Here is a 58,531-nt window from a genome sequence, read left to right on the forward strand (position 1 = left end):
CATCTTTATATCCAATCTTTTTAAAGTCAACTATGGTCATCCCATACCGGTCCTTCGTTACGCCTCCTCCAGCCACCCATTCGCAACGAAATAAAGGGACAACTATGGGTCCATATTCAAGTTCCCATATCTCCTCTATGACACCATAGTAGTTGTTCTTTTCTCCATTACTGTTTACTATACACATACGGACACCACTGTTTTGGTTGGTGCTTTTTTTGTCTTGAGCTCTCGTATAAAATGTATACCCATTGATTTCGTACCCTTGATATTGCTGGACAGTGATTGATGGTCCCCTAGCCAGCCATTGAAGTTCTTGATCAAGTGTGTTGTTGCCCAATAATTTTCGTCTAAACCAGCCGTCAAAAGTTTTTATATGTTGGCGTGTAATCCAAGAAAGATTCTTTTGTGGATTTTTAGACTGTATAATATTCATGTGCTCATCAATATATGGAGCCACCTTGGATGAATTCTGAAGAACCGTGAAGTTTGCTTGGCTGAATTCACTACAAGGGATGTGCACATTACATTTCTTTCCTAGTGTGCCTTTTCCCTTTAATCGCCCCTCATGGTGTGACACGGGGAGCCCAATCGAATTGAGATCAGGAAGATAGTCAACGCAAAACTCAATGACCTCCTCGGTTCCATAGCCCTTAGCAATGTATCCTTCTGGGCGAGAACGTTTACGCACGTACTTCTTCAATACTGCCATGAATCTCTCGAAAGGGAACATATTGTGTAGAAAAACAGGACCCAGAATAGTTATTTCTGTCACAATATGAACTAGAAGGTGTGTCATAATATTGAAGAAGGAAGGTGGGAAGACCATCTCAAAGCTGACAAGACATTCGACAATGTCTTTCTGCAGCTTTATTAGATTATTTGGATTAATTGCTTTCTGTGAAATTTCATTCATGAATGCACAAAGCTTTACAACTGCCAATCTCACATTTTCCGGTAGAACACCCCTCAGTATAACCGGAAGTAATTGTGTCATCAGAACGTGGCAGTCATGGGACTTCAAGTTTTGAATTTTCTTCTCTTTCACATTTATTATGCCCTGTATATTTGAGGAGTACCCAGACGGGACCTTGATACTGTTTAAGCAATCGAACATGATTTCCTTCTCCTCTTTACTCAGATTATAGCTGGCAGGTTTTAAATAGTGGCGTCCTTTGTCTCTCTTCTCGGGTTGCAAGCCTTGTCGCCCGGCTAGCATCCACATATCGCGCCTTGCTTCCAATGTGTCTTTTGACTTACCATACACTCCCAGAAAGCCTAGTAGGTTGACGCAAAGATTCTTCGATAGATGCATCACATCAATTGCGTTGCGAACCTGCAAGACTTGCCAATAAGGTAGGTTCCACAATATAGATTTCTTCTTCCACATTGGAACATGTCCCTGGTCATCCTTCGGAACAGGTTGGCTACCGGGACCCTTTCCAAATACTACCTTCACATCCTTGATCATCGAGAACACACGCTTTCCATTACGGAACAGAGGCTTACGACGAGTTTCGGACTCTCCTTTGAAATGCTTCCCTTCGGTTCTTAGGGGGTGATCGGTAGGAAGGAATCGGCGATGGCCCATGTATACGCACTTCTTACAGTGTTTCAAATAAATGCTATCGGTTTCATCATAACAGTGGGTGCAGGCCATGTATCCCATGTTCGACTGTCCCGAAAGTTTTGCAAGTGCAGGCCAATCATTGATGCATACAAAAAGCAAAGCTCGGAGGTTGAAAGACTCCTGTTTATACTCATCCCACACATGTACACCTTCTTCTTTCCAGAGCAGTAAGAGATCATCCATCAAGGGTTGCAGGAACACATCAATATCGTTGCCAGGTTCTTTTGGCCCTTCTATAAGCACCGGCATCATGATGAACTTACGTTTCAGGCATAACCAAGGAGGAAGGTTGAACATACATAGGGTCACGGGCCATGTACTATGAGCGCTGCCAAACTCACCGTACGGATTCATTCCATCCGCATTTAGAGCAAATCTTATATTCCTTGGGTCGTTGTCAAATTGAGGATACTCTCGGTTAAGGTTTCTCCACTGGGACCCATCTGCTGGGTGTCTGATCATGTGATCCTCCTTACGGTCTTCTTTGTGCCACCGTATCAACTTAGCGTTGTCCTTGTTTTTGAAAAAGCGCTTCAGACGTGGTATTATAGGGAAGTACCACACCAACTTTGCGGGAACTCTCTTCTTTACCGACTCCCCATCAACATCACCTGGATCATCTCGTCTGATCTTATACCGCAATGCGCTGCAAACAGGACAAGCTTCCAAGTTCTCGTATTCGCCGCGATACAGGATGCAGTCGTTAAGACATGCGTGAATCTTCTGCACGTACAATCCAAGAGGGCAAACCATCTTTTTAGCTTCGTATGTTGTTGACGGCAGTTCATTACCCTCAGGAAGCATGTTCTTTACAATCTTTAGTAGCTCACCAAATCCCTTATCGGTGACACCATTAGTTGCCTTCCATTTCAGCATCTCTAGCGTGGTACCCAACTTCTTCTGCTCCGGTTTGCAATTAGGGAACAACGGCCTTTTGTGATCCTCCAACATCTTCTCAAACTTTAATGCCTCCTTCACAGTGTCACTGTCTTTCCGTGCATCAAGCAACGCCTGACCTAGCTCATCAGGTAGCTCCTCTTGTTCAACATTTGCTTCACCCTCGTCCATTGGTTCATCTTGAAAGCTACCTGTTTCATGAACCCATGCCCAATCTGGAAGATTGTTATCACCATCATCATCTTCTTCATTATCTTCCATCATAACTCCAACTTCGCCGTGCTTAGTCCAAAGGCTATAGTTACTCATAAAACCATTTAAGGCCAGGTGATTCCATAGAGTTTCTCTTTTCCGGAATTCCTTTTTATTTTCGCAAACACTGCATGGACAACACATTAAACCCTTTGGCGACCTATTTGCCACTGCTGCCTTGAGAAAAGAATCTAAACCCTGAATCCACGCCGAGGTGCTCCGGCTTCCGTGCATCCATTGCCGGTCCATCTGTACAAATTAAAAAAAAATCATGCTCATTATCCCTAAAAACAGGTTACTATGAAGTAATTCAAAAAAAATGTAAATGTGTCATAGGCTACCTATCTAGTAAATTTAAACTAAATAGCAAAATAAATTGGCACAATAACATATACACATGTCACCATGAAATAATTCAAAAAAATCATTCTAAATGTGTGATGTTCAAACTATATAATAATCATTCTCTGAAAAGCAACTAATCAATTCTACCTTGCTCAAATTAATGAACAAATTAGTGAATCATGCTCATTGTCCCTCATCCTTAAAATCCCTAAAATTTTGCATAGTAACATATACACATGTCACCCCTCTAAACTTTATGCCCCAGAAAACGAACACACCCTAAATCGTGGCGAGTACTGCGAGTTCTAATTTGCGGTTGTTCTGGGTCATTTTATGTGATTTTACAAGTGCCCTGTTGCTTTATTGATGACTTGTGTTTTTGCGAGTTTGTTGGTGGTTTTTGTTCGTGGTGGCGGTTGTTCCGGGTCATTTCTGTTATTTTACAACTGCCCTGTTGCTTTCTCGTGACGACTTGCGTTTTTGGATGTCATTTTCGAAACCTCTAAATATGGTTTTGGGAAGGATTTTGATGATTCTTAAAAAATTTATAATACAATCATGTGCCCACTTCACACCCTCCCATTCTTATGTATTAAGTACATAAATCTCCTTGCATTATGACAATAATATCCATATATATCGTTTTGAGAAAGTTTTATTTGCAGCCATTTGGATTTATTCAGTGTAGTGACATCTAAGGTTAATGTGCAATTTTTCATAATATATGCCATACCATTGCTTTGATTTGAGTTCGAATTGATTGGGACTTGGGAGCAATATCAACCCAATGAGATATGGCATCATTCCTTTTGTTGGATAGGAAGAAATACATCTAGTACATGTATATTGAGTGGAAATACACGAAATCTTTATCAACTTGCATTCAATAGTAGCCGTACAGTTCGAAAAGTTCTACAGTGAATTGCCTCTGTAGTTTTACTCAAGATTTATTTGCAAAGCTTCGAACTATACATACATCGGAATATTTATAATTTGCAGAAATTTTTCTAGAGATTATTATATGGCTTGTGCACTTATTGTGTGCGGGTTGTCCAATAGATGTACTCGCCGTGATATCCTTAAAATTCCTAAAATTTTGCACATTAACATATACACATGTCCCGTGAAATAATTCAAAAAAATTATTCTAAATATGTGATGGTCAAACTATCTAGAAAACCTTCTCTAAAAAGTAACAAATGGATTCTATTTTGCTCAAATTAATGAACAAATCGGAAAATTATGCTCATTTTTCCTCAACCTTAAAATCACTATTTTCTTTATCTAGAAAGCATGAAACAAAGAATAAACACCGTGAAAGAAGAGTGGAAGAAGCTACTAACCTTTGGTGCACTTGAATGGATGAAATTCTCACAAATTTGGGGAAAAATGGGCAGCACCTCCCCTGTAACACGCCATTAGAGTGAAGGAGGGCTCGGGAAGAAGAGTGGCAAATGAAATGGAGGGAGGGCTGGGATGTGGTGGCCGGTATATATGGGGCAAGTTAGTGCCGGCTGGTGGCTTTAGCCGGCACTAACTGTCTAAGTTTAGTGCCGGCTAGAGCAGACAGCCGGCACTAATTTGTAATTGACCAAGTTAGTGCCGGCTAGATATACCGACCGGCACTAACGTGCGTTTTGACCGTTGTGGCAGCCGTCTGACAGTTGGGGGGATGGCGCGTTAGTGCCGGCTGGTATTTCTAGCCGGCACTAACGTGCCCGCCTGACACTGTTGAGGCACGTTAGTGCCGGCTCGTTTTTGACCGGCACTAACGTGCTGGTACCGATAGACCGTTTTCTAGTAGTGTGCCTATTTATATAGTGGTCACATGGATTATTGTCATCGTTATAGGAGTACTTTCCTTCATATTGCAACATATAAATTGGACCTAGTGCCATCTGTGCCCTCAATTATACTAACAGCTTTGGCAATTGGCGCCTTTTCAATCCACCAGCCAGAATGCGAGCATAGAGGAGAGATGTAGCAGCCTGAGATACTGCCATGCATGATTCGCCAATGATAGACTTCTCCTCTCAAACAATTATTTAGTACTGGCCTATCAGTCCGTGTTCCCGCACAGACTAATTAGAATTAATATAAAAATAAAGCTTATATCTAATAATTATAATTATTTATCTCACGTCCTCTTTCATCTATTAAATATTCTGACACATACTCTAAAATATATATCTATCATTATCTAGTTGTAATAGATTTAATTTTGCATCACACCTCCATATGTGCTTGATATATATTTAATTGAACCATTTGTTTGTGAATTGGTATTCTTATCTCTTCCATCGTACATGAATACACGGTGGCACATATCATGGGTAGTATAAAACATATCATGGGTAGTATTTTTATATAAACAATAACATAAATAAAATATTAATAATGATAGAAATAGTAATTTAGAATTTTATATTTATGCACTTTAATATTTTATTATAATTATATAATTTAGATTTAAATTTAGGGGTTAATTTAACTTTTAATAATGATATAATTGGATAATTTATATGCAAATTTAGAGAGTTATTTGCATTATTTTTATAATGGCAGAGGATGGATTATTTACACGAAGATTAGGGGGTTACTTTAGGTTTTTTTTATAATGGTAGAGGTGGGTAATTTAGATACATGTTTAGAGGTTTATTTTAGTCTATTTTTATAATAGCAGAGGTGGGTACTTTATTAGAAAAGATCTATTATGATTAGATTGTCGGATTGATGGCCGGATATTTCTGATTTTTGTGAGAATTTCTAAGATTTCTCTATTTTTTAGCATATGTTTGGTTTGGAGATGGGTTGGATCCATCTTGATTTTAGGGTTGAATCAGATCCGGTTCTTGTTTGTTTGGTTGCTGGAATAGGTTGGATCCAGTTTTTTGTTTGGTTGCAAAGAAATAGGTGTGGGTTGAGGTGGTCGTTTCTAATTGTGCTAGTAGCTTTGCTGCGGGACCCACATGCCAGTCTCCTCACCTTTTTCTTCCTCTTCCCTCATCTTCTTTCTCTTTCCTCTCCGTCCGTATAACACTCAACAGCCCGACACCCTCCTTGCCCGAGCTCGCCGCTTGGCTACCACTCTCGCTCGCCGCGCTCAGCGCTCGCGCGGTCGCTGCCCTGCGCAAGCATGCCAGAGCTCGCCAGTGTCGGCCCCGCCGGCCCAGCGCTCGTGCCGCCTGCTCTTGCTCCCGCTCCCGCTGACTCGATACGGAGCGCAACGGCATCCAAAGTGGGTCGGGGTGGTCCGCTCGATTTGGGCAGACCATCTCGATGCGCATCTAAGGGGAATATTCCCCTTAGGTACGAATCCAACCCACTCCATTCTCAAGCCAAACACCTTTTCGAAGGGGTTCGATCCAACCTAACCCACTTGGACCCTTAAACCAAACGTATGCTTAGAGTGTCCATCTAGAATTTTAGATAGTTTCACATGGAGACTCATGCTCGGACGAACGTATACACATCATAATGCTCGAGCACCAGCAACGAACCCTTTCGTTCGTCGTCAATGGATCCATAACATGAGGGCCGGTCCTTCGATTCCCGTGTTCCAGCCAAAGCAGAGCTATCCTGCGTGCATGTTCCTCGTGTATGTTGGCACGTACCTTTCACTCCGGATACAGTCGTGGCGTTTGTTTACTCCCTATTATTGTTGACACCAGTTTCCTTCCTTCGACGATCATGCCCCCACGTACTTTACAGGTGCTACGTTTCGCGAATGCTAACGTCTTCCGAAAGAAATTGAAGAGTTCACACCAGCCAAGGGGAGAATTGAAGACGGAAATCAATATAGAGATGCATGCCGAGTGTGCCTTTCAAGGCAAACGTGCCGAGCAACATATATAGCATGTATAATGCCGTGAACGTAATAAAAGGCCAGCAGGCTGACGATGCCATCGCAGGCAGAGATCGAGCAGGCCACGTCAGCTCTCAGGTCAGCGTCCTACGTGGAGCAACGAGGCAGGCTTTGGACTTGAGCCGGACGGAGAAAACGAAGATGGGACCATGTGTGTATTCGGGCAGCAAGTAAGGCTGCCACACACGGGACGGGGCACATGCAGCAGCTAGCAGGAGCTGGGCGATCGATCGCCGGGCAAGCAAGGCATCCGCCCATGCACCCAGGTCGCTGGCTGGTGCCGTCGCTTGAAAGCAGGATCACAGCCGGGCGGCGAGGCACGCGAGGACGGAGGGGTGGACGAACCGCGGTCGGTGATTCGATCGATCCGCCGTCATGCTGCTCCTGCTCGCCATGCGACGCAACCTCCGCCGGCTTCTTCCAAACAAAGGAAAACCGCGGCAGCCTTTCACCGCCGCAAGGAAGGAAGGACGCCTGCCTGCGTACGAAAGGGAGCAGCAGCTCGTCTGAATCCGATCCGATCCCCTGCCACGACACCCACCACGTGCGGATTTTATCCGAAGCAACAGTCACCTCGCCACCGGCCGCGCGACACGTAGCGCGAGCTGGTGATGCCGGCGACCGACGGCGAGAGAGCGAGAGGACCCCCCGTGCGCCCAGCCAAGCCACTGCCAGCGCCAGTGCCGTCACCGACACTCGCGGCGCGGTCAGGTGTACCAAACGGCGCCACCGTCGCGGTTAGGGCCGTAAAAAATTAAAGGCACTTTTTATCTGGATGGCTAAATTTTACTCGTATCATATACCAGATGTTTAAACATCCATTAAAAATATTAAATATAAATTAATTATAAAATCAATTCCACTAACGAAGGCTAATTCACGAGATAAATTTATCAAGCCTAATTAATCTATCATGTTAAATATAAATTAATTATAAAATCAATTCCACGAATGAAGGCTAATTCACGAGATAAATTTATCAAGCCTAATTAATCTATCATTAGCGTATGTACTGTACCATAATATTATCAAATAATAGATTAATTAGGTTAATAGATTCGTGTTGTGAATTAATCTCCATCCGTGCAATTAATTTTATAATTTAATATATATTTAGTACTTCTAATTAGTGTCAAATATCCGTGAAGGGGACTCAAATTTAGTCGGTGATCAGACACGCTCTAACACGTTTTCGCAGAGACAGCGACCTCCGAACGGAATTGCTGCGCTTATTAGAGGCTCCTGCGAATTGGTAGTAGTATTCAGTATTCACCAACGGTCAGGTCGGTAGTATTTTGAGGTGTGTTCTGCATCAAGTTATACCGGACAGCGACTGGGATCCCGACTGCACACCTGATGGGGCGAAGCAAGGTGGGATGGGGCGCGTATGGGCCGGCAGGGATACATATAGCAAAAAGAAAAGTAAAAACAAACAGACATGGCTAAAGGAGTAGTATCTAGTATTTTAACAGGTGGACAGGCCTGCAGGAAAAATCTTCTCCTTGGGTAGAAAAGGACGTCATCCGGGTTCTCAAAAAAAAAAGAAGAAAGAAAAGGACGTCCGGGAAGGGCTTCTAGAGCTGCAGTTTAGCAGTCCTGTCAGCGTACTCCTGCTGCTAATTGAGCGCGAAAGCAGTTTGCGTGGCGCGTAAAGAAAAGAAGGTCACAGCGGCCCTGATTGTTTTGGATGCCTACACCTGCATGCCTCGGATGGTTAGTGGGTGCCAGGTGCTTTTCCGTGTTTGTTCCAGACTCACTGGTCACTGCTCGCAAGCATACGTGCAATCTTGTTTAGGGATGGAACCGGATTGGATATGTATCAGAACGGATTCAGATATCTCGAATTTTTATTTTTTTATTTTCTTTCAGTTTCGATCCCTAGGATGGAAGCGGATCGAATATGTATAAAAACAGATTCAGATTCTTTCTATTTCCATCCCTATTCGTATTTCTATGTTCCAAGCTCACCCCAGGCCAGCTGTCCATTCAACCGGCTCAAGCTATCTACTCCTTTCTTTTCAAAATGTAAGTCCTTTCAAAATTTTTAAATTTATAGTATTTGCTATGTATCTAGATATAATATATGTCTATATGCATAGCAAAATCTATAAACCTAGTAAAGTCAAAATTATCACATTTTGAAACGGAAGGAGTAACAGTGTATTTTGCGCGTGTCCTCAACTTACCCAAACAGCCTCTTGCATCTACCTGTAATAGCAGTAATCTTAACACAACGCTCAGAGTCGTGGCAGGAATGAATTTTCTTGCAATAAATCAGCACGTCAGCAGCTGGAGCCTTGAGGACGCAGCTTATTATTACCTTTTAATTAGTTGAAATTTCAATTCCATCACTGCTAGCTTAATGCTCACCACCTATAATGCACCACCCACGCCCAAAAGCCAAGCCAGTAGTGCGCCGTAACCTATATACATGTTGGGGGGAAAAACGCATGCAGGTGTCATGGGCTAACGCAATCGGAGACGCCGCTTTAATAAAATTAATAAAAAGCCAATGGTGTGCGGGTTGATCAGATACGCAACCATTCAAGAACCACAAAAAACAAAAAAACTGGGCGGCTAATTTTTGCCCAAAAGTTGGGATACCAAAAAGCTCCAGAATTTCGCGGAAACGAGGGAGTCCTACTATGAAGGAAGGAAGGAAGAAAGAAGCAGATGAGGTTTCCGTTTAAATAGATCTCGAATTTGGATTTTGCAACGGTAAAGAGGGGGAGGCAGGAAGGGGCCTGGCAGGCACCGGGCCAAAAGCGGCCGCCGGAGCCGACGACCCGGACCCGGGCAGGGGAGGGCAGCCGCCGACCCCGCTGCCCGCGGCGAGGCTTCTCCTTTTAACCCGTGCTGCCACCGCTCGTCGAGGAAGCCGCGCGGGACCAGTCAGTCAGCGGTGTCGGCCGGGCTCCTGACGGCGCAACGGGCGAAAACGGCAGCCCGCGTACGCGTTCAAAGCCCCCGCTCTCCTCTCCTCTCTGTCCAGGGCACGGATATATAGCTGGATCATGAGGATCGTGCCGGCTTTATCCGGTCCGGATAAGCAAGCATTCATCCTGACACTGATGATTCTTGCAGGACAGGAGAAGTAAATTTCGAGCAGAGGCAGGCCTTGCACATGAGCTCTCGAATGGACAATGTTACGCTGGGCTGGCGATCCTCTTGCACTGTTCGATTTCGCGTGCTCAACCAGAAAATGCTCTACGCGCTACACATAAAACAATAGTTGTTCAAGTATTTTTATAAAATAATCTCTGTTAGCTGTAGACACTCACCCGTGAGCGTTCGAGACCGGGATATTTTTTTATGTAAAAAAGGTATTTTTCGCAAAAGGAAAAAATATCAGCACAGTAGTAAGTACGACGTGTTATCCGGAATCCAGAATTTAAGCTGCTGCCGCAGCAGACAGATACGGATTCGGCCGAGATCACCAGGCGAGTGCGAGTAATGAATGAGCGCTGGCAAAAAAAGGATTGACCTGCCGGAAATAGGCGGATAAGATAAAGCGCACATTTCCCCGCCATTACTGGCCGTATGTAGCATTCGTTCCATGACGCGCATTAAATGGGGTCGGGTCAGAGTCAGACCCGCTGCGGGGAAGGCCCGGCGATGCGGATCGGACGGCGGCCAACCCCGGCGACCCACCGCACGCACGCGACCGACGACGGGCGGCCAACCGGGGGGCAATCCCGTCAGAACCCGCCGGACGCCTAGATTCATGGCAACAAAAAAGAAACGGGAACGAGCAGGGGAGAGCCCACCACCCGTCCTCCCTCCTCCACCTCCCCCCTTCTCTCTCTCTCCACCAGCTCCCCTCTCTCTCTCTCATTCCCCCTCCCCGGAGCGCTCGCGCGGACCCACGAGGAGGAGGAGGAAGAGGAGAAGAGGGAGAGGGAGGGAGCCCTAGCCCTGCCCTGCGCGCCGGCGTCGCCAGGGTTAGGGTCTCCCCCGCGTTCCTTGCGCCACCCTTCGCCGGCTCCCCGCTCTGGCCGATCCCGCCCGCCCGACCGCCCAGCGGCGCGCGTGCCGACCCGGACTCCGCGGCGCGGCGCGGCGCCGGCCAATGCCGCGTGCCTGACCCTCGGTCTGGGGATTCCTTCCGTTCGGAGCTGGCCTGCCGGTACGGCCTGTCACAGGAGCTTTGCGGCGAGATCCGGCGGCCGGCGAGATGCAGCACGATCAGCGCAAGAAGGTGGGTCCCGGATCGAGAGATCCCGCTCCGTTTCCAGCGTTTTGCAGCTGAGTAACGCGTCACGGTTGAGCTGGTTTACTCGGGGATTCGGCTGCCTGCTTTGGGTCTCCGTCCGCCGAAAAAATTCGTCATTTTTCCTTCTGTTTGGTCCAGGATTTTGTTGTTTCTCAAGGTCTGATATTTTTCTAAAAGATTTGAAGACCTTCAGCGCTGTTCTCCCTCATTTCGGTGCCGTGTCAACTCGAAAGTTTGAATTACCGTTGCTGCTTATTTTCTAGAAAGGTCAATTTTTTTTTGGCATGGTTCTGTTGACCGCTAGCCGTGCAACCGATCTTTTTACTCGTGCATACTTCGAATGTCCTCTACGAGCCTTTTTGCTTCTAGACACGGAATGCGTTTTCTGCATCCGCACGACCGCACCGCACCTCGTCGAGTTCTGACTTCTGAAATCTTTTGTCCATTTTGGGAAAAAGAGGTGTAATTTTGTGCATTCTTGCTGCAACAGCTCGTAATTCACATGCAAAAGTTGACTGCATCCTTTGGCATCGAGACGCAACCCGGCAAATACACCGGGGCCGTTGCTTTTTTCCCCCTGTCGGTGGGCAAAGCTGTTACTTTTTTTTCCTTGTGGGGTTTGCCCGATCTGTGCACGAACATTTGACTTTACAAGATTGGCGTGCGAGGATTTCAGTTTTTGTCAACGGGTGCTTAAAGATCTTGCCTGTAAAGGCAGTCTTGGTATGCAAAACAGTTGAATTTTGCTTCCATACAGTGATGCTAGTTCTAGCTTCCTAATGATTGCTCCTCTGGATTTCGGCAATTAAAAGCATCTGGATACCTGCAATGATGTCTACAAACAACCAACTATGTCATTTCCAGTTTTCGGGCTAAGCCGCATTTGTGGTTTGGCATTGATTATTTGCATATGATTAAGGGAGCTGATGGTCCATTGATCATTAAATCATCTTTGCTGTGGGGAGCTAAAATGGTTGATTGTACATACTTTAGTAATTCAAAATTTGAACTTTGCAGAGTTCTGCGGAGGCTGAATTTTTCACAGAATATGGGGACGCAAGTCGATACAAAATTCAGGAAGTCATTGGTAAGGGAAGCTACGGGGTAGTATGCTCCGCAATAGATGTCCACACAGGAGAGAAAGTAGCGATCAAGAAGATACATGACATCTTTGAGCACATATCTGATGCTGCTCGGATTCTTCGTGAGATCAAACTTCTGAGACTCCTAAGACATCCGGATATTGTTGAGATCAAACATATTATGTTGCCTCCATCAAGAAGGGACTTCAAAGATATTTATGTTGTTTTCGAACTTATGGAGTCTGATCTTCACCAAGTTATCAAGGCTAATGATGACTTGACAAAGGAACATTATCAGTTCTTTCTCTACCAATTGCTCCGTGCTCTGAAATACATTCACACAGGTAGGGAGATTGTTGTACTCAGATCTACACTAATTTGCGTGCTTTGCAGCAAAATAGCATTGAGTTATTGCCTTTTATTAGATATTTTTTGCTTAGCGTTGTTCCGGTTATGGTTGGTGTAAACTGTATTAGACAGTTGATAGTTCAATTATCCAGTCATCTCCCACATAATATTTTACAGGATAACTAATAGTTTTAAGTTTATAGCTAAAAACTTGGTTTCAAATAGTGCTATGCTTGATTCAACTAGCTTGCAACTTCAAATGCAGCCTTAAATATTCAAATTGTACCTTCTTTTTATCAATTTTTCATGTGTTGGAAGGAACAAGAGGTCAGGTTTACTAAAAACATAAATATTTTATTTCTTCATTGTTTTTATATATTTTTATTGAATAATTAGGATTTTGGAACCTCACTAGCTCACAAAGTTACGAAGATCTTATCTTCATAATGTAGTTAGTAGGGAAAGTTTTCTACAGTCAGTAACTGAATGAAATGCTTAGGAACAAATTTTAGCGTTATCAACTAATGTCACGTGGATCGTTATTGCCATACTTTCTGGTTTTGTCTTAGTAGATCGATAGTAGGCTAGAGATACTTTAGATTCCATAGAAATCTATTTTAGGTTCTAGATGCTACATCTATTGGGGTATTCATAGGCGCAAATTTTTCCTTTAGGTCTAGATATGAATAATAGTTATAAAAATGGATTGATATGGCGCTCTGTGGTGTCTTATCTCATCTTCAATATAGACATCAGATTGTAATTGTTTTACATACCGGCTCATTGAAGGTATTCCATTGTGCTGTAAGCATCTCAAGAATATGGGTTATCCTGAAAGGAACCGGTAATCTGGGTAGATGCTACTTTTTCTGCCAACAGTCTTTGCTGATAGTATGCTAATGTTGCTGCAGCTAATGTTTATCATCGGGACTTGAAGCCAAAGAATATATTAGCAAATTCTAACTGCAAACTGAAAATTTGTGATTTTGGACTAGCACGAGTTGCATTTAATGATACCCCAGCAACGATCTTCTGGACGGTATGTCCTTTTGAATATTTTCCTCTCTCAGATTTGATTATCTTTTTGTTTCTGTGCACTGAATGGAGCTGGAGCTGGTCCCAATGATGCTTCTCTGTTCATTTGCCTGCAGGATTATGTTGCAACGAGATGGTACAGAGCTCCAGAGCTCTGTGGATCCTTCTACTCAAAGGTAATCTTTGTGGTACATGGCAATGTTGAATTTTGATTGTAGATTAAGCTGAAATAATAAAGGTCAATTTTGATTATGGTTCATTGACTTGATGAGAATTGCTGTCATACAGATTGTGATAAAACAGTAATTGATCTATGCATTGAGATGTACATCATCATTTTTTTTTCCAATTCTGTTGATGTTGATGCAAACAAGTTATTCACATTGCAGTATACGCCAGCCATTGACATTTGGAGCATTGGTTGCATCTTTGCTGAGGTGCTAACAGGAAAGCCTTTGTTTCCTGGTAAAAATGTTGTCCACCAGTTAGATCTTATGACTGATCTTCTAGGCACGCCATCCATGGATACAATTTCTCGGGTATGGTGATATTAAATTAGCGAACCTTATGTAGCTTCTCTCTTGAGCATCATTAAAAGGTATTGGTCTGACATAACTAGCTCCTTTTATTTCTAGGTCCGGAATGAGAAAGCAAGGAGGTATCTAAGCAGCATGAGAAAGAAAGATCCAATCCCATTCTCGCAGAAGTTTCCCAATGCAGATCCTTTAGCATTGGATCTTTTGCAAAGGCTTTTAGCATTTGATCCAAAAGATCGTCCAACTGCAGAACAGGTAATTATGTTGTTCTAGATGTACAGTTCTCGTCATTCTCTCTTCATCACTAAGTCCGGTGTCTTCACCTTGTTGTGCGTCAACTGTTACGTTTCTTTGGAATTATAACCTTTTTACAGGCACTGGCTCATCCATACTTTAAAGGGCTAGCCAAGGTTGAGCGAGAACCATCCTGTCAACCAATCACAAAGATGGAGTTTGAGTTTGAGCGTAGAAGAGTGACGAAAGAAGACATAAGGGAGCTGATATTCCGTGAGATATTGGAATATCACCAACAATTGCTCAAAGACTACATCAACGGCACAGAGAGGACAACCTTTCTGTATCCGAGGTTGTACCACTTGTTCAGTTGAACATATACATGGTCCTTTTGCATTCATGTATTTTTGTAATGATTGTAACAATTCCTACCACAGTACCACCTGTGTAACTTATTCATCTGTCCATGTTTATGCAGTGCTGTTGACCAATTTAGGAAGCAATTTGCTCATCTTGAAGAAAATAGCGGAAATGGCCCCGTGATTCCAATGGAAAGAAAACATACGTCTCTTCCTAGGTAACCTTTGAATTTTATACTCTGTACTCTTTATTACTTGCATACTTACATGGTACTAGTGGAAAATGAGAAAACACTTTGAATACTCATGATGGGATCTTTCGGGTGCTCCATTTTGGGCTATACTAACTGGTGAAATGACTGTTTTTGGAATTTTATATGAAGAAAGACCACACATTGAAACACCTACTAGCAGTGGCAGCAAAAGTGAACCAGTCACTATTGACATGAACCGGAACAGATTGGGTTCAGTTACTGAAGGTAGAATGACAAAATGGATATGGTTGCTGCTATGCTGTGGTACTAAATGTTGAGCACAGTACTGAGTGAGTAACAACTAGGTTGAGTTGTTGAACAGCCGATTTCTCCAAACTCAAGGCGAATTTACTAATGTTTAATACTGATAGTCAGTACGCAGCCTAGATTGAAATGTCAGTAACCAAAATACAAAAGCTACCGATCAACAACTGACCTTGAACTTTGTGTACTGACATCAGAATGGTGTAAAGTGCTATGATTCTTGCACTGAAGTTGGGGTTGACTAGTGTGCATTTAGAATAACCATGCGTGAATCTCGCATTTGTAGTTCTTTTCTTCTTGCCTTCCCGGTTCGCTTTCTTATTTTTCTTTTTGAATGGTTCATAATTTTTTGTTCTCTTTCTTATTTTTTTGGAATGATTCACCCTTTTTTGTTCACTTTCTTATTTTTCTCTTTTGAATGGTTCACCATTTTTCTTTTACAGGTCTACTATTGTTCACTCTGCTCCAGTTCCTGTCAAGGAACAACCTCGTATCGGCCCATCTAGGGAAAAGCATTCATCTGATGAGTCTTACAAAAATCCTCGGGAGACAGAAAAATATTCCGGCAATGTTCCGAGAACCTCACAGGCTCCACAAAGAGTGCCAACAGGTAACTTTTTGTTAATGTGTCGTATAAACAGTTGTCTGGTATCGGTCTAACCTTGTAATGCCCCCTTATGTTTGTAGCAAGACCAGGAAGGGTTGTTGGTCCAGTAATGCCTTACGAGAATGGTAGCACCAAGGATCCATATGACGCACGAAGGTTGTCAATGAACTCAGGATACCCTCCGCAACAACAAATTCCACAAACATACGGTTATTATCAGACACCTGGCAAGCTGGCTTGCTCTGAGCCGTCGCAGGCTGAAAGGTACACGCTGCATCAGCAGGCCTACAGCACAACTGTGCCTGATGTTGCTCTGGACATGAGAGCACCCCCTTTTCACCATCTATCGGCAGGGCCGAAAAGTGACTCTTCTGATAGGCTAACAGCAGATACGAACCTGTACTCTAGATCGCTCAATGGTATCGCTGCTACTGCTGCTGGAGTGGCAGCAAGTGCTCACAGAAAGGTTGGCGTTGTTCCGTTCAGCATGTCAAGGATGTATTAGTGGCTAAATCACGGTGAATCCTACATACCTTGATGGAACTCTGCTGGCCTATGGTGGCACGACACTGAGAATGAAGCGGCAAGCAAACCTTGGCTGGGTGCCATGAGGTTTAGAGTGCAGAGCGATCCAAAGGTTGACTGATCTGTCTTGTCAGGAAACACCATCGGCGGCATTGAAGCGTATCAAAATTTCTGCTTAGGCCATCAACTTGTATCTGCCTGGCTTGAGTAGTGTAGCCTTTGGTTGCACACAGAAGAAGTGAAGGGGGTTAGTGCAGCGGCCAATTTCTTTTCTAGAGCGAGGAGAAAGAAGGGAAAGAAAGGAACACTAACGTTTTTATATGTTGTATAGAGATGTTTCTCATATATCAATGTGCTACATCAGAATGACTTCAGAAAGATACGAGATATAGCGAAAATTTGCTTGGTTTAGTAGCTAATTTGCTATTCATCACCAGGTGTCCTTAACTATCAAGGTTTGCAGATTGATCTTAAACCAACTGCAAGAATATGTTACCTTTACTCAACAACTATATTAGGTATAGTGTCCTAATTATCGGTAGGTAAAAGTAGAGCATTCGTTTGTTTCAGTTGAGCTGTCCATGAAAGCTAGCGTCATCTGCAAAAGCCCAGTTCAGTCTAAGTATTACTTTCAAGCGACATAAGGTAATGGACTTTCACAGCGGTTGCTTCAGCAACGGCATCAGATGCCATCGTGTTTGTTTCCCTCCTATTTCGAAGAATTGACATCTACTCTTCTTTCATTTCGTAAAAGTTCAAAATTTCAGAATGCTATTTTGGGTTTTGTTGCATTGTCCGAGGTTCAAGTTTGACTGTCATTTCTTTCCCACGAATGTTGATAGACATAGGGTGTGTTCGTTTTCTGGGGTCTAAAGTTTAGAGGGGTCACGTCAAAGAGAATCTTGTCATTTAGAAGTATTAAATAAAGTCTAATTACAAAACTAATTGCAGAATCCTAGTGCTAATTCGCGAGACGAATCTAATGAGGTATATTAGTTCATGATTAGCGGATGATTACTGTAGCATAACTGTGGCAAATTATGGATTAATTAGGCTCATTAAATTTGTCTCGCGAATTAGCACCCAGCTGTGCAAAAAGTTTTATAAACAAATTTTATTTAATACTTCTAAATAGCAAGATTCTTTTTGATGTGATGGGTCTAAAATTTAGAGGCTAGGAAACGAACAGGCGCATAGTTATAGTAAAAAAAGCTATGATAGATACTAGTACCTGTTTTCGTGGCCAATCTACATGCTTTGACTTTGTTATTTCGAAGTCAAAATTTTGAAACAGGGGAGGAAGTTTCGTGTCCTCTGGTCAAGATTAGCACAATAGGCGGACAAAAAATTAGCAAATAAAGCAACTGTCCCTTTAACAAAGCTTGCAAGGCTTTTTCCAATCTTTTTCACCCTTAATTTTAAAACAAATGTGAGAACGTTGTAACTCCTCATCTAGACAAATACTACCAGTACAGCAACAGAATATATACGCTGTTATTTTTTTATTAGTATGTATGGTATTATTGGCGACACCTTAGCAGAACCCAACAAAATGAAGCTGCATCACAAGCTGACAACGATGTAACATTAACAGTAGCATAGCACCAACCACCATTCAACTACCGAGCCAGAGTCGGACTGGCTCTACGGCAGATTGTTCAGGACGTTGACGACTGCGCGCCAGCTCCGGCGAACGGCCCCGTCTGCAGCACCCAGCCCTCGATCATCGCCTGCGCGGCCGGCCGGTTGTCGCCGGCCGCCATGTGCCCCGCGCCGACGATGACCACGTTCGCGAGGGCGCCCGACCTCTGCACGTACCCGGCGAGCCGGCCGCTCCCGAGCCGCCACACGGCGCGGTCCGCGTCCAGGAACGCGGGCAGCCCCGGCCACGCCAGCTCCCGCACCCACGCCTCCACGGACGCCGGCGCGCTGTGCAGGTCGAACACGCCCTGGAACAGCAGCACCCGCGCGGTGCCGTTCCGCGCCAGGACGGCCTCGACGTCGCGCTTCACGCTCCTCATGATGTCCTCGCCCAGCGCCTCGGACACGGCCTTGCTGCACCGCACCCACGCCACGTCGCGCCGGGCGCCGAGCGCCGCCTTGGCCCCGTCGGTGTTCAGGAAGTTGAGGAGCGGGCGCGTCGGGTACGGCCGCTCGCGCGCGTAGTTGAAGGGCGTCGCCACGCCGGTGACCCTCCGGAGGAACCTTATGATTCCGTTCCTCTCCTTCCTGGCGCCCGTCCAATTGCCGGCCTTCACGAGGCTCACCGCCCGGTTCTGCATCGCCTCGACGGCGGCCTTCTGCATGGCGTTAATCAGCCCGGCGAAGTAGGCCTGGTCGGCGTGCACGGTCACCTGCGCGATGGGGTGGGTCATGCCGTTGCCGATGACGATGCCCTGCAGGTTCACCCGCTGGCCCACGGGGAGCTTGTCGTTCGCATCGAGGATGTGCTTAGCGGCCGCGGGAAGGTACTTGCCGGCATAGCTCTCGCCGGTGAGGAACAGCGGGCGCGCGCGGAAGCTCCCGTCGAGCGCCATGAACGACTGGAGGGCGGCGAGGAGGTGCTCGGCGATGGTGGGCTCGTCCCTGGGGATGTCCGCCTCGGACGCGGGCGCGCTGAAGCCAGAGCCGAGCGGGTTGTCGATGAAGATGACGCCGAAGCGGCGGTTCCAGCGGTTCCGGTTGCGCGAGAGCCCCGTGGAGTTGAGGAGGTAGGGGCCGAGCTCGGCGAAGTTGCCGATGAGCGAGGAGCATCCGGGCCCACCCTGCAGCCATACGAGCAGCGGCGCGGCGGTCGGTGGTGTGGTGACCGGGTCGGTGGCCTCGTAGAAGGCGAAGTAGAGGGAGTTGGTGGAGGTGACGTTGAGGTAGCCCGACCTCGTTGGGCGCGCTCTCGCCGGGAACCTCTGAGCCGTCGCCGGGCTAGTGCTCGTGGTCACCATCAGGACGAGGACGAGGAGGAGAGCGGCGGCGGCGACGCGAGAAAGGAGCCACGCCATGTTTGTGGCTGTGGCTCTGCGACAGCGTGGTGAACGTTGACCGGAACGGGCGGGTAAGAGGACTACTGGGCTACTGGCTGCTGCCGTGAAGGTCCGGCGCAGTATTTATGGCTCAAATTCGCTATGAATCGCTATACTTTAGTCAATTAAGAGTAGACTGAACTATAAAAAAAATTAAGAGTAGACTGTTGAACATTAGTAACAATTTGCATTTTGTTTGTGGCTGCGACATCTTGGATGATGTACGCACGTGAGATTAAAAGATCAAATCCGGAAACAGCTTGACTAATGGCTGCTGCTGAGTTAGAACCTCTTTCAGTCTGCAGAAGTTTGGAAGACCTGAACTTAACATCAATGACATGCTGCATATTTTCATGCAAGTGACATACTGCATGATGTGTTGGGATGTAGACAAGTCGGTCCAAATAATCTGGTTGTTGGGCGAATTTGTGCCCCGTTTGGAAGGCAGGAAATTCAAATCAAGAAACAGTTTCAAACGGAAATGAGACCATGCAAATTCTTCAATATGGGCAAATTGAATCCAATCCCGCACCAGAAAGTGTATACCACTATAACAAATCACAATATTGGACTCTGCTTTAAAAGCAGGATAAGGAATGGAACCTACTCAAACTCACGTTCTAAACTCTCATAAGCAAAATTGCACTCAGATCTTATTCAGCACTATTGTCCGTTTTCTGTACAATGATCTGTAACACGGAAAACCGAAGAAACATACATATACAAGCCATTTTCATCGACAACTGCAGTTTATGCTTGCTATTCGTAACAGCTAACATAACATAAATGGCGAATCCTGATCCTATACCTAATTTCCCAAGAATGGCCTGCACCACGTGGAGCGAACCTAAGGTTCGATCACCAGATGAAATGATTCATATGTATACCTCTAAAACTAATTCTGCTCAAGTTTGTCGTGGAAGGTCTTTGAGATCATTGGCCTAACATCCTCTGCATCCACGAGGCTCTCTAGGAATGGGAGTAACTCAACCAATTCCTGATCTGAGGGGTCATCAAACCAGCTCTTGATTGGTATGCCGTTATCCACTTGCAACTGGAAAACCTGGGAGAAGAAATGCTTCAATTAACCAACAAAAAATAATGAATGTATGCTGCGTGTAAATACTTTAGGAATAAGAGCTGAAAAAACTGATGAAGAGAGAAACTTTAGTCTGCCATCTTTAGTTCAGAAGAGAGTGGTCACAGTATATAGAGCTAGATTTACCAGATATCAGCATAAAAAAATTACCAAAAGTCAAATATTTTTACTAGCGCAGCTAAAGCATAAACCTTATATCTTGGAAGGGAAGATACCTGTGGAGTATTGTCAATTATTGCAACTTTTGCCAAGTCGACCCCAAGAATTGTCAAGTCCTTTGTATAGCAACCATCAGAGAATAAACATGATTCACGGTAAATTCGCCGTGAAATATATTTCCCATCAGGATCAAGTCTATCTATAAGCTGCTCAGCATAGATTCTCTGACTAGCTGTGAAAATGACAAGCTCAAACATCTGGGCAACCTTCTCAAGAAACATCTTCAAGTAAGGCCTTTTTCTCACATAGACCGTATGATTTTTCATATTAAAGAAAACTTCTAGAGTAAAATCAGCATTGTCACAGTGATCCAATGTTGAATGTACAAGAGTCTCTGCATATGAAAACTGGGTTAGATTAACTTACAAAGAAAGTATTGCAGTAACAATATCCATACGAGAACTGAATTTCACAATTCTGATCATGACAGGCAAATAGTATACAAATACTAAGTACTAGCCCAAAAATAATGATGACATGGCAGCAACAAAAGCATACAGTACAAATAGTAACACTTGATTATTAATACATTAACGAAACTAAAATCAGCTAGGCCCCAAAAAAAATGGAGAGAGAACAGATATTAAAAAGAACCACAAGGAAAAAATGCACTCAAAGGTAAGGTTGCATGACGTGGAGTGACTGCTCACCGTCCAAATCCAGCACAAGAGTCACATGTTTTGTTCTCACTGGTGTTTTTGTTAAGTGACTGGGCGAGTCAACATCCATTAAATCCGGCAGACCTCTAGAAAGTAGCTTTTGATCAAGATATTCAGTTTCAACCACATCCCCAGCGGCAGAACTACTTTCAGTTTCTGAATCTGTTGGTTTCGTCTGAAGGTACAAGGATGTGTCATCAGGGTCCAGTGTAGTGTGATCTACCGGAACCTCAATGCTAGTGTCATTTGGCTCCACTGAGTCATCTAGAGACAAGCGAGCCACAGGCCGCTCTACCATGTCAACTAAATTCATACAGTCATTGTAGGAAGTACTAACTTCATTTGAAAAACCCATTAAACTATCAAACTGGAAAGTAGAAAAGTTTTCTGTGACATAGAAGTCCAGAGCATCCCAGACTTGGAATTCAGCTGTATTATTGTATCCTTCATCATTGCCACTAAGAATCAGGTGAAGGAACTCAGTGCTTTCGTCCATTGCTGCAATTGACAAATAAAGAAAAGAAAAGACAAAGAAGAAATGATCAGGACCAACCAAATGTCATATAGTCAGACAATAATTGGATGAACCAAAAAGCACAATGCAGCCGACATATCCAATACGGGATCTTAAATGAATCGAAACCCGAAGTCAAATTGATACAGATATAGTCAGGAGGCCAAGCGGTGTTACCTGGAGCATTGAAGTTTATCTCTTTCAACTGAAGATCACTGTAGATTGGATCTGGCGAGAGGATACTCTCAAGGTCAGATGATGATGGTACTGATATTGGAACCTGCAAAATATTTTAAAATAGTTTGAATATTCCATACTTCATAGCATCTAAAAGATCATATACAGAAAATAAAGATGCAGTTGTCCTGTAGGACTTTACACAATGTTACTAATGACGATCATTCAGTTCACTTTGGCTGATACACTATTATTTTGTTTCCAAGCAGAGTGCTCAGAGCTCGAGAATTGAGAAGCACTAACAGCTGCATCAGGACAGATCAGATCCTGATCATGAACTAGAGCTATCCTATTAATTATTCAGTAGTTGAGTTGCACAAAACAATATCACTAATAGAGAATAGTTTCATAATGTACAGTCGGAAATACTGGATAGTATACCCATAACAAACCCCAGTCCACGGTATTATGATTTAGGAAAAACTGCATAACATTTAATTGGCTTTGTCCTACTTTTGTGATTTCAAATAGAACATTTGTTGAACCAGGAGATCCAAATCAAAACTGTGAAATTTCTATGTATTCAACATCGCTACTACTAGGAAAAGAAACTCAAAAGTAGTTGAAGCTTTTAACAATAGAGTTTATTAAATAGCAAAAGGAGTTAAGGGAACTAAATCCAAAATTGAGGGAAGCTGCTTGAAGATCAAGCAGTAGCTGCTGTGGTATTATCTGTAATCTTTATGAACTATGAAGCACATGGAAATGTGTTTTGTAGTTGTCTGATAATAAAATAATTCTGTATGGTGTCATGTCATACGCTGGTTTGTGTTCTTTCTATCTCATGCTTCTTTCTATTTGTGAAATCAAAGTATGAAGTATGAACTCAGATAACTTGCTTCTCAGAAATACAACCCAAATAAGCAAACGAAAAAAAAAGGAAAACGAAAAGAAAAAGGTGAGAGCTAAAATTCTTCAACACAATATGCTAATGTCTTCTGGAACTATACAAACGGAAAACAAAGGCTAGTTACCATAGATCTAGGGCCGCATGACAACAGTGGCAGTGGTAGCAAACTGGTGGTTGCTGCATCAGATTCATCCTGCAATAAGCCGATTTCCATGATTTCTGCGTTCTCCCGTGATACTTCAGCAGTACAGCACACTGTAAAAAGGGGGGGAAATGTTGTAATGCATACAAATGCTGCAGTCAAGCCATAATCAACTAAATAAAGTAAAACCCTTATACTAGATTACCCACGATATTGTACACATATCTTCATTTTAACACACTAACTATAATTTGCCCTTGTGAAATCATATATGCTTCCAGTTCTACCTTACAAGCTACAGCTAACTGAGTCAGTTCTTAACTTTAAGTTGACATTTCCTCCCAATCCAAACAAGAAGATATAAAGTATATTTACATAAAATCTTATGAAACTCCAAAACTTGATTTATTGCCTGAAGAAGACAAAAACTTTCTTAGTGAAACTTTCCGTGAGTTAGAACAGTTTTTTTTTTTGACTTGGTTGGAGATAGTGTGATTGATCACATATAGATATCAGGCTGTTTCTGTAGGACAATATGAAGAGGACGATTCCTTTCATGTTAGAAAGTATTGCTTAGTCAAAATATAAACAGTGTCAATTCCAATAATATGGCCAGAGCTTAGAAGAGTTACAGCCTACACATGTGTAGCTGTAGCCTATAGCATGACTTACATATATTCCAAGCAGGAAAAGCAGAATTCATCGACAGCATGAAAGATCAAAATGAAACTAGTGGGCTAAATGAGACTGGAAACTGTGCAGACATTACCATTTTGATGACTTATTAGAGTTGACCCCACCGCTGTTTTATCGAGTGTGATCTGTTGAGAGTGTGAATGTTCCGATGTTTCAGTGGTCTTGCAAAATGTATGAAGCTCCTGTGTCCCTAAACAGTCGTTGCTTAACATTTTATTCATCCTTAATGCAAGTATTTGCAAAAAGCATGTTCAAAGTACTGCAGTTCCAGTAGGAAAAGGCCAACTGTTGAAACATTTGATATCACTAAAGACATTAGTGGGGGGAAATTGAAAACGGTAAATTGTCTACAGTCTAATTTAGTCGAAAGAACATGCTTAATCACCAATAAGTCTGTTTTAAAGGGCGAGCGGCCAATCATTTTACACAGGGAGAAAATAGTACTGAGGATTTGTGTCCGGACAAAGCAAGTCATATGAAGTGTAATCATTATCAATGAAACAGGAAGAAGCCATGCTTCCTTGACTAAACACTACAGTAGTAATTAACGAATAATACTCTACTTGAAACTTGAAAGCAGTTGTCACATCTCGCATGCCTAGAGCAAATAGCAATCGAACTCGCGAAAGGAAAACAGCCCCCTGATGCTCTAGGATCCCCCGATAGTAAGCGACAACTCTATCGGTGCCATCTCCTTGCAAGGACTAAAGGCCCACCCTTTCCCCCCTACCCCTGCTTTTATTCCAGGACCCAGCACAAATCTTGCTGCCATCTGCTTGCAAGGACAGAAAGAGAAAATCGGAGCCCAAATATACCATACGTCAAAGCAGCAACGAACCCCGTAAAATTCCCCACATCACATCACAAAAAGAGGCGCTCACTTCACCCCTCGTCGTCGGCAAATCACCGAGCAGAAAACAGTCTCACGGGTCGCGGGTGGAGAAAAAAGTGCGGGGACGGGAGACCAGTCCAACAACCTTCACCGCACATCTACTTTCAGTTCGGAGCCTGAACTCACACGATCGTACTGTATTTGGGTGACTCAAATTCGCACGCACAGACACACGCAAAAGTAAAAGTTCCGCTCTCAGCAGCTCGCCGAAATCTCAACTTTCATGCTAAAAAAAACCCACACGAAATCCCACTAAATTCACCAGAAGAAGCCGCCCTCCTGCCCTCTCTAGCTCAATCACACACGATACGGCTAAGCAAGCGCACCGATACTGCTACAAACACCAATCAAAAACTTACGCTCACGAAACCTTCGAACAGACGAAGCGAGAGAGGCGAGGAGAGAAACGTACCCAGGCAGCGAGCTCGCAGCGCCGCGGACCTCTCGCTTCTGTAGAGCCTTGTGCGGCACGACACCCTCTCCTCGCGCACTAGCCTTGCTGCGTCAGAGCACAGGGAGAATCAGAGGAGAGCCGGGGAAGGGGCGGAGGCGGCAGGAGGGGAAGCAAGCTCGCAAGCGCACAAGAGGCAAGCGCACAGGTAGGGGACAGCTCGATCGCTCGCTAATCCCGCACCACATATAATCTATGCGACCGATCCGCGTCCGCCGGTAGCAGTCCTACCTCCCACAACCAAACCGACCGACAGGTGGGCCGCTTGCGCTCGGACCCACGTCGTCGCCACTCAAACGGGTAGGGTTTCACGTAGCTTTTGCATTTTCAGGGTGTGTTTCGGCTCTTGCCCCTCCGCCACCATTTCCCCTCCGCCTCCGTTTACACTGGACGAACCTAACACGTCACCGGCTTGTGGGGACAGGAACACCTGGCCCCAGACGTCAGCTAAGTAGCAGGTGGTGTATCTAGTGGATCATAGTTACTAAGGGCCGGTCGGTACACGTGGACGGTGAGGATGCAGTAGCTCATCATGCCGGGCGGAGTCCACCCGTTTATTTATAGCTCCTGGTCCTACTTTATCAGTTCGTCATGCTAGTCGTACGTGTCGCTCTATTCTCCCACTGCCATTCGGGCAAGTGTACGTGGGGCCAGATGGTCAGGGGGAGGAGGTAGGCAATGGGTGGGTTGATGGAATTGATGGAGTTGGTGGGGTACACGTGGACCAGAGGACGGCGCTTGATCTTCTGCTCCCTGCCTGCAGCCGTATCCACTGATTGGCCGACGCGTGGCGCGGTTTGCCCGGGCCAGAGCCTACCGCCGCCGCCAGGCAGCCCCCACGCGCGTGCGGCCGCCGCCGTGTCTGCCGTCCGCGTGGACGACAGGACGGGGGAACGGAAGCAACGGCGCCGGCGCGATGCGCACGTGCGATCTGACTCTGGGGTTTCGGATGTTTCTTGTGGCCTTTTCGGTTTTCTACCGTGATGACAAGGGGTGCCGCCATGAAGCTTGCTGTAATCACTTGGTCAACGTTACTGGAGGCTAGTGAAAAGAAGAAAGTTTTGCTTTCCATAGATACTTCTAAGTTGCAAAAAAATTTAGAAAAAGAATAAGTTGCAATCTTAAAGAAAGGAAAAGGAAAGATACTTTTAACTTTAACTTTAAGTGCATAAACAATGCTCTCCTCTCGAAAAATAAAATTAGATACAGTAACATAGAACTCGGTCACTCATCGTTTCCACGTCCTGTTGGATCACGAGATAATCTCTTGAGGTCTTGCTGTTATCCATGCCCTCATAGCTATATGCTGCTAGTTTTTTATTTTAACTAGTTGCAAGTGTACATGTATAAAGGTGTGAGAATGAGATAAATATATTGTGTTGAGCATTCCAATCTTCTTCATGGTATCAGTTTAACCACTGACCCACAAAAATTTCAACTGCTCTCCAAACTCTCCCGTGGCGTAGAGCTCGTCCTCGTCCTCCAATGACGCCTCTACCTGTACTCCTCTGCTCACCTCAACCCCTGAAACTCCTCCTGCTCCGACCACCACTACCACAGCGCAAGTCATCAACATCTGTGAACATGTGCCAGACCCTTTGGACTTCGCCTAATCCAACTACAAGCAGCGGAGCACCTTCTTCGAGGTAACCTATGGTAAGTTTGGCCTGGCCGACCACTCGACGCTCCGACTCAGTGACGCCGAATGGCTCCACATCGATGACTGCATCAAGTTGTGGATCTACACCACGGCGACGACGGAGATGAGCAACTTTGTCAAGCATTCTAATCTCCTTCAATGAGCAATAATTATGTTAGTATCTTAAGACTAAAATGGCCGTCAGGAATGCATAGTTTGAAAGAGTTGTTTTCCAAACATTACGAGACAAGATGTCTCAAAGCAGTGAAGTGTGCTAGATATTCACGGATATTACAAAGTGCCATAGAGCTATTATGATCCTATTTGGAATGCAAGAAATATATAAAGACTTCACAAAAAAACTAACCATTTTTCTAAATTTCTGTAAATCCTATGATTAAACAACAACTCATCTAGATGTTTTTTTTCCATATGTGACCGATACGACTATTTATTCTATGACAGATGACATGTCATAGATAGAAGGCTTATACGGCAACTTCATCATACCTAAGATCTGCATACTACTGGAAATTGGAATATCCCTGATCGATAAGAAAACTAATGCAAATTACACACAAGGAAAATGAGTAATATTTTTGTCTTACGTGAATTCTCATGTGAGTTTTACCTAACACACATGAAAATGTATGGTTTCCCTGGGCGTTTTGTTATTTCCCTATGCATTCTTTCAAAACTGACAAGAGCATATCTTATTTTTTATAAGCGTTTATAAATGTGAGTACGTCTAGCGTGGTGTATGTGTGAAGGTTGAATCTTATTATTTCTAAAAGAAGCAAAGATAAATTTGAACTCTTTTAACCACAACAATACATGCTCATGCGTGTTGCTATTGAGCTTGATACATAAATAAATTTTTAGTAGTAGTTTTTTTCCTTAAACATGTTTTCAGAACTACAGGCCGCTGTATTAGATGAAATCAGCCCGACAATCGACAAGGGGGGTAAAAGAAAAGGGAAAACGACGCACCCACACTCAGCTCTTGACTGATGGCGCTCCGCGCCCCATAATCTACGCTAGCTAGAGTTTCTTCAGCATGATCTGTGCCCCATGTTCTGGCTGCAGAGTGGAGACCGGGAACGGCGCGTGCGTGTAGGACGGCGAGAGCCCGAAGGAGAAGTGCTGCAGGATGCTGCTGAGCGCCATCTTGGCCTCTACCAGCGCGAAATTCTGGCCGACGCAGATCCGCGGCCCCCAGCCGAACGGGAAGAACGCCGGTGAGTCCTTGGACGCCCTGGAGATGCCGTCGGTGAACCTCTCCGGCCTGAACTCGCCGGCGTCGTCCCCCCACACGTCCTTGTCGTGGTGGATGAACACGATGGGCAGCGAGAGTACCACCCCGGTCGGGTAAGTGACGCCGCCCAGCTCGATCTCCTTGTGCGTCTGCCGATCCAGTTGTACCACCGGCGGGTACAGCCTGAGAACCTCGTACAGTATCATGGTTACCTGCAAACAGGTCAGAAACGACAGTGTCAGAGTTCCATTTCCGGTGAAATTTCGACCGTGTCAGAATTCCATTTCCGGTGAAGATTCGTGTGAGCCTTGGACGGCGAGTACTAACGATTTTGAGCTGGTGTATGCCGTCCAAGTCCGGCTGGTTGTTGCCGAAGACGCGCAGAACCTCCTCCCTCGCACGGTGCTGCCACTCCGGGTGCATGCTCAGGACGACCATCGTCCATGTCAGCAGCACGGCGGTAGTGTCCATCCCGGCGAAGTAGAAGAGCTTCAGCTCCCCGATGATGTCCCCCATGGTCATGATCGGCCTCGAGTTCCCGGCTTGCTTGGTCTCGGCGACGTTGGACTCCATCAGCAGTCCCAGTAGGTCGTCGTTGCTGGCGCGGCCTTCTTTCATGGCCCTCTCCCGCTTGCCGACGATGCCTCTCAGGAGCTCCTCGACCTCGCGCGTGTTGGCCTTTATCCTTCTGTTGAGTCGTGTCGGCAGGAATCTGCAGGAGTTACCATATGAACAAGGAGTGCTGAGTGGCTTGTGGTTTCCTTAGCACGCAGTACATCGATCATGTGCAATCGTCAGATAGAGACAGATGTTCGTACCTGAAACCCGGGAGGTACAGAGTGTTGATCATCTTCACTAGATTTTGAGCTTGCTCCGACTGCAACTGGAAGATCCTCCTCCCCTCGCTGAAACTGCTGCCGAAGGCCGAGCGCGAGATCACGTCGCCGGTGAGATTCTGGAACTCCGGCCAGACATCTACCTCCTTGGCTCCGTCAGACTCCACGTAACCCTCCCACCTTGCCACAAGCTCGTTCGCGCACGCTGCAAAAGCCGGCAGCATTTTCTGCAGAGCAACCAAGTACCCGATTTACAAAATTGGCGTCAACATCTGAAAAACGAAGAACAAGCTCAAACTGAGAGGTTGCAGTAAACTGACCTTGAGTTTCTCGAGGTGAAACGCGGGGTTGATGATCTTCCGGTGCGCGGCCCACTTGTCGCCGTCGTGGCTCACCAGCCCGTTGGCCAGCCGCCTGACGAGGCCGTTGTTCTTGCGTTTACGGAAGTGCCCGGACCTGTTGGCCAGGATCTCCCGCACCAGCCTGGGGTCGTTCACGATCACCCTCGGCGTCGGGCCGAGCCATGTCACGGCGATTTTACCATGCTCCCTGATGGTGTTGTGGTAGAGGCGGTGCACGCGCGGCGTGATGTCGTGGGACAGCGGCATGGGCTTGGCCCTGGCCGCCGCCGCCAGCCGCGCGAACTCCCTCAGGTCGCCGAACGGGAAGCGGTACGGCGTGCCGGGGAGGCCCTGGGACTGCAGGGCCCGGCCGAGCCTCCGCGGGACGATCCAGGTGGACTCCAGCACCCGCCACGCCCACCACAGGGCCACGGGCAGCCCGAGAAAACAGAGCAAGCTCCACTGCTGGAGCGCTGCTCCGATCGCCATGGCCGCCGAGAGTGCAGGCCGCCTCTGATGGTGTGTCCACTGATGGTCGTCGTGGGAGGAAGCTCTGCACACTTATAGCAAGCGGTGGAGGAGAAATTTCTCAGCGCCTAGCCGGCTAGCCTTTGGACGTTTCCGTTTGGAGCGTAACGTTATGATGGAACAACCAAAGCTTCACGCGCTGACATGCTCTGCCATCATCCCCTACGCCCGCGCCCATGTCAGCATCGTCAAACAAGGGGAAGGATTGAAGGAAACGGGTCGAAGAAAGAAACAGAGATATGTCCGAGGTTCTTATGCCAATCACGGTCTCCTAGGATGACCCTATTTGGTCCGCAAATTTATCACAACCGATTTTGAAAGTAAAATCGAATGCATCTCATACGTGCACCAAGATTAAATTACACATATATATGATAGACATCATAAAAGAATATATCAAAAGATAATATTCAAAACGTAAGCAAAAGCAAAAGAGTAAATAACTTTATTACACTCTGATAGTTTAGACTCGAAGGTCTTTAGTCGTTCCACCGATAATCTAAACGAGCTCGGCAGCAACGGCTTCTTCCACATGCACTTGACCGGTGAACGTGTGCCTAGAACTTCTCAAAGTCGCTGAATTGCTCCACTTCCACGTTCTCTCCTGAACAACAGTTTAGGAAAGGGCGAGTACTCAAGTGTGGAAAAAATAGCCATCAAGCATAGGCTTCAGGGCTTATAGCGGTTAGCATTTTTAGTTGTTCATATTTTATTAGCAAGTATCTATTTAACTAGGTGTAAGTTTATACCAACCCATTTAAGTATAAGGGAACAAACATTACAATAAAACCAAGTAACCACAGATTAATTTATTCTTTAAGTTTAATTATTATGTGAAGGTTCAAGCCGCTCGTAACCGTGAGCATGGCTGATATATCAGTTTTTACTCTATAGAGATTGTACACTTTCACCATAATTCATGTTCCCCAAAATCATCTGGGTTTGCAAGACTCTTAAACACTTCCTTTGGTGAGTGGCGAGGGGTCCACTACGAAGCCTTTACAAAGATACACAGAAAACTAAATAGCCCGCTAGAGTTTTGGTAGCGGTGTGGACCATAACCTTTCCTAGTGGTCAGTACCTTAGCAAAGACTACTACCCCAAGAGGACCGGGCTATATCCCTGCACCGACCCCCTCCTTGCCCTTTTGATAGGGCTACTAGTTAACCACATGCCTAATTATTCAGCTAAGATCAGAGCCACATGACAATTGTGGTTATACGGATTTTTTAGGTGGTTCTCCATATTCCAATTAAACAAAGTGATCTTGTAATTATCTAGGTATAACAACAGGTCATGATTAACATTCTCAAAAGATTATGATTGTATCATTTCCAAAGTTAAGCAACTAAGCACTTCTACAAGATTAGACCCGGTGTCCAAAGCTTGGGTGAAAAAGACTAGGTAAATCCTTAATAGGTATCCCGTCAAGTTATGTAATACAGAAATAAAATAAAGTATTATCATGCTATTATTGGGATAAAATTATAATATAAAGGGGGAGAAGTCCACCTACCTTCCTCGTCAAACTGTTGGCGAACGTCACGGTGTCTACACGATTACGCAAGCAAAAACGTACACAAAAATAAGAAACAAAACAACAAACAATAGAAACAGAGAAAGGTAAGGCGATAAAGTTATAGAGCATGCTGCAAGAGAGAGAGAGACAGAGGGAAAAGAGAGGGGCACTACCTTTCTTACCTTGCGGCGGAGCTCGGCGGCGAGATGCGGACGAGAAGGAAGCAGCGAGGCGGCGGCTCGGGTCGCGGTCAAGCTCCGGGACGGCGGCAGCAGCACTAGGGTTGCGAGGCAAGCGAGGCGAGGGACGGGAGCAAGAGAGGAGAGAGCAGGGAGTAGGGCAGGGACTCGAGTGCCTTTTATAGGCCGAGGGATGGAGCGAGCGGCCGGCAGGGGAAGGGGCGACGCTCGGTGGTGGCTGGCCATCATGGTCATGATGGTAGCGGTAGTTGCCGGTGGGAAAGGAGGAGGCGCAAGGAGGGGTGATGGCGGGCTCATCACAAGCATTGAAGTGGGAGTGAAGGAGGGGTGCGTGACGTGGAGGGGGCGGGGATAACGGCCAGACGGGCTCGCGGGGTGGGGAGGCGGAGCGGCTGGAGTTGGGGGATGACAGGTGGGTCCACCTGTCAGCGGCAGAGGGAGAGAAGGGGCAGCTTAGGCCGGTGTGGGCGAGCTGGGCCGAGATGGGCCGAGCGGTGGAAATGGGCCCGCCCCGTGCAGGCCGCGTGGGAAAGGGGGGAGAAGGAAGAAGAGAAGGAGCGGTGGGCTGGGCCGGCTGAAGAGAAAGAGAGAGAGATGATTTTTGGTACATTGGTGATGGAATTTTTTTTTCTGTTCTTTTCTTTTCTTTTGGGTATTACAAAATTTTCCCTCTATGCTCAAATTCCCTAAAATTTTAACTTCAGAGAAGACAAGGACCTCAGCCGACATGTCATGCTATGTATCCTTTTGAGTAAGCCCCCCTTAGCAAAGACTACTACCCCAAGAGGACCGGGCTATATCCCTGCACCGACCCCCTCCTTGCCCTTTTGATAGGGCTACTAGTTAACCACATGCCTAATTATTCAGCTAAGATCAGAGCCACGTGACAATTGTGGTTATACGGATTTTTTAGGTGGTTCTCCATATTCCAATTAAACAAAGTGATCTTGTAATTATCTAGGTATAACAACAGGTCATGATTAACATTCTCAAAAGATTATGATTGTATCATTTCCAAAGTTAAGCAACTAAGCACTTCTACAAGATTAGACCCGGTGTCCAAAGCTTGGGTGAAAAAGACTAGGTAAATCCTTAATAGGTATCCCGTCAAGTTATGTAATACAGAAATAAAATAAAGTATTATCATGCTATTATTGGGATAAAATTATAATATAAAGGGGGAGAAGTCCACCTACCTTCCTCGTCAAACGGTTGGCGAACGTCACGGTGTCTACACGATTACGCAAGCAAAAACATACACAAAAATAAGAAACAAAACAACAAACAATAGAAACAGAGAAAGGTAAGGCGATAAAGTTATAGAGCATGCTGCAAGAGAGAGAGAGACAGAGGGAAAAGAGAGGGGCACTACCTTGCTTACCTTGCGGCGGAGCTCGGCGGCGAGATGCGGACGAGAAGGAAGCAGCGAGGCGGCGGCTCGGGTCGCGGTCAAGCTCCGGGACGGCGGCAGCAGCACTAGGGTTGCGAGGCAAGCGAGGCGAGGGACGGGAGCAAGAGAGGAGAGAGCAGGGAGTAGGGCAGGGACTCGAGTGCCTTTTATAGGCCGAGGGATAGAGCGAGCGGCCGGCAGGGGAAGGGGCGACGCTCGGTGGTGGCTGGCCATCATGGTCATGATGGTAGCGGTAGTTGCCGGTGGGAAAGGAGGAGGCGCAAGGAGGGGTGATGGCGGGCTCATCACAAGCATTGAAGTGGGAGTGAAGGAGGGGTGCGTGACGTGGAGGGGGCGGGGATAACGGCCAGACGGGCTCGCGGGGTGGGGAGGCGGAGCGGCTGGAGTTGGGGGATGACAGGTGGGTCCACCTGTCAGCGGCAGAGGGAGAGAAGGGGCAGCTTAGGCCGGTGTGGGCGAGCTGGGCCGAGATGGGCCGAGCGGTGGAAATGGGCCCGCCCCGTGCAGGCCGCGTGGGAAAGGGGGGAGAAGGAAGAAGAGAAGGAGCGGTGGGCTGGGCCGGCTGAAGAGAAAGAGAGAGAGATGATTTTTGGTACATTGGTGATGGAATTTCTTTTTCTGTTCTTTTCTTTTCTTTTGGGTATTACAAAATTTTCCCTCTATGCTCAGATTCCCTAAAATTTTAACTTCAGAGAAGACAAGGACCTCAGCCGACATGTCATGCTATGTATCCTTTTGAGTAAGCCCCAACTCACCATTAAGTACGTATGTTTCCAAATTGCCTATATATCTATTATTTAAATAATAAGCAGTGTTAAAATAAGTCACTATGTTTATCAACGAGAGTTAGAAATTACCACATTAATCCATAAAAAGAAAATAACCTACACGATGATCAAATGGTCTATTCTATTAAAAAGGTCCATATCTAATACAGTTAATAAATATCATGCTTGGAATAAATAATTATGGAAAAAGTATAATTTTATTTTCATATGCATTGGGAAGCAAGATATCTAAATAAAAATCCATGTAAAACACAATTAATAAATGCCAAAGTTAAATTAGAGAACTACCCATCTTATTCTACACCTTAGGTTCAGTAATTTATTCTACAGCAGTAGTTATACTATTCTGAAGTACTGGACAAAATTTCAGTAGTAACTACTTTCCGTGGTTCAGTAGTACTACATTATATTCGGTTTGGTAATTCACTGAGCAGTAGCCAGTGGTGTCGAATAAGGTGTAGAATATCACTGCCCTAAAAAACTATGAAAAGTTAGTAGTTTGATTTCCATACAGATTGAGAAGAAAAATGACTTAAACAAATAGTTCATGTAATATACTGCCTCCATTCGAAATTACTTTTAACTCTAAATCAAACTTGTTTAACTTTGACCCCACCTAAATCAAACTTGTCTAACTTTGACCTAAATCAAACTACTAACTTTAGATCAATTGCTAAATCAAACTTGTCTAACTTTGACCCACCTAAATCAAACTTGTCTAACTTTGACCCCACCTAGGTCAATTGCTCATATGCTAGAAAACTTGTTTACATGCACAAGATATAAGGACAAATTAGTGATTTTATGGGGGCATGCAACTCTTATATCGGCTATTATTTGGTGTAACTTGGTTTTCAGAAAAATAGGTCTCCTCTTTTTATGTAGGCTGTTTTTAGCCGGAGTGTATTGGCAATGATTTTGGTCCTTGTTGAAGCCTAAGGCATCAAGGCAGAGTGGAAGACCGTCGGTTCGGCAAACAAAATGTTGAAATCATCGCTCTGGAAATATTTACCAATGATGGATTAAAAAACAATAGACTTTGCTTTTAATTAATCCTTTCATTTGCATACTTGTTTTCTTATTATTTATGAATAGCTTTTAAGCTAAAAATGCTGTAAAACAAGATGCCCGGTCACAGAGGCCAGATTTTTTATTATTTTCCAAAGAAATATTCTATTTTTCAAAATAAGAAAAATGAAAATGTGAATTAATAATTGTATTCATGTAACTATATCGATGATACACAGTTATTTTAGAGTGTCATAGCAATTCCCAATATGTGTTATGCTTGAGTTCATGTCAAAGTATATTGTTACATCACATACTGGTATTTTCCTCACTCATATGGCTATGCATTGTGTCCTTTGCTTTATTTGTCTAATACTAATAGTTTTATATCTGCCAGGTATTAACGATTAAATCTTCTCAAGAATGACATGCGCCCCATGATCCGGCTGCAGAGTAGAGACGGCGAACGGAGCGTGGATGTAGGACGGCGAAAGCCCAAACGAGAAGTGTTGCAGGATCATGCTCAGTGCTATCTTGGCCTCAAGCAGTGCAAAGTTCTGGCCAATGCAGATCCGTGGCCCCCATCCGAAGGGGAAGAAAGCAGGTGCTTCCTTGGAGGCCTTGGAGATCCCCTCCGCAAACCTCTCCGGCTTGAACTCGTCGACATCTTCTCCCCATATATCTGGGTCGTGATGAATGGTCACGACTGGCAACACAAGTTTCACTCCAGGTGGGTACTTGATCCCTCCCAGCTCCATCTCCTTGTACGTCTCCCGTTCTAACCATGTGATCGGTGGATATAGCCTAAGAACCTCATAGAGTACCATGGTCACCTGCCACATATAAGAGCCAAAAAAAAAATGAGCAATGCTGCAAGTGAAAAGAAACTGAATGATCACTAGTGCCCTATGGTCAGCTGTAGTAGAAAACACTCACAACTTTCAGCTGGTGTGTGCCGTCAAGATCGGGTTGTTTCTTCCCAAAGACAAGCAGGACCTCCTCCCTCGCGCGGTCTTGCCACTCAGAATGTTTGCTGAGAACGACCAATGTCCATGTGAGCAGCACCGAAGTTGTTTCCATCCCAGCGAAGTAGAACAGCTTCAGCTCGCCGATGATATCGTCCAAGCTCATCATTGGTTTGGAGCTTCCGCCATTTTTGCTCTCTTTAATGTTGGACTGCATTAGAAGTACTAGCAGATCGCCGTCATCTGCATTGCCATTCCTCATGGCCCTGTCCTTTTTTGTGATGATGCCTTTCAGGAGCCCTTCGACCTCTCGTGCATTTGCTTTAATCCTTCTATTGAGCTTGGTTGGTAGGTAGCTGAAGAGAAAGAGACAAATAGGCAAAAGTATCAGAGTAGCAGAGAAAATTAGGTAAACATAAGCGCTTGTTACACTGCCGCTGAACAAATGAAAATCTTCTTCGAAAGAGACAAAAGGCAAAGGTGGAAATTCAAACAAAAATGTTAAAAGAATATAGGAATCAACTATTTAGTTTTCTTGTGCTTATACAGCTAATTTCATGCCCTGATGAGTGAGTAATATGCTCACGTGTAACCAGGGATGTAGAGGTTTGTCATGCGATTTGCGAGTTGAGCTTGCTCTGATTGTATCCGGAAGATCCTTCTCCCTTCAGTTAAGCTGCTGCCGAACGCCGCACGTGAGATGGCGTCGCCGGTGAGGTCCTGCAACTCCGGCCAGACATCTATCTCCCGCGCCTTGCCGGACCCCATCGAGTCCTCCCATCTCCTGATCAGCTCACTCGTGCAGCTAGTAAACGCCGGCAACATTCTCTGCAACGTTAAACAGTTATTAGTTGACACGCACCCATCAGACCATTACACAACTCGCCCATCTGCTGGTAGTTTTCAGAGTAAAATGAGTCATCTCACCTTCAACTTCTCGAGATGGAAAGCATGGTTGATGATCTTCCGATGAACGGCCCATTTCTCGCCCTCGTGGTTCGACAGCCCGTCGCCGATCATCTTGATCAAATTGGCGGGCACCTTGGGTTTCCTGAAATGCCCAAACTTGTTGGACAGCACCTCCCGGACCAGCTTGGGGTCACTGAGGATCACTCTCAGTGTCGGACCGGCCCATACCATCGAAACTTTACCTGCCATTTAAGTAATTTCATTCCGTGTGCAAGAAGTTAAAAATTAACCGAGTCTAGTCATGAACTCAGGAGTTAAATGAAATCCACCCTTCGAAGGCAGTTTCAGTAGGCGGACGTACCGTGTTCCTTGACGGTGCTGTGGAGCAGTGGCTCCACGCGGCCGCAGATGGCGTGCGACAGCAGAGGCATCGGCTTGGTTCGTTCCGCCGCGAGGAGACGCGCCTCCTCCGCCAGGTCGCCGGACGGGAAGCGGTAGGAGGTGCCGCGGAGGCCCTGTGCCCGCAGTGCCCGGCCCAGCCTCCGGGGGCTGAGCCATGCCCACTCCAGCGCCCGCCAGGTAAACCACAGGGCGGCCAGGCCTCCAAGAACGTATAGCAGCTCCAGCAAAGCACCGATCGCCATCGCTGTCATTTGAAACAAGCTGTTGTTGGTTGCACGATTACAACGAAGAGCAATGGCCTCTATTTGTAGGAGGATAGCACAGTAGCAGCTGCTCTCTGCCGCGCCTTTGATTTTTCTTTGCTAGCCTAGCGAGGAAGCTGCCTCCGTTGTGTCCCCGTAGTTTCACCGCTTGTGGCGCGGAAGAGTAAGCATCAGGTTCAGCTATTTTTCTTGTATAGGGACTACAGCGAAGAGGAAGGCCAGCAGCAGCACACAGATTCCGTGGAAATGCTGGCATTTCGCGTTCGCTAGTTTCTGTCCGCATGTCGTACCCTTATCCGTGAAGCATAACAGGCGCGTGATGAATAGACAAGGTAACAAATCAGTCCGACAAAAGTCTTACACAGCCACGTCAGAATGCTGAGAGAACTCCCGACAAATGCATCCGCGCAACAAAAGCTTCAAGGTTGAAAGTTCTGCAAGTTGAGAAATCTACCATCAAATATTCGACGGTTACTTTTCCCCATTTATCTATCTATTATATTATTATATTAATAAGGAGTATTAAAAGAAGCCACCACGTCCGTTGAGAGGGTTTAGGAATTCCCACGTTAATCTAAAAAAGAGAAGAATTTGTACCATTAGATCTCTATCTATTATATTATTATATTAATAAGAAGTGTTAAAATAAGCCACCACGTCCGTTGAGAGGGTTTAGGAATTCCCACATTAATCTAAAAAAGAGAAGAATTTGTACCATTAGATTTTGTGAAGATCTAATGGTCTAGACTAATCCAAGAAATCCATATCAAATACGACTACTAAAGCTGATTTCAATATGGATTGGAGTCGGTCACTCGTACATGCCATCTATATTCAGCTATTAGTTACCATATGTTATGAAGAACTAATTTGGCAAGCACATCTACTCAAAAGCTTGCCAAGCACACTGTTCCATAATAACACATGTCCACACATAGTCCTAACTAACCCAAAAAATCCATATCAAATACGCCTAATATAAATAGTATATATAAATCCGAAATTTTACAAAATAATAAAACTAGCATATGATATCTACACCAATTGGGAAACAAAATAGCTAAATGAAGAGTCCATACCAAATACAATAAATAAATACCTAATTTTGGGATAAAAAATATCATTGCAAGCATTGGAAAAGGGGAAATATCTATACAAGCGTCCCCGGAGACCGCGGCGGCTCGCAGCAGGTGCTTCATGCGCCTACCTCTCCACGCGCAACACGGCTGTATGGTTACAAACTTACAGTTCACTTCAACCGTTCCAGGCGCGCTCATCCGTTTAATTCACAAATTTAAAATTGCAACGCCAATTAATTGTACCCTGCAATGGCCGGACTCATGTAGCCAGTAACCACTTACTGCTATCAGTTATGCTATTGATTGCCAGATGTTCTTCTTAATTTTGTTGAGGGAATAGAAACACAGAAACGTGAGCTTGATTTTGTTTGTATGTGGGTTTATTTGAACCCCAGAGAGTGATCGATCGCATTCGGGTGGTGATTATTAACCAGCTCAATTTGATCCGGTAACCTAGATGATTAACTTGGTGATGAGAGAGAAAATAGGAGAAGTTCCAACAACCAGATGCGAAGCCCTCTACCTCCCAAGATCAATGGATACCCCCTAAGCCTCCTCCATTTTTGGGAAGAAAGAATGAAAAATAAGGGAAGGAAGAAGAAGAGAAGGAAGATGAGCTCCCCTCTTCATGGATTGTCTGGATTCGCCACTGCCAACAACCAGAGAGAAGCTGGGACGATCTTGCTTGCACAGAGGTAGGACGAAGGTGGAAACAGGGCAGACACCAAAGCGACGGCTGAAATCGAACAACGGCCATGAACAGTGTAGGATCCTTTCCATAATGCCAATAGACGAAGTGGTTCGTTTTTTTCGCTGCAGTCGCTTCGATCCACCCCCTTGGTGAAAAACAGTAATACGCCTGGAAGAATTCCTCCCTTCGGACTTCCCCGTACTCAAAGTGAAATGTCTAAGTGCTCTCCCCTTTAAGCTTTGTATCATTCTCTCTCGTCATCACTCGATCAAACCTCTACTTCAATGGAAGCTCCTCCTAGTACTCCTTATCCTTCTCACTCGTCGTTTCATTGGTCTTTTATTGGTCATTGATTGTTTAGCCTCTTTGACAAAGTTAGTAAGAAGAAAAAGTTCTATTATCTGTTCTTTAGTTTGGTGATGGCAACGCAATCACTCGAGCTTTTGTCGGCCCAGCAGGGAGTCGAGAGTACATTGTGTTGCATATTACGTGGCCGCGGTGTTCATGAGAAGAAACAAAGCGAAGTTTAGATATGACCAAGGCATTGAGATGCTCTGGTTGACTCCAAGGACATAAGAATGGATCTGTTTGTGCAAGCAAGATCACTACGTGCACTTCAAGGAATAATGATCTCCACAATCAAATGCTTGCAACATATAGCTGGTGCAATGCAAACATTTTTCTCTATTTTCTAAATATATATCAGGGCTATCTAAGTCTACATAATTGCTTGGGAAACATAGTACATCTAGATGATACCAAACTTTTGCATTTGTAAGAATGTTAAAAGCTACCATATTCCGTAATACAACATGCTACTGGTCCTTTAGGAAGGATTAAAATTATGCACTCTAGGATTTCAATGATACAGCCATACAGGTAGAGAAGATACCCATTGTAGGTTAGTTTAAAGACTTACGTTTTGCTTTTAGTTCAGTGCACAGGTAAGCAAAAGCAAGCAATATCCATCAACATTCTTGGATTATATTAAAGTTTTTAGATTTATATATGTTGAAGCAAAATATAGAGATACAAAACATTATAACTGACACAACTTGCAAATATGTCAAAGCAATCTCTTTTGCTCTAATTTCTAGAACCTAACAAATTAATTGGTGGACAAAGAAAAGATTCATACCATATTTTTATGTGGGCCTAATTATAATAGCTTAGATTATATACAGCAATAATGTCCAATTAGAGAATATGGGAATACTTGTTCCGCTAGCAGCCTACCTGGTATGTCCATAACAGTATTGAAGAGTTGCATTGCTTGCCTCTGGTCTAAGGAAAAAAAAGATTGGTCGAGAGAATAATCACTTAACCCAATCAAAGAGATTCTAAAATGGGATGACAAAGCAGTGCATCAAATGCTTGGTCTATTTGCTACCTGTAGTAGTGATAAATAGCATCGATGAACATTGTAGATTTAGTACAGTAGAGCAAGCATAAACACGGTTCCAACCACAGTATTTGCGCGGACCAGTTTGCTAGATCATATGTTTTGTAAAATTGTGAGATATAGCAGGTTTTTTTTTTGCACCTAATCAATCACGAAGTGGAAGAGTGGATAAAATTCAACAAGGTCATCCTCTTAACACCACCACCACATGAAAAGTGAAGACGCAACCCGCCATGGCAAGAAAGCAGCTTGGCCAACTCGCCAGCGGATGTATTCGCCGATACAAGATTGAAGAGAGAAGTTAAATAAATAGCCTAAATGGAATAATTGGGTCGAGTGGGCTATGCTACAGTTAATAACCGACTACTAATAACTGCTAACTAACTCATATATGCTTAAAACCTAAGAATGATTTGTCACCTTAACTAAAACTCTCTAATAATATAATTTCACGTTATAAAAAGTATTACTTTTAATAAACACAAAAACTATATTTCTCATAAGATACTATTTTATCATGAAACGATCCGTAAAATATGTGGACAGAAACATAATATATTGATTTGGCATGTTTGAACAAAACAATGATGATGAAAACAACAAAAAAATCACTTATAAATTTATTTTTAAATAAAAAGAATCTAAATGATAGCATAAAGCAAACTAGCTACCCGGGTCTAGAAATTCCCATGTTAATCTAAAAAAAGAGAAGGATTTGGACTGTCGGATTTTAAGAAGATCTAACAGTCTAAACTAACTAAAAGAGTCCATCTCAAATATAACTAATATAATATAAGAAAATTAGTAAATGATTGCATGATTGGAAAGAGGGATGTGAGACAGTGTCTAATACAGCTCCATGCATTTACACTTGTATGACACACTTGCTGATTCCATATAACTCATATATATATTTGGCAAGTGAAAAAGCATAAGAGAAAGGAAAATGAAAGGATACATGTGTGTATGCACGATAAGGAATGTTAAATTCTAAAAACTCTAAGCATGCGTCATCCAAAAATAATAGTAAAAATATCATCGCATGCCGTTAACATTTTTTCTACAGCCATTGAAACATGTTTTGATTAGTATATAGGCAAACTGATGGTTCTCGACAGTTTGAAGAAATGTAGTCATAAAAAGAATCTATGGAGCAACTGCCCATACGTGTAAATAAAAAATTTAGATGAGTGTGCATATGTGTGAGTTATGTTCGATTGAGAAATTTTAAAAACTGGCATCCAATCCGTGAGCCTTTAATGATTTGACACCTTGATCCACATGTCAATGACTCAGATTGACCGCATGTCATTGTGATATGAGTGTCGAATCTTGAAAAGCTCGCGAATTAGATTAGGTAAAAAAAATAAAGTAAGTCAAACAAAAAGATGTATACACCAGTTAGTCTAATATAGCCTTGTGCTATAGATTATTGTATCTAACATACAGATGTCGTGAGCCAAAATACTATTTATGTAGCTGATGGGTACTATAAGTTGAAATAATATTGCTTAAACATTTTGTAGGGAAATAAAATACCAAGACATGGCTGACATTCACTAAAATGCTCCTAGAAAGTTATGACCTTATTTGAATTAAAGTTAACAAAATAATTTCTAAAAACACCAATATTTGTGCCTAAATATTTCTTAAACATTCTAGATCATAAATAATCAAATAATATATATTTAACTGGTGTGATTGCATGGCGTTCAGGCTACATATAGGTACCTAGATAACTTAAATGAATACAACTCTACACTGTAATGTAACAATTTTTAAAGAGGGAAAAAAGATAAATATATGTGTCAGACCAGACATGGAGCATGCCATTTTTTAATGAATTATCGTCTCCTTTTCTTTGGCATGTCTTTAGTCTGTTTGTTTGATTCGTTGCTCGCAAAAGAGTCCCTGGGGAGATTGATACAAGAAGCCAAAGTCGATCTAGGTATGTGAAGTTTGATATATCAGAAATCTAAGATGATGTGAGGCATGTCAACATCAACAAGAAGAACAAGAGGGAAGGGGAGGAGGGAACATATGGAGCCACTCATCTAATTGTTGTCTAGAGATCAGGCACAAGCAATCCAAAATGAGCAGATATGACTTCACTTGATCAACTTATGGAGTTTGAATTGGATTTAGCTAGGTGCTGGTTTGATTTAACTGGTAACAGGGCCTTGGTTAGAGATTTCCTATCTGAATTATCCAAAGATGGATGGCAGACGAGAGAAAGCATAACATAATTTAAATCACTTTGGTTCACCAATTTGGGTAGTATCTGCTCGATTTATTTAATTTTTCCCCATTCTAAACCTGAAACAGTTTGATTTATTTCGTGGCGATTGTTGTAGCTCAACAATCATGTAAGAGGCATTGAAGCACAAGGATTATGAGGAAATAAAGAAAGACAATGGTAATGATTCATGGAGAAAACATCGGGTTTGAAGAAATTTTTTAGCTGCAATCAATGTATTCCTACATGGTTGAAGCGAATCATTGAATAAACAATGTTCTATACATTCAGATCAAGTGTATGCTTGATATGAGATAAATAGAGTCCATAACATTAGACGAGTAGTGTTCCACTAAGTTTTGTGCTAATGTATCTCTGAGGAATTCGAAAAGGTTTATGCGGAGGAGTCGGAAGGAGTAGCGAGAGCAAGAGCTACTTGAAGACGAACAAGATGCCATGCAACTTCGTGACCGTGGCCCATCTTGCCCATGAAGATGGTAGGTAAGGGACGGACAAGCAATGCAAATAAATGTGTCTCCTTGATGATATCCTCTATATATGAATTGGCTTTGAAAAACTTAAATTACATAGCTCAAAAGCTGGAGAATATAGTCAGAGTCCGGTTAAAAAGGAAGGCACGAGGCATATACGGTTGATGCTCATTCGTTGCAGCAGTGATGTCTAACCACTCCAACATCTTTAAAAGTAATAGAAGTGTTTAGTTCTTTCTACTCTGCCTTTCATGGCAGCAGAAATATAAAATATCCGTGTGCATTATCATTCATTAAATTGTATAGAATTTAAAGGTGATAAATTAATTATCTTTTTAAAATTATATACTTGATCCAAAATTATACTAGCCGCGTTATTAGCATGGGCTACCTTACTAGTTATATTAATAAGAGAGTGTTAAAAGAAGCCACCATGTTCGTCGAGAGGGTCTAGAAATTCCCACATTAATTTAAAAAAGAGAAGTACTTGCACCGTTGGATTTCATAAAGATCTAACGGCCTAAACTAAGTCAAGAGTCCATATCAAATTTGATTAATAAATAACTATTTTAAAATTTTAAAAATTAAGAAAAACTAGGACATGACCAAAGAGTCCATGCCAAATACGATTAGTAAATAACTAAATTCGAAACAGAAAAATAAGGAGAAAAGAAAATAAAGGTGAATAGAATAACACGACCAATTGATATACCTTCTAATTATATGCTTTACTTTCCATCGCTATAGCAGGAGGGTTTTGGCATGGAAGGTTACGCGAGAGACAGTACTAAGCTGAGGGACATCGGTGAGTTGAGGCAAAGGGTTGGATGCTGTTAGCCCATTTTAGGCCACGACATCCTGCAACTGAAGACGAACCAGAGCAAGTACAAGAAGAACCACATCAATGGCACCAAAGTGAGCAATGCTACATTCTTGATGAGAAGGTCGTACCACAGTAGCAGCCAAGCGCTCGAATAGCATCCAAGTAAATAGCTCATGCCCATGTAAATTTATTTAAGCTACATTTAAAAGTTTAACTTGAAATCACCACCCTAATAGAAAAATATATACATCATCTATCTATTTTATTAATAAAGGAGTGTTAAAAAAAGCCACCACGTTCGCCGAAAGGGTCTAGAAATTTTCACGTTAATCTAAAAAAGAGAAGGATTTGCAAAGTTGGATTTTATGAATATCTAACGGCCCAAACTAACTCAAGAGTTCATATCAAATACGATTAATAAATAGCTAATTTTGAATTTAAAAAATAAAATAAAATGAGGATATGACCAAAGAGTACATGTCGAATACGATTGTAAATAGCTGAATTCAGAATAAAAAAATAAGAAAATTAGAACTTAACCAAATAGTCCATGTAGAATATAATTAATAAATAGCTAAAAATAAAAAATCAGTATTATATTTGACAAAAAGATAGCAAAATAGCTAAATTCGAAATTAAAAATATAATAAAATTAGCAGTTGATCAAAGAGTTCATATCGAATATAACTAACAAATAGATAAATGCAAGAATTTTAATATAAAAAATAAGTAGTTAATTTGTATAGTGATTAAGAAGCAAATTAGAAAGAAAAGTAGCTAAATAAATAGTATAGGTCAAATACAAATAATAAAAATGCAAATTTGAGTTGATGATTACTCTTAGCCCCATCACCAAGTTGATGATGATTACTGGATTGCATTGTCTCTATTATTAAAGTATTACCAAAGCATGACGATCACCACTAGAGACAGCAAAAAGTACCGAGATGGTGGTGTTTTGCTATGTAGCGTTGCCATTTGTTGATGGCCAATAGCTAAAAATATTTAGAAGAGAAGAAATAATAGATGATAAAACCACTGTGGAGTGATGATGCGAGATTTAGAATAAAGCATCTTGAAAATCGATGCTTGACATGCACGTCCGTCCATAGCAAGCCATGGATAGTGTTCAATGAAAGGTTGACGCTATCAACGATGCATGTTCGATTATCGTGACATAGTGGGCAAAGATTCTTGGGAGCATAATGGAGATAGCTATACATAATAGAATATGAGAGCAGGCTATATCAAAGAGTGATTGGAGGATAATGAAAGAAAGTATATTATACTTCTAGTGGCTATATGTATATTGAACCACTTACCTAAATCTTAAGTATAGGGATAATTTTTTTATCATCGGTAACTACGACACCCAAGAAAAAATGTACATCACAAGTATTTTTAAAAAATTAATATTTATGTTAAATTAAATATATAAATATTTTGTTACTTTCAGTAAATATCTAAAAGATGTGTTGCTATATAAAGCATTCATTTTTCTCCTAAATTATTATAAAAATACACTACAAAATAAAACAAAGAAAAAATAATGATTGCACCTTGCACCCGTGTCTGGACCATTAGAACAAAACCATTACAAAGATACAACTAAATAAAACCATTTGCATTCATTTCTTTTAAAGTAAAAAAATCCAAATGTTTGGGAAAAAACCAGGTACCAGGCTATTTGCGTGGGGCAACTTGCTAGTTTTGCTCTATTAATATGATGTTGGTTGTTGGATTTGATGATCGCTGGTTTACTATGGAAAACTCTGAAGCTTCGACCATGTTGACTCGGCACAGAGAGAGCAACTTACAAGATAGGGCTATCATTGTCACCAATTAAACTGAGATACACATCCACGCATAACTGTATAGATGTTTATTTATCCACAGCTCTTAAACATCAGTTCAAAAGAGAAAGAGAGAGAATCCTATTGACGGCGTAGTTGGTTCCGTCTCAGGCTTTTGTGCTGCTAGTTTATAGGGACTTCACGAGAGGTATGAGACAGATCGGCAGAAGTTGCGGGCACGGGGGCATGGCAGCATTGCAGCGAGGTGGCAGGGACGTGCTATCGGCTATGGGAGTGAATTAGTGAACAATACCGCCAGTGGATAGTGCCGAAGTGGGAAGGTATGGGTATGACACGACACGAGGCAAGATGTCACTTATTAGATCTTATCATTTGTCGGGGTCAAATTGGATATGGTAAGAAAATTATTATCTTAGTTTTACCCCAGCCCAAACTTACTTGACCATCAGGCTAGATTTTTGGCCCAAGCTTGACTCCACATGTGGTTGGATCAGATCGTGTAAAATTCAATTTTTTATGTACAATTTTTAGACTGGGTCAGGTTTTTTGTTCTAGGTTACAAAAGTCAGTTCGTGCCCGGTCTGATTTTTATGGCGGGTTGTAAATTTTGATCCGAACGCGCCAATTAAATTGGTCGGTTCGGGTTATTAAGTTCTTTCGGGTAGGTCAGGTTGGATTTATTGGGTAGGACATCCTATGATCAGGTCTAGTGCCAGTAGAGACAATGGCGTGTATGAAGCTGGGGATGCAACACGATGGACAATGAGACCCAATTTATACAGGGTTAGAGAGAGATTATGCAAATTGTGAGTAACGAATTAAGAATAATGGCTCTACATTATATGTGGATTTGGATAGAAATGAATCATGAGCTTAATAAATAGCATCAACTTTATTTTTTGTATGAAAAAAATATGTGATAGATTGCATGGAAACCAAAATCCAAAACAAATATATTGTTTGTGTATTTTTGATTGAATATGTGGAAAGAGTGTAACCGAAGAACTTGCCAACATCAGTCCTAAGGATATTTGAAAGTGACCTCCATGATATAAGAAGAAATCCAACAACCTCCATGATATAAGAAGAAATCCAACAAACATTAGATGAAAACCACAACTGCATCTACCATGCTTATAGCTACTCTCATTTGTACTTCTCATTTTTTGTGGTTATATTTTTTTCTCTTATCGATTACATTTACGATATGCCGAAAAGTTGTTGGTTGCTCTTCCACGAAGCTGAACCCTATAAGTCGGTTATGGTTTGCACATGAGCTAGAAATGTAGTTTTTGGCCTGTTGTCACCCTTTGTGTTCTTGTACAGTTGTAGCAGTGCTTATCCCCTTCCCACTACAAGTGAACTCTTTTTTTCTTATTTTATTTTTCTTCTCCTATTTCATTAAAATTATGTAAAATATCTTTCCATTATTTTACTCTACTATGGTGATTAATGCTCAGGTTGGTAGGATACAAGAATGAGGCCAACTATTCTCCTTGGCATGCACCAGGAAATTGAGGTGATTGTTAATATGCTAGATCCAGATCACACTCTCAGTAGTGGCAGCAATGGTATAATATTTTTGATTGCATGACTACTCAATGGCGTTGCAAAAGCTGCTAGCATTTCTTTATTAATCCTAATGTAAAATATTATAATACATTATGTTTGGTTCCATGTCATGTTTATAAGTTTTAATACATTTGTACCTAACATTTTGTTTTGTTTGTAGTACTGTACATATAATTATTTGCTTCATTTGTCTACTAGTGATTTATGAAAGTTTAAATGAATATAAAGTTATAGTCCTACATCATCATTTTATATGTATCATGATTTTGAGTTATTGTAGCATACAAAGTCCTCTTATATTGGTGTTTACGTTGTAGAATGAGCATGACATATATCAATTTATAAGCATGATAATTACATATGTTTCTTATTAAGAAATTTGAACATCTGCCATTTCAATAGCGGCCTAGAGAGTTCCTTGATCGTATCTACAACTTTATTTAATATCTTATTTAGTTACAATCATAAATTTACAATCATACGGCATTTTCCAAGATCACCATGTTCATGGCTCACTTGTCATTTTAGTGAATACATTAGAGTTTCTTGAGCTTAATTTGCGCCCCATACTGTGGCTGCAGAGTGGAGATTGCACAAGGTGCATGCGTGTAAGATGGCGAGAGCTCGAACAAGAAGTTTTGCAGAATCATAGTCAAGCCCATCTTGGCCTCCAGTAACGCGAAGTTCTGACCCACACAGATCCGTGGCTCCCAACCGAACGGAAAGAATGCCAGCGCATCTTTGGATGCCTTGGAGACACCCTCCTCGAACCTTTCTGGCCTGAACTCGTCGACATCTTCTCCCCAGACCTCTGGATTGTAGTGGATGCACACAATTGGCAATGCAAATATGACACCAGGTGGGTACTTGATACCTCCAAGCTGTGTCTCCTGATATGTCTCCCGGCCAATTAGCAGTATAGGTGGGTACAACCTCAGAACCTCATGTAATATCATTGTAACCTGCAACATAAAAAGCTAGAGCTTCTTTAGAGTTGTGACTTGAACGAGAATATCACACAATACCATGTCTTGTTATTTTTTGTACTCACAGTTTTGAGCTGATATATGCCCTCAGAGTCGGGCTGGTTCTTCCCAAAGACGCGAAGAACCTCCTCCCTCGCATGGTCTTGCCACTCAGGATGTATGCTCAGAACCACCATTGTCCATGTGAGCAGCACTGCGGTCGTCTCCATTCCTGCGAAGTAGAATAGCTTCAGCTCCCCGATTATGTCCTCTGTAGTCATCATTGGCCCTGCACTCCCGCTTACCTGGCTTTCTTTAGTGTTGGACTCTAGTAACAATACTAGCAGATCGTCGTTGTTGAGACCCTCCTTCGTTGCCCTCTCCCTCTTTGTGATTATGCCTTTCAGGAGTTCCTCGACTTCACGCGCATTTGCCTTCATCCTTTTATTTAACTTGGTTGGTAGGAACCTGCATAAGGATCGGAAATGAACTTTCTCAATTCTTCTTTTTTTCATTCAGCAGCTGCTGGGCCGGTATTTTTCAGATTTGCTACAGTTCAAAGTTGTTCTGATAGTTCCTTATTATTATGGTGATAATCGGTTATGATAAATCTGTTGCTGAAACTTGTAATAAGAACGGCGATGCGCACTCAACATGTGAAGAGGTTGGGATGTTTGTTTAATTTCAGTACTAAGTGCAATCTGCGCTACAATTTTAGATAGATATTTATACAAGCTCACCTGTAAGCTGGGATGTGCATCGTGCGTGCCATCTGTACAGCATTTTGTGCCTGCTCCGATTGCAACTGGAAGATCCTTCTCCCTTCACTGAAGCTGCTCCCGAATGCCGCGCGGGAAATGACGTCGCCTGTGAGATTTTGGAACTCTGGCCACACATCTATCTCCTGCATACCATCAGACCCGACAGAGTCCTCCCATCTGCGTATCAGCTCACTGGTACAGGCAGCGAAAGCAGGCAACATCCTTTGCAAAAAAAACCAAACAATTCGCGGTTTCAACTGTGCACACATATCGAACCTGAACCTCTGTTGTCAAGCATTTATAAGCTTCAAGAATTTCACATGACATCAGTGTTTGAGGAAGTGACCTTGAGCTTTTTGAGATTGAAGGCATGGTTGATAATCCTCCGGTGCGTGACCCATTTCTGGCCTTGGTGGGTCGTCAGGCCATTGGCCAGCAGCCTCTCAACCCAAAGAATCGACTTTTGCTTCCCGAAGTTGCTGTGCTTGTTCACCACGGTTTTGTTGTGAATATAGGCAATTGCAGTATTAAATTCTATATAAAATAAATTATGATAAACACATAAACTACCATGTATAGATTTAACATATTAGACAATAGCCAGGATCTTAGGGTACATACTATTTTTTAGCATTACAGAATTTTCATTAATTCGAGGCAGGATTACAATCAGCGGCCGCTAAACCCATTAACCACTCTGGGATATAGTCTAGTCAAAACTGGGAGCATTCGGTGTCCGACCTCATACAAGCACAACTATGGACAACTGAGTTTGCAACCCTACGCATCCAAGCTATTTTGAAATCACTAAAACTCCTGCCTATCTCTATGATATCAAAATAAAGACCGCTTATTGACAATCTGATGCTGTCGCTAGATTCTAGCATCGTCTTCAACTCGCTGCAATCCACTTCAAGTACAGCTTGACCGAAGCCACATTCAATTGCCAGCTCCAGACCTTCCTTTGCCGCCATTGCTTCTGCTGTCAGCACGTCCGGCACAGAACCAAGCCATCTCGTTGCACCTGCCAGCACCCGGCCGTCATGATTTCTTATGACCACTCCAGCACTGCCTGTACACGTGGCAATGTCGAAGGCTGCATCAGTGTTTAATTTCACCCATCCTTCATCAGGCCGTCTCCACATAGCCGTGGCACTCGGTCTATTTGTCTTGAACGGCATTTTCAGGGAAGCCAGGTCCTGCAGCAACGAGGAGATATAACGCACGAAGCACCTGGTTCCCATACCTTCCGCCCATGCCGCCGCAAGTTCCTCCCTGTCCACAGCGTCCAGGCTCCATATACCACCATCGCCGCCACACTAGGCGAGCACACCTCTGCCTGAAGCAAATCCATCGCCAATGTGCAAGGGTGGAGATTCGGAACTGTCACCCCCGAGAACTTCTTGACTTCGGCCCAGAAACTTTAAGCAACCGGGCATTGGAAGATCACGTGATACAAATTTTCTTCGGGATCACCACACAATTCACAGTAGCTTTCCGGCGCGATATGTCTCCGCTTGAGCTCCATCTTCGATGGCAAGAAGTTGTGTAGCACTCGCCACCAAAAACACCCGTATCTTTGGAGGCACATTCATCTTCCAAACCATATACCTGGCCCGGTCCTCCCTCGACGCTCTCGCTTCTCCGGTCGCAGCCATGGTCTTTGCAGCTTGTTTATCTTTTAGCAGCCTGTACGCTGATCGCACCGAATATAATCCATTTTTCTCAAAAGCCCAGGCAGTCACATCCGTCCGCATTCTAAATCCCAGTTTTATCTTCAGCACTTCATCTCGGGGTACATGTTTAAAAAGTAGATCAGATCACATAACATGTTTTGAATCTTGGTTGGAGAGCCGACGACGACGAACCAATAATATGAGAGTACCTCAATTGGTCCTTAGCAATTTTGAGAGTACCTCAACGAACCAATAATACATCTTAATGCTCTGTACCAAATCTGATAGATGTGTTTGATATGAACCTGCTCAATTTGCTCACAACAAAAGATATATCGGACCTCGTTGCGCTAGCTAAGTACATAAGTGAACCAATAATATAAGAGTACCTTAATTGATCCTTAGCAATTTTCTTATTTCTTGTGAAGTATCACACTAGGATCATATGGTGTTGGAGATGACTTGCTACCCATGTAACCTAACCAGCTCAAGACCTTTTCCACGTAATGGGATTGTGACAAAGTAATTATATTATGGTCCTTAATAAGCTTAATGTTGAGGGTCACACCAGCTTCTCCCAGATCTTTCATATGAAAACTCTTTGATAAGAAAGACATGATATCATTAATCGCCTCAATATTTGTGCCAAAAATCAGTATGTCATCCACGTACAGGCATAACATAACTCCTTGACCCCCACCATAGCGATGGTAAACTCATCTATCAGCCTCGTTAATGACAAAGGCTGCAAAAATTAAGGTTCTGTCAAACTTCTCATGCCATTGCTTAGATGCTTGTTTAAGACCATGCAAGAATTTTAACAACTTGCATGCCTTGCTTTCTTGACCATTAGCTACAAATCCATCTGGCTGATCCATGTAAATCTTCTCATCCAACTCTCCGTTTAGGAAAGCTGTCTTAACGTCCATCCGATGTACAATAAGACCATACGAGGCAGCCATGGAAAGTAGTACTCGAATAGTGGTCAATCTAGCAACGGGTGAGCAAGTGTCAAATAAGTCTTCTTCTTCCTTTTGTGTGTAACCTCTAGCTACAAGTTAAGCCTTATACTTCTTAATATTACTATCAGGTCTAAGCTTTTTCTTGAACACCCACTTACAACCAACTGATTTGCAACTATAGGGTCGTTCAGTTAATTTTCAGATCCCATCAGATAGAATCCAGTCCATCTTGTTATGAACATCTTTTTTCCAATTATCCGCATCAGGAGATATGTATGCCTCTGCAATAGACGTGGGAGTGTCATCCACAAGGTATACGGTGAAATCATCACCAAAACATTTTATAACCCTCTATCTCTTACTCCTCCTAGGAACTTCACCGTCATCCTTCTAAGAATTTTCTCATTCTCGACAGGTTGTTTAGAAAACAACAGGTGCAGTAGGTTCAGGAGTTATCTCAGTAGAAAATATAGAAACGCTATGTATATTTTTCATTGGAAACATATTCTCAAAAAATATTGCATCACAATATTCCATAATAGTATGAACATGCATATCAGGTACATCAGATTTAACTACTAAAAATCTATAAGCAATGCTCCGCTGAGCATACACCCAGAAAGACGCAATCCACTATCTTAGGTTCCAACTTACGTTTCTTTGGAACAGGTACATTGACTTTCGCAAGCAACTCCAAGTGCGCAAATAAGAGAGCGATGGTTTTCTCCCAATCCACATCTCGTATGGTGTTTGATCTTTATTCTTGTTTGGAACTCTATTCAGGACATGATATGAAGTCAACGGAGTCTCCCCCACCATGCCTTAGATAAACTAGCAGTGTCCAATATGGCGTTAACCAAGTTAGTTAGGGTGCGATTTTTCCTCTCAGCAACCCCGTTTGATTTGGGTGAATAGGGAAACGTCATCTCATAAATAACACCATGTTTCTCACAGAGTTCATTAAATTTTTTGGAGAAATACCCACCACCACTATCAGATCTTAGAGGTTTGATCTTTCTCTCTAGTTGATTTTTAACTTCATCTTTATAATCTTTTAAAGTAATCTAACATTTTATCCTTAATTTGCAACAAAATAAACATAGTAAAATCTAGTCGCATCATCAATCAACGTCATGAAATATTTCTTTCCACCTTTTGTCAACACACCATTCATCTCACAGATATCAGAATGTATGAGTTCTAGAGGTGCCAAATTTCTCTCCTCAGCCGACTCTTGAGGTTTTCGAGGTTGCTTCGATTGCACACAGCTATGGCACTTAGAATCTTTGACAATGGTGAAATTCGGAATTAAACACATGCTGGAAAGATGAGATATTAAACTAAAATTAACATGACATGAACGAGAATGCCAAACACTCCCATCATCATTAATGCCACCGCAAATATGGTTCACTGATTTATTACAAAATTCTATAAGGGAAAAGCGAAACAAGTCTCCGCTATCATAGCCTTTACCAACAAATTATCCATGCTTAGACACTACTAATTTATTGGACTCTAAAACTACCTTAAAACCATCCCTACACAAAAGGGAGCCGCTCACGAGATTCTTGTTGATAGAAGGAACATGCTGCATGTTCTTCGGTTGCACGATCTTTCCCGAAATCAACTTCAGATCTACCGTGCCAACACCATGAACAGAAATATATGACCTATTATCTATTAGGACGAAAGAACCCCGAGCGACCTGGTAAGAAAAATACATAGAGATATTAGCACACACATGAATATTAGCACCTGTATCAAGCCACCAACTAGTAGATTGAAATACTGAAAAAGCAATAGGTAAATTACCATACCCATCTCCAGTGCCGCTCGCGGTCACCGTGTTGACATTCTTGGATCCAGAACCATTGCTAGCCTTCTCCTTGCGATTTGCACAGTTTGGACAATCCCTCGCAAAATGTCCCCCATCACCGCACGTGAAGCAAGCTCCTTTAGTGTTTGTAGTCGTCTTCTTCTTGAAAGTAGTAGTCTTGACAGACTTGGTGGTAGCCTTCCCTTTATTCTTGCTGTCTGGATGGTTCTTCTGCACCATGTTTGCGCTGGAGTGACCCTCACCTCCTTTCTCAGAAGCATCCTTAGGCCAAGCCTTCTCCTCAACTTCAAAAGAGATGCTATCAGATTTTCAACTGATATTTGTTGTATCTTGTGTTTCAGAGCTGTGGTGAAGTTCCTCCATACGGTAACTTTGCAATCATGCACCCAGCCACAAACTTATCAGGAAAATAATGCTTCAGGAGTTCGAGTTCCTTCACATGGATGGATCTATATGTTATTAGCCTGCTCTACCACAGAATGGATGTTCACCATCATAAAGTCATGAAAGCTCTCCATGGTATACAGTTCACTGCCCACATCAGCTGCATCATATTTTGCAATCATCCCACTGCTCTTTTGCATTTGTTATGTGCATGTCCACATCAACCAGACATCAGCAAGAACACTTATAACGCAGCCCATAAAGAGATTGTTGGCATACGTGAACTTCTTCCTTTCCTCAGGAGAATGTTCACCTGCTGGTATGCCAAGCCTCGCTTCTCATGCATACATTACAGTCAGTCAGAAATGAATCTTGACTTGCCATCTCTTAAAGTGCACGAATCTTGACTTGCCATCTTTTAAAGTGCACACCAGAAAATTTTTACGGCCTCAGTGCATTAGCAAAATCAGCCATTGTAAAATCAATTGATTGCCTATCATAAGGATTTTGGATTGTTGAAAATATAGACAATTGCAGTATTAAATTTCGTATGAAATAAATCATGATGAACAAATGAACTAGCATGCATAGATCTAACATACTAGACAATATAAATAGCATAGACATGATCTCAGGGTACATGCTTAAGAAGTAGATCAGATTATATAATAATATGTACTGAGTCTTGGCTGGAGGGCTGACAACTGCCGCTGCTGGAGACGACAAAGGCGGTTGGTTCATGAGGTGACGGAGTTGGGTGGAAAATACGCCGTGGTGAAGACCTTGAGCAGTCGCGCGAAGCGCTTTTCAGAAACCTTATTTGTCCTCTACTGGTACAGGATCCCAAAGACGAGGGGTTCCGGAGACCCGCTCTCCCGTTCGCCGGTGCACGCCGGCGCTTGGGATAGGAAAGGCTATGGTGGCGGCGCAAGTAGTGAGAAGAGGCAAAACCCTATCTTATTTTTATATATTTTTTATGGAGACCGTTGGTATATATATAGAAAAGTCAACCGCCATCCCTCACCTCCACCAATAAGGTGGAACTAAACTTGCACCATCCTTTGCTTAGGTACGGGAGCCTTTGAAATTTACTAAAATTTATAAAATTATTAATAGGCCAAGCCCGCTGAAATTCTAGCAGATCTCTCGCATCAGCTTACGGTCGTTCACGGTTACTCTCGGCTCGGGCCCGAACCAGGTCATGGCGACATTACCTGCCATTAATTTCGGCGAGATCTCATGAATGTGAAGTTGTGAACGAACAAGACAGCAATCACTGAATTGATTGCGAGGGGATCTGTTTGGTTGGAGGGATCGGGTGGGACGGAACCGTTCCATCCCACTTTTTGACTTATTTGGTTGGTGGACAAGGTGGAACCGAACGGTTCCAGTACGGAATATTCCATCCATATGCGGAACCGTCCGGTACCAAAAAAATCGCGGTACGCGTCCGTTCCGGAACAAGCGCGTCCAGCCCCGCGTCCGCGGGGGGAGCAGGGGCGGCGCGCGGCGGGCGGGGGAGCAGGGCGGCGCGCGGGCCGCGGCGGAGCAGGGGCGGCCGCGGGGGAGCGGGGGAGCGGCGGAGCAGGGCGGCCGCGGGGGGAGCGGCGGAGCGGCGGAGCAGGGGCGGCCGCGTGGGGAGCGGGGGAGCGGCGGAGCAGGGCGGTCGCGGGGGGAGCGGGGGAGCGGCGGAGCAGGGCGGCGCGCGGGGGAGCGGGGCGGCGCCGGGGGAGCAGAGGCGGCGCGCGGGCCGTGGCGGAGCAGGGCGGCGCGCGGGGAGCGGGGCAGCGCCGGGGGAGCAGGGGCGGCGCGTGGGGAAGCGGGGCTGGCGCGCGGGAGGAGCAGGGGCGGGAGCTAGGTGCACCTGATTCTCAGACCAAACAAGAAACGGAACCATTCCGTTCCACTTTAATTCTCGAACCAAACAAAAAATTAGAACGGTTCCATTCCAACTACCAAACAAGAAATGGAACTATTCCATTCCAAGAATCTGGAATGGAACGGTTCCGTCCTACCAGATTCTCCAACCAAACAGATCCTAGGTACCGTGCTGCCTGGTGATGCTGTGGTCGAAGGGAAGCGCTCGGGGAGCGACGGCGTGCGACGCAGGCGGCATGGGCCGGGTCGCCGGGAGCACGCTGCCGCGGCGAGCCGGCCGAACTCCTTCATGTCGCCGGAGGGGAAGCTGTACACCGTGCCAGGTAGGCCCTGCGCGCGGGCGGAGCCAGAGCCGCTCCAGCGCCGCCAGCCACACCACAGAGCCGCCAGGGCCCCGAGCGCGCAGATCAGCGAGCTCCACCGCAGCGCTGCTGGTGATGCGCCGTGGATCGCCATGGCCCGTCTCTCGCAGGTCTGTGACCTCGCTCCGTGTGCTGTTGCGTGGGACGGTCGGAGGAAATCTGTGGGCGGTTAAACCTCGGAGAACTCAGATAAGGCCGCTCCTTCCACGCTTCCGCCAGGTGTCATTTGAGACGAAGAAGACTCGTCTTTGTGACTTGTGAGAAGCTGCAGCGACTCTGCTTAGCATAATAGTCTCACAGAGCAAAGACAGCTCGCGTGATTGAGCACCTGACTTCATTGATCGCGTGTACTGAAAACTAGTACTACACGGAAGCATGATCGGGGCCAGCCAGACTTCTGAACTCACACGGTTTGTTGTCCGTGTCCCAGACTCCCAGTAGAGCACAAATGGCAAGATACAGTAGCGACTCTGTTTTTTTTTAAAAAAAAAGAAATAAGGACCGTCTCAACTCTGTCCAGCAGTCACCATGCCGTTAGCAAAGTGGTGGTGGTAACGGCGGGCCGCGGAAGCATGGTACCAAGGCCTGTTTTGGTCGGAACACACTGGCCAGGCAGGACCAGGGCTGGAATTAAACTGGCCCATCGACGGGTCCAACTAGCTGCTTTGTGCTGAAACAGTCCAGTGCTAGTTCCACGATGAAGTTCATCCTGGCACACCTTTATAACTTCCGGAAGCCCGTTTGCTATATGAATTTTGGTGCCGTATATTCCTGGGGGCCATCCGATTCCAACTCGCGCTCGCCTCCGCGATGCGGCCTCCATCGCCACCTCCCACCGCGCTTGCCCCGCTTTTCGTGACGGATCGTGGCTGCAATGGTTCTCTTCGTAATTCAATTTAGCTGTTATATACTTTTAGCTTAAAATTATATTATAAATTATATTAGATTAGAGTCCAGTCTTTATAAAACCCGGCTTTTAAATTATCTAGGCTAAAATTTGAAGCCCTTTGCCACCCCTACGCCCACCGCCAACTCCACCACGCTTGCTCCGCCGCTGCGCCTGCTGTGGCCACGCGCAGTGCCACGGAAGAACAAACACCATCGCAGGAGAAGAAGAAACAATGAAAAAACTATTTTTTAGAAAATATTGATTTAGATTTTGATAAATATCAAATGCATTCTCTTAAGATGTTGAAATAGGTTGTGAATAACATTGAAGGTAATATTTTTTAAATGTTGATATTCGTTTATGAACAATGCTAGTTTTAAATATTATCATACTTTTTTAGAAAATGTTGAGTCTAACCTTTTGAAATGTTGAATTTAGACTTCAAATTTAGGCTTAACGAACTTTAAATCATAATACTTAACCAGCTTTCATCAATTATATAAGAGCGCCCGAGAGATATCTGCCGAGGAAAGCTCCATGCCTCCATCTAGGTGGGTTGCTGGTGTCATCCTCCAATTTTTCTTTTTGCGATGAGGGTGATTGCCGTATTTAACTTTATGTGACATATCGGTAATTTGGGACGCTTTCGTAATTTGGGACCAAGTGTACAAGGTGACCATGACCTGACCTGCTAGTGGGCATGGCACATCGGCTGCCATTCAATAAGGCGATGCATTATTGACTGTCGATGAGTTTTAAAACTATTATCCCTGTCCCATTTTAAAAACGATCGACACTGTCTCTGCACTATGAGTTGTGGACTGTGGTTTACACCTCAGTCGATAGTCATTTTCTTTCTTGACTATGGACGCATAGCGGCAAAGAGAAATTCTGCCCTCAAGGGCATATGTTCAACTAGTAAAGTTTATTGTTGTTGAACTTTTTCATCAGGATTTGAGTTCTCCACTAGGCATAGGTAATTATATTTTTATAGATTTATTCTACCAGTGCTATTCTTTTAGTGGTAGGCGACATATGCGGCTCAATCTATCGGATGTGCTCATATATATGGATAAAGTTGTGCACGTGTATTCATAGAAGTGAATCTATATGCGTGTTTATGAGCATCTATATCTGTTCTATGTTTTAAGAAAATAAATGTGTAATATGTTCGCATTTGTTGTCAATGGTAAGCAGATAAGCTAGGGATATATTTGAGGTTTGACGAAGCCCACTTGGGCACATTCCTACTGAAAAATGGGTAAGCAAAGTTTGAAGACGACTCCTCCTGTTCCAGAGCAAGTGCACTTCTAAATTTGTTCCAACTCGAACCATCTTAAATTTGATTAAATTTATATAAAACATATAAATATTTAAGATACTATAAACAAGTATCATTAAATGCATTATGATATAT

General features: G+C 43.7%; 5 protein-coding genes and 1 pseudogene across 11 annotated transcripts; 1 reads left to right on the forward strand and 5 right to left on the reverse strand.

The window, feature by feature from the left end:
• Positions 1-10,774: 10,774 nt before the first annotated feature.
• On the forward strand, positions 10,775-16,876 carry LOC112894285 (mitogen-activated protein kinase 10). The gene is made up of 10 exons (XM_025961935.1): positions 10,775-11,187; positions 12,220-12,628; positions 13,544-13,671; positions 13,784-13,843; positions 14,057-14,206; positions 14,303-14,458; positions 14,578-14,789; positions 14,916-15,014; positions 15,758-15,924; positions 16,002-16,876. The coding sequence occupies exons 1-10, from the start codon at positions 11,164-11,166 to the stop codon at positions 16,424-16,426; spliced, it is 1,830 nt and encodes a 609-aa protein (XP_025817720.1). The 5' UTR covers positions 10,775-11,163; the 3' UTR covers positions 16,427-16,876.
• A 926-nt stretch (positions 16,877-17,802) lies between these two features.
• On the reverse strand, positions 17,803-19,542 carry LOC112894288 (serine carboxypeptidase-like 50). The gene has a single exon (XM_025961944.1). The coding sequence runs from the start codon at positions 19,443-19,445 to the stop codon at positions 18,105-18,107; it is 1,341 nt and encodes a 446-aa protein (XP_025817729.1). The 5' UTR covers positions 19,446-19,542; the 3' UTR covers positions 17,803-18,104.
• Positions 19,543-20,087: 545 nt separating this feature from the next.
• On the reverse strand, positions 20,088-25,397 carry LOC112894286 (CTD small phosphatase-like protein 3). Of its 7 annotated transcripts, none has more exons than XM_025961936.1 (7): positions 25,187-25,397; positions 23,956-24,167; positions 23,169-23,299; positions 22,135-22,237; positions 21,435-21,941; positions 20,781-21,118; positions 20,233-20,529 (listed from the first exon to the last, which is right to left on the reverse strand). In XM_025961936.1, the coding sequence occupies exons 2-7, from the start codon at positions 24,101-24,103 to the stop codon at positions 20,362-20,364; spliced, it is 1,395 nt and encodes a 464-aa protein (XP_025817721.1). In that variant the 5' UTR covers positions 24,104-24,167; positions 25,187-25,397; the 3' UTR covers positions 20,233-20,361. The 7 variants fall into 7 exon arrangements, with proteins under 7 accessions (XP_025817722.1, XP_025817721.1, XP_025817725.1 ...); XM_025961940.1 differs by having other exon boundaries at positions 23,956-24,064; positions 25,187-25,393; XM_025961942.1 differs by having other exon boundaries at positions 23,169-23,237; positions 23,956-24,072; positions 25,187-25,393.
• Positions 25,398-27,797: 2,400 nt separating this feature from the next.
• LOC112894139 (cytochrome P450 72A13-like) lies at positions 27,798-29,808 on the reverse strand. Its single transcript, XM_025961756.1, has 4 exons — positions 29,276-29,808; positions 28,938-29,182; positions 28,447-28,831; positions 27,798-28,331 (listed from the first exon to the last, which is right to left on the reverse strand). The coding sequence occupies exons 1-4, from the start codon at positions 29,783-29,785 to the stop codon at positions 27,906-27,908; spliced, it is 1,566 nt and encodes a 521-aa protein (XP_025817541.1). The 5' UTR covers positions 29,786-29,808; the 3' UTR covers positions 27,798-27,905.
• Positions 29,809-35,005: 5,197 nt separating this feature from the next.
• Positions 35,006-37,485, reverse strand: LOC112895430 (cytochrome P450 72A14-like). Its single transcript, XM_025963383.1, has 5 exons — positions 36,986-37,485; positions 36,643-36,866; positions 36,302-36,543; positions 35,687-36,071; positions 35,006-35,583 (listed from the first exon to the last, which is right to left on the reverse strand). The coding sequence occupies exons 1-5, from the start codon at positions 37,275-37,277 to the stop codon at positions 35,158-35,160; spliced, it is 1,569 nt and encodes a 522-aa protein (XP_025819168.1). The 5' UTR covers positions 37,278-37,485; the 3' UTR covers positions 35,006-35,157.
• A 10,448-nt stretch (positions 37,486-47,933) lies between these two features.
• On the reverse strand, positions 47,934-56,518 carry LOC112894127 (annotated as a pseudogene).
• Between the last annotated feature and the right edge of the window lie 2,013 nt (positions 56,519-58,531).

The sequence above is a fragment of the Panicum hallii genome, chromosome 5, assembly GCF_002211085.1.
Source record: "Panicum hallii strain FIL2 chromosome 5, PHallii_v3.1, whole genome shotgun sequence".
NCBI classification, from domain to species: Eukaryota; Viridiplantae; Streptophyta; class Magnoliopsida; order Poales; family Poaceae; genus Panicum; species Panicum hallii.

What these genes read in the sequence shown, in the direction of transcription:
- LOC112894285 (XM_025961935.1), top strand. Translation starts at nt 11,164, where the DNA reads ATGCAGCACGATCAGCGCAAGAAG. An exon ending in GTGGATCCTTCTACTCAAAG is followed by an intron (nt 13,844 to 14,056) that starts GTAATCTTTGTG and finishes TTCACATTGCAG; the next exon opens with TATACGCCAGCCATTGACAT. An exon ending in ATCGTCCAACTGCAGAACAG is followed by an intron (nt 14,459 to 14,577) that starts GTAATTATGTTG and finishes ACCTTTTTACAG; the next exon opens with GCACTGGCTCATCCATACTT.
- LOC112894288 (XM_025961944.1), bottom strand. Translation starts at nt 19,445, where the DNA reads ATGGCGTGGCTCCTTTCTCGCGTCGCCGCCGCCGCTCTCCTCCTCGTC.
- LOC112894286 (XM_025961937.1), bottom strand. Translation starts at nt 24,103, where the DNA reads ATGAATAAAATGTTAAGCAACGACTGTTTAGGGACACAGGAGCTTCAT. An exon ending in CATGCGGCCCTAGATCTATG is followed by an intron (nt 22,238 to 23,168) that starts GTAACTAGCCTT and finishes AATATTTTGCAG; the next exon opens with GTTCCAATATCAGTACCATC. An exon ending in TAATTGACAATACTCCACAG is followed by an intron (nt 20,530 to 20,780) that starts GTATCTTCCCTT and finishes TTCTTCTCCCAG; the next exon opens with GTTTTCCAGTTGCAAGTGGA.
- LOC112894139 (XM_025961756.1), bottom strand. Translation starts at nt 29,785, where the DNA reads ATGGCGATCGGAGCAGCGCTCCAGCAGTGGAGCTTGCTCTGTTTTCTC. An exon ending in TTCACCTCGAGAAACTCAAG is followed by an intron (nt 29,183 to 29,275) that starts GTCAGTTTACTG and finishes GTTGCTCTGCAG; the next exon opens with AAAATGCTGCCGGCTTTTGC. An exon ending in CTGTACCTCCCGGGTTTCAG is followed by an intron (nt 28,832 to 28,937) that starts GTACGAACATCT and finishes TAACTCCTGCAG; the next exon opens with ATTCCTGCCGACACGACTCA.
- LOC112895430 (XM_025963383.1), bottom strand. Translation starts at nt 37,277, where the DNA reads ATGACAGCGATGGCGATCGGTGCTTTGCTGGAGCTGCTATACGTTCTT. An exon ending in CTCTACATCCCTGGTTACAC is followed by an intron (nt 36,072 to 36,301) that starts GTGAGCATATTA and finishes CTTTCTCTTCAG; the next exon opens with CTACCTACCAACCAAGCTCA. An exon ending in GCACACACCAGCTGAAAGTT is followed by an intron (nt 35,584 to 35,686) that starts GTGAGTGTTTTC and finishes TATATGTGGCAG; the next exon opens with GTGACCATGGTACTCTATGA.